Consider the following 68,507-nt stretch of genomic DNA (forward strand, 5'->3'; position numbering starts at 1 on the left):
TGGAAGTGCTCGTGTGATAGCGTACCGTGTCGCATAGTCAGTGGCGACAGTGATCCAATTGTTGCCTGAGCTGGAGATCGAGAATGGGCCAAGCAGGTCGAGGCCAATTCGAAAAAAAGGTTCAATGGGAATGTCGATTGGCTGAAGGAATCCAGCTGGTAGGGAAGATGGCTTTTTGCGGCGCTGGCAGGGCTCACAAGCGGCGACGTAGCGTCGAACAGAGCGGGCAAGACCAGGCCAAAGGAAACGACGACGTACACGGTCGTATTGCCGAGAGACGCCCAAGTGTCCCGGCAAAGGAGCGTCATGAAGCTGGTTGAGAACAGTCGCACGAAGATGTGCTGGTATGATGGGGAACAAGTCATGGCCATATGGATCGAGGTTACGGCGATACAGGATGCCGTCTTTTACCAGGAACCTTTGTAGAGATGCCTCGCGAGGCATTGACTCAAGCTTGTCAATGATGGTTCGCAGGGAAGCATCCAGGCGTTGTTCGTGGCCAAGGTTGAGTAGCTGCGTCACAGGCAAGAGGTCTGGAAAGGTGTCAGTATGGGCAGCCTCTTCCACAGGGTAGTGTGATAAACAATCCGCATCTTGATGTGACCGCCCTGTTTTGTACGTTACGGTGAACGTGTATTCTTGTAATTGTAGGGACCAACGAGGGAGGCGTCCTGTGGGATTCTTGAGCGAGGCCAGCCAGGAGAGCGCGTGGTGGTCGGTGACTACCCGGAATGAACGCCCGTATAAGTATGGGAGAAACTTGGCGACTGCCCACACAAGAGCGAGACACTCACGTTGTGTGATTGAATAGTTGCGCTTGGCTGTAGATAGCAGGCGGCTTGCATACGCTTTAACACTGTCTTGTCCGCGTTGATGTTGCATTAGCATTGCCCCGATGCCATGCCCACTAGCGTCAGTGCGAACCTCGGTTGGAGCTGATGGATTGAAATGGGCTAAAATCGGCGGTGTTTTGAGGAGCATCGTGAGCTGGGAAAAAGATGAAGCTTGATCAACGCCCCAGAAAAACGGGGTGTCCTTCTTCAGGAGGTTTGGGAGTGGGTGTGCAATGATGGCGAAGTTCTTAACAAACCGTCGAAAGTAGGAGCACAAGCCCACAAAACTGCGAACGTCCTTTGTTGACTTCGGAACAGGAAAGTCCGTGACGGCGCGAATTTTCTCGGGATCTGGGCGGACTTTTGCGGCATCGACGATGTGGCCAAGTACGGTTATTTGACGACGAGCAAAGTGGCATTTCGACGAGTTCAGTTGAAGTCCGGCTCGATGAAAAACTTCAAGAATCGCCGATAAACGCTTGAGATGGGAGTCGAATGTGGGCGAGGAAACGATAACATCGTCTTAATAACATAAGCAGGTTGACCGTTTAAACCCTTGAAGCAATGAGTCCATCATTCTTTCGAATGTGGCCGGTTCATTACAGAGACCAAAAGGGCATGACTGTTTTTCTTTGGGCTGATAGCTCTGGAGAAATGTTCTGATGGTGGTGAGAGGGGAGCACGACTGTCTCCGTGGTGCAATTGGCTAGCGCGATAGGCTGTTAACCGAAAGGTTGGAGGTTCGAGCCCTCCCGGGAGTGGTGCGGCGCTTTTTTTCTTTGGGCTGATAGCTCTGAAGAAATGTTCTGACGGAGGTGGGAGTGCTGCACTACTGTCTCCGTGGCGAAATTTGCTAGCGCGATCGGCTGTTACCTGAAAGGTTGGAGGTTCGAGCCCTCCCGGGAGTGGTTTGTTGCTTTTTTTTCTTTGGGCTAATAGCTTTGAAAATATGTTCTGATGGTGGTGAGAGTGGAGCAGGACTGTCTCCTTGGCGCAATTGGCTAGCGCGATCAGCTGTTAACCGAAAGATTGGAGGTTCGAGACCACCCGGTGGTGGTGTGGCGCTTTTTTTCTTTGGGCTCATAGCTTTGAAGATATGTTCTGATGGTGGTGAGAGTGGAGCAGGACTGTCTCCGGGGCACAATTGGCTAGCGCGATCGGCTGTTAACCGAAAGGTTGGAGGTTCGAGCCCACCCGGTGGTGGTGCGGCGCTTTTTTTTTTCTTTGGGCTGATAGCTTTGAAGATATGTTCTGATGGTGGTGAAAGTGGAGCAGGACTGTCTCCGTGGCGTAATTGGCTAGCGCGATCATCTGTTAACCGAAAGGTTGGAGTTTCGAGCCCACTCGTGGACGGTGTGTCGCTTTTTTGCTTTGCGCTGATGGCGTTGAAGATATGTTCTCATGGTGGTGAAAGGGGAGAACGACTGTCTCCGTGGCTGGCGCAATTGGCTAGCGCGATCGGCTGTTGACCGAGAAGTTGGAGGTTCGAGCCCACCCGGGGGTGGTGCGGCGTTTTTCTTTGGGCTGAAAGCTCTGAAGTAATGTTCTGACAGTGATGAGAGTGGACCACGACTGCCTCTGTTGTAGCGGAATAGCAGGGAGGCAGACTTTTTCTAGTGAGACGACGACAGAGAAAAAACACGTCCTTTCAGTTTGAACGCATCACGAAGACTGCTTTATTCGTTCGCTATGTACCGCTGTCGTAGAGAGGGGAAGAAAAAAAGGAAAAGCAAACAGAGAAGTACAAGTATTGTCAAAGAGTTTCCTCCGCACCCCGCACGTGCGACGGTCTTCAAGGACAGATGGACAAAACGCTTTCCGCGTGTTCGAGAAGGGTCATTGTGGCCCTCACCCCCCCTTTCCCTTCACGGCTGGGCTTGTAGGTAAAACAGATGTCAAGGACGCCCTTCGCTCCTTTCGCATTGCCCGTCACGCGAACCACCCGAAAACGAGTCCCTCCGAGTTGCCCCTCCTCCCCCTCTTCGCCGCGGAGTCTTTCAATTAACGCTCCCCCGAAGCGGGGGCTGCTTCCCAGTATGCGACAAATACAACAACCTCCCCCGGATGAGCGAACTCTTGAGCTCATTGTCGGTCGACTTCTAGCGGATAAAGCAGCTGTATTGGTCGTTTCACCACCGTTCCCCCGCTTAGTTTCAAACTGCAGGCCCGCACCCTGCCGTCCCTGCCCTTGAACGTTTCCTTGATTCTGGCGATCTTCCACATGTGTCGTTTGAGATGATCTTCCTTTAAAAGAACTAAATCGTCTATCTTTAGGTCACTCGATGTCGTTGGCCGGGACAGATGCGCCGATCGAAGCTCCAATAAGTACTCTCTCCGCCACCGTCTCCAGAATCCTTCAGCCATGGCAGACCGGTACTTCCAGCGTCGTGAGATATGCGCGTCACCGCCCGGAATTTCGGCTGGCAGGTGGTGTGGAGGAAGGGTTGTCAGCTTTCTTCCGACGAGGAAGTGCGCCGGCGACAGTGGTTCTGGCTCTTGAGCATCATCGTAGGTGAAAGTCAATGGGCGTGAGTTTATTACGGCCTCGACTTCGTACAAGACAGTTGTGAGTTCTTCAAAGCTTAAACTGCTCCGACCTAACACCTTGCGCAACGCTACCTTCACCGATCGCACCAACCGTTCCCAGAATCCGCCCCACCAAGCTGCCCTTTCAACAATAAACTTCCACCTGATCTGGTTTCCGGCGAAGTATGACTGCATTTCCTCTGATTTTAGTAGCGTGAACATTGCATTCAGATCTTTTGCTGCTCTCTTGAAGGTTAGCGCGTTGTCCGAATAAATAGTCGAGCAGATTCCCCTGCGAGCCACGAAGCGCTTGAAAGCCAGGAGAAAGGCTGTAGTCGACATGTCGCTAACGAGCTCAAGATGGACGGCACGTGTCACAGCGCAGGTTAAAATTGCGATGTAACATTTTCGGGCACCGCGCGACTCTTGACAAATCAAAGGTCCTGCGAAATCGATGCCGACAGTGTCGAACGGATTTCCTTCTGTTACTCTGTCAGCTGGAAGTGGTGCCACTGGTTCCGTGGCTTGAGGGCAACTTTGTTTGCGACAGATGAGGCACTGCTTGATAACCTTTTTTACGGCCTGGCGCCCTCGGATGATCCAATACGACTCTCGCAATGACGCCAAGGTGTCGCGCACCCCTGAGTGTAGCATTCTCACGTGCTCTTTCCTTATGAGCAGTAGCGTGAAGGGATGAGTGCTAGGTAGAATGATGGGATGTTTAGTCTCTTCGTGGTTGTCGGTGAATTGCAAGCGTCCACCAACTCGCATGAGACCTTCCCCGTCAAGGTACGGACTGAGTGGCAGAACAGGAGAGCCTTTGTGCAGTGGTCTTTGGGCTTTCAAGTTGGAAATGTCGTCACTGAATGCTTCTCCTTGAGTTGTTGTCAACCAGTACCTCTCAGCATCGATCACCTCTTCAGCTCGTAGCGGACCACCTTTCCTTTCTTTCCCGCGGCGGCAATTGTTGACAAAGCGGCGGACCCACGCAGTTAAGCGCACGACTCTGCTGCATGAGCTGAACTCCTCTACTTTCAGCACTGCCTCGAACGGCGATGATATTACGGGCATCACCGTCACTTTTCGCTCTTCCAGGTGACATTCTACTGCCCCTGGGCTCTGCTCACCGGTCGTTGGCCAATGCGTCTTATCCTTGTGAAGCCAGTGTGGTCCTCTCCACCACAATTCGCTTTCTAACAAGGCTGATGGGAGGATACCGCGAGTGATTAGGTCAGCGGGGTTGTCTAGTCCTGGGCAGTGCCTCCAATCCTCGGGATCAGTCAGCGCCTGAACCTCTGATACTCGGTTTGCCACGAAGGGCTTCCATCTGGCAGCGTTTCCTTTAATCCAGTGCATAGCCACTGTGGAATCGGTCCAAAGGATGGCAGCAGCATTCTGGAGGTTCAAGGCCTTGGCAACGTAGTGGCACAGTCGAGCACCAATGAGGGCCCCCATCAGCTCTAGTCGGGGTAACGAGAGGCGCTTCAAAGGGGCAACTCTTGATTTGGCCATAATTAGGCTTATATTGATTATTCCTTGAGCAGACTTGCATGCAACGTATCCGACAGCACCGTAGGCCTTTGGGCTGGCATCGCAGAAAATGTGCAACACCTTCTCTGTCTTTTCATCTCGGAAATCCCTTGCGATGATCCTCGGAATGGACACCGCCTTGATGCATTGAAGCTCTTCACACCAGCACTTCCACTCCGCTTGCATCAATTCTGGCAAGGGGTCGTCCCAACCCGCTCCCAACTCCCACAACCTTTGGAACATTGTCTTTACGTACAGTGTTGTAGGAGCGATAAACCCAAAGGGGTCGAAAATTCTGGCTGAGACTTGCAATACGAATCTCTTGCTGTCGGCTCTTGTGGTGAGGAATTCAAGAAGTGAGGTCAGATTGTACTCGAAGTTATCTGTATGAGCATTCCAACCTACTCCCAATACCTTGGTGGCTGCAGGAAGTTCGGCATTTGCATTCCTCTTCGCCACGTTCCCATCCTCTATGAAGTTGACTAAATCGTGGTCGTTAGACATCCACTTGTGGAGCCGCATTCCTGCTTGAGATAATATATCGCTTGATTCCTGGCATAGCACTTTACCCTGTTCGAGGGTGTCGACCCCTGTCACAAGGTCGTCAACATAGAGATGGCTGCGCAGGATGTTCGCAGTCTCAGCATACTGCTCTGGGAGTCCTTCAAGATGGTGTCGTAATGTTGCGGCTAATAGGAATGGGCTGGATGTAACACCGAACGGAACGCGCGTCATCCGGTAGGCCGCCACCGCTGGAAGTTCTTCACCTTTCTTCGGAGTGGCAGCATACCAGAGAAACCGCACAGCGTTCCGGTCACCCTCTGACAGAGATATTTGAAGGAATGCCTTTTCAATATCCGCGACGATGCCGATGTTGTAAGTGCGGAAGTTGATCAACAAATCAATGAGCTCTGGATTAAGTTTTGGACCACTTTCCAAAACATCATTCAGTGAGAGGCGATCTTTGGCACTTGATGATGCGTCGAACACCACCCTCACTTTTGTTGTCAGGCTTTCTTGTCGAACAACTGCTTGATGTGGCATGTAATACACCGGACCTTCCGAAGCGCTGCAATGCTTGTTGGCTGGCTCTGCATAGCCCTTTTCGATGTATTCTCGGATGCAGGCGTCATATTCCACGATCAAGGAATCTCCCTTCAAAAGGCGCGTCGTGTTGGCTCTAAGACGCTTCGCGGCGCACTCGTAGTTGTCGTCGAGCTCATCAACCATAGGCTTCCAGGGGAAAGACACTGTGTACCGCCCATGCTCAAATTTGACGGTTTCTTTGTAGTGCTGTTGGATTGCGTCTTGGTGGCGAGCTGGTTCGTGTTCCTTGATACCAATGTGTTCGAGCTCCCAGAATGACCTCAACTGTGCTGATATTTCTTTGTTAGTTTGTTCGCTCACTGCTACTCGCATTACGCCAGCAACAGATGGACAGACTCCTGGTGACCTTTTTGCGCCTACCTGGCCCTGGACTGTCCACCCAAATGCAGTTTCTACTGCCATCAGCTTGGAGGTTAGGCGCTTAGTGGATCCCGTGACAATTTCCCAATAATGATCAGCGCCGATCAGAAGATCAATGTTTTCACTTCCGTCACCCTGCGCGACGTCCGCGACTGGCAAGCCAAATTTCGAAAGTTCCAGAAGAACTGACTTTAAAGGCGCAGCCATTATATCTGCGCAGATGCAGGGAACTTCGAGGGCCTCCACTCGCGCCCTTTTCCCGTCGTACTGGCTTTGCAGCCACAGCTCGACCAGACGCGCTTTAGTGCGGGTTATAGCGGACTTGTCGCCGAAGGCATAGATTTTAAGTTCCTCTTCCCCAAGCACGTTCAACTGCAGTCTTTCAGACAACTTGCGATGGATGAACGTCCTTTGACTGCCACCATCTAGGAGAAGCCTGACAAGCGTACTTTTGTGCGGTCCCACTGTCCAAGCTCGTGCTGTTTGCAGAAGAAACTGATGCCCCTCCATGCACATAAATTTCTCCTCTGAGCCTAGAGAAGACTTTAGCACTGTGGCTTGTCCTGTCGCTGGTGGAGAGGATGCATTCTGTTCACCACTGCCACGGTATTCTCTGAAATCAGGATCACACATAGCCGTGAGGTGTTTTCCGCTACAGTTGGCACACCTGAGCCATTTGGCCTTACGGCACTCTCTTGACGTGTGCCCCTTTACTGTGCAGCGGAAACATCTATTCTCACGCTTCAGCATTTCTCTTTTATCAGCTGCCGACATCTCTGCATCGCAGTCACCGCTTTCGTGGCACCCTGACGAACAAAACAGACACCCTTTTCTCTCCTTGGTCATGGTATGCAGTGCAGCGGCTGAAGACATTCTCGCCGCTTTAAAGGTGCTGTTACGGTTTTCGACAGACGATTCTACACACATGCCCCTTGGTGTTTCGGCCCGCTGTATAATCTCCCGTGCCTCTACCTCGACTCTCAAAAAATGCGCAAATGCCTCCAGTTCACTGCCTCCTGTAGTAGCGCCCTTTCGTCGACAGTATTCGAGATGAAGGTCCGCAGGCACCGCCTTCTTTACTACTGTCAGGAGCAGAGCTCCGTACGTGCTGACACCGACGCCAAGAGAAGTGAGGCTCCGTACACCTCTCTCTACTTCGTCAACGAGGCTCCGAAGTTGGCTGAGGTTCCGCGAGTCACGCACTGACTTGATATTGAGCAGTCTGGACATGTGATCCTCGATTATGGCTTCTTTACGACCGAACCTTTCCTTTAACAGCGAGAGAGCAACTTCGTAGTTTCCGTCGGACAAATCAAGACCCGCAACGGCAGCCGCTGCTTTTCCTGTTAAGTAACTGTTCAGGTACTTGAACTTGTCCACGTTTGACAGGTGGTGGTTAGCGTTTATTGTCGTGTCGAACTGACTCCAAAAGCCTTGCCACTGTCGAAGCTCGCCGTTGAACTTTGCTATCTCTAGTTTTGGCAGCTTTACTGTGGGGGTTACTTGCGGGATGTTACGGCTAGATTCTCTTTGATCTGAGGAACTTGAGGTGCGATCTAGCGAAGCGCTCACTGATGCGGCGTTAGTGCAGCTAAGCTCACGTAGCATGAGCTGTACTTTAGTCCTTGCTACGTTGATCTTTTCTTTGTAGTTCTCGGAGCATGCAATTTCCTCTTCTAATGCATCATCTTCTACGCCAATCTCAATTTCCCGATCTAGCTCTTTGAGTGAGTCTTCCTTAAGGGTGAGAAGGTTGATCTTTTCTTCAAGCTCACCGAGTGACGCGTCGTCCTCCATGGTAGCGATGTCATTGAGCAGCTTTGTTGTTGACGTTCGCACCACGGCCCTTTTGCGCTTCATCCTGTCGATGTCCATCTTTGGGTCCCTAATTCCCGGGTTTCGGCGCCAAAAAATGTTGTAGCGGAATAGCAGGGAGGCAGACTTTTTCTAGTGAGACGACGACAGAGAAAAAACACGTCCTTTCAGTTTGAACGCATCACGAAGACTGCTTTATTCGTTCGCTATGTACCGCTGTCGTAGAGAGGGGAAGAAAAAAAGGAAAAGCAAACAGAGAAGTACAAGTATTGTCAAAGAGTTTCCTCCGCACCCCGCACGTGCGACGGTCTTCAAGGACAGATGGACAAAACGCTTTCCGCGTGTTCGAGAAGGGTCATTGTGGCCCTCACCCCCCCTTTCCCTTCACGGCTGGGATTGTAGGTAAAACAGATGTCAAGGACGCCCTTCGCTCCTTTCGCATTGCCCGTCACGCGAACCACCCGAAAACGAGTCCCTCCGAGTTGCCCCTCCTCCCCCTCTTCGCCGCGGAGTCTTTCAATTAACGCTCCCCCGAAGCGGGGGCTGCTTCCCAGTATGCGACAAATACAACAGCCTCCGTGTCCCAATTGGCTAGCGCGATCGGCTGTTAACTGAATGGTTGGAGGTTCGAGCCCACCCGGTGGTGGTGCGGCGCTTTTTTTTTCTTTGGGCTGATAGCTTAGAAGATATGTTCTGCTGGTGGTGAGAGTATAGAAGGACAGTCTCCGGGGCGCAATTGGCTAGCGCGATCGGCTGTTAACCAAAAAGTTGGAGGTTCGAGCCCTCCCGAGAGTGGTGTGTTGCTTTTTTCTTTGCGCTGATAGCTTTGAAGATATGTTCTGATGGTGGTGAGAGTGGAGCACGACTGTCTCCGTGGCGCTATTGGCTAGCGCGATGGGCTGTTAACCGAAAGGCTGGAGGTTCGAGCCCACCCGGTGGAGGTGGGGCGCTTTTTTTTCTTTGGGCTGATAGCTCTGGAGAAATGTTCTGACGGAGGTGGGAGTGCTGCACTACCCTACCAGAAAAATTGCCATGGTGGATACTGGAAAACATGGTGGGCGTAGTGGAAATAATAGTGGGCATGGTGGAAATTATGATGGATATGGTGGGACGTAGTGGAAAATATTGTGGATATGCCGGGACATACTGGGTGGTATGGTGTACAGATGATGGGTAAAGTGGAAATGATGGTGGAAAGCAGAGGCTAGATAGTGGGCAATAATGGGACACTCGGCCCACCATTGCGATAATGCTGGGAAGCCCTAAGCATATGTTGGGTGGTGCTTATTATGGTGGGCTACATGGTGTACCAAGCTGAGAAGCTCTGCCCACCATCGCGATAATGCTGGGAAGCAGTAAGCAGATGATGGGTGGGCTCATAATGGCGGGCAATTTATATAGTGTACCAAGCTGGGATCTGTATACTACATGTTCTACCACCATGATTTCCACCAAATGTTAGGCCTACCGACCGAGCCCGTACAATTGTGTTATCCGTGCTTCCGGGTTTCAGAATACACGATTTCGACGATTAAGTATGACAATACAGCGCAGCCATGGCATCAATTAACCTAATTGAAGCATTTTTCATTGTGTATGGTGTCCGCTCAAGAAGCAACAAACATCGATGCGACGCGATTAAAGCACTCCCAGAGAACGTCAGTGTCTTCTCACCGACAGCCACCGGTCGCACTCGCCGGCACTTCTCTAGCTTTTGCACGGGAACTCAGAAGTGGCAATTCGTATGCTTGGTGAACCAATATGATAGCGTAATGTTTTCGGCACACTGAATTCGTTTTGGCCAAGCTGTTATGTAGTTGTTGCTTTAGCGAAAGAGCTACAGCATTGCGCTGGCACGACCGCCCTCTACATTGCGCGAAAAGCATCCCAATACTCAATCAAATAAACTAGGCGGGCGAATCTATGGAATGAGCCTAGAAGCGTCATAAAGCGTGAGCAGATGTCGCCCTTTAGAACGAGCGCGAAACGGATATTAAACTTGGCAGACCCCGCCGGTAAACTGTTGCTGCTCCCCAGTCCACTTGTTTTTTTTTCTTGAAGTTGTGAATTGTAAAAAAATAGCACTAGTGCCATTAACACAGTGGCAATCGTTACAGGCCGCAGTTGCCTGTGTTTATTAAATGTGCAATTTTTAGTAGCAGGTGTATATCTTGTCTATGTTGTGTACTCGACAAACATAAGTTGAACCGTACGTTAGTATGCCAACTAAGTATTCAACACACCATCAACGTCATGTTGGTGTGGCGCAGTCGTTAGTGTCTTCGAATCAAAATCCACAGGTTGCACGTTCGATCACCCGGGGCGCCTTGTTTTTTTTTACAGGACAGGTGTTTTTTAAACCGTTTCTATGGAATTCTTTTTTATTTTTTGTGGCAGCTCGTCACGGTGATTCTGACGTCATTTCGCGCTGAAGCGTTGACGGCACTGCAGCACCCACCATACGCACCATGCACATTGGTGGGCGTTTTCCACCATTCACCCACTACATTAATCCACTATAATGGTGGGTGGTTGTTTCCACCATGCCCACCATACGTTTTTTCTCGATAGGGTACTGTCTCCGTTGCGCAAATGCCTAGCGCGATAGGCTGTTAACCGAAAGGTTGGAATTTCGAGCCCTCCCGGGAGTGGTGTGTTGCCTTTTTCTTTGCGCTGATAGCTCTGAAGAAATGTTCTGACGGTGGTGAGAGTGGAGCACGACAGTCTCCGTGGCGCTATTGCCTAGCGCGTTCGGCCGTTAACCGAAAGGCTGGAGGTTCGAGCCCACCCGGTGGTGGTGCGGCGCTTTTTTTTCTTTGGGCTGATAGCTATGAAGAAATGTTCTGACGGTGGTGAGAGCGGAGCATGACTTTCTCCGTGGCGCAATTGGCTAGCGTGATCGGCTGTTAACCGAAAGGTTGGAGGTTCGAGCCCACCCGGTGGTGGTGTGGCGCTTTTTTCTTCTTTGCGCTGATAGCTTTGAAGAAATGTTCTGACGGTGGTGAGAGTGCAGCAAAAATGTCTCCGTGAAGCAATTGGCTAGCGCGTTCGGCTGTTAACCGAAAGTTTGGAGATTCGAGCCCTCCCGGTAGATGTGTGTTGCTTTTTTTTCTTTGCGCTGATGGCTTTGGAGAAATGTTCTGATGGCGGTGAGAGTGCAGCACGAACTTCCAATCACAGGTAATGTTATTAGGTTCCTTCTGTTCAAAAAGAGTCTGACTGATAATACTCCTTACGACTTGTTTGTCTTGTTGGGACTGTATTCATTATGGAAAAGTCGCACGATTGATAGGCATGCCGAGCAACCATGGTCGACTAGATCTGTCTTCCGAGAAGCAGCTGCTCAAGTGCGCAGTGTTGTCGACACTTTTGACCCTGTTCCGGAGTCACCTCTCCTTCTTGACGCTTTTGCGTGTTTTCCGGACTTCTGGTGAAGTATGCTCTGTGTACATTACTGTTGATAATTTCATTCATTCAAGAAAAAAAAAAGTCTCCGTGGCGCAATATTCTAGCGCGTTCGTATGGTAATCGAAAGGTTGGAGGTTCCAGCCCTTCCGGGAGCAGTGTGTCGCTTTTTTTATTGCGCTGATAGCTTTGGAGAAATGTACAGACGGTGGTGAGAGCGCTGCACTATTGTCTTCGTGGCACATTTGGCTAGCACGTTCGACTGTTAACCGAAAGGCTGGAGGTTCGAGCCCTCCCGGGAGCGGTGTGTCGCTTTTTTCTTCTTGGCGCTGAAAGCTTTGGAGAAATGTTCTGACGGTGGTGAAAGTTGAGCACGACTATCTCCGTTGCGCCATTGGCTAGCATGATGGGCTGTTAACCGAAAGGTTGGAGTTCGAGCCCACCCGTGGCCGGTGTGTCGCTTTTTTTGCTTTGCGCTGATGGCGTTGAAGATATGTTCTGATGGTGGTGAGAGTCAAGCACGACTGTCTCCGTGGCGCAATTGGCTAGCGCGATCGGCTGTTAACCGAAAGGTTGGAGTTTCGAGCCCACCCGTGGACGGTGTGTCGCTTTTTTTGCTTTGCGCTGATGGCGTTGAAGATATGTTCTGATGGTGGTGAGAGTATTGCAGGACTGTCTCCGTAGCGCAATTGGCTAGCGCGATTGGCTGTTAACCAAAAGGTTGGAGGTTTGAGCCCACCAGGGGACGGTGTGTCGCTTTTTTCTTTGCGCTGATAGCTTTGAAGATATGTTCTGATGGTGGTGAGAGCGGAGAACGACTGTCTCCGTGGCTGTCGCAATTGTCTAGCGCGATCGGCTGTTGACCGAGAGGTTGGAGGTTCGAGCCCTCCCGGGAGTGGTGTGTTGCTTTTTTCTTTGCGCTGATAGCTTTGAAGATATGTTCTGATGGTGGTGAGAGTGGACCACGACTGTCTCCGTGGCGCAATTGGCTAGCGCGTTGGGCTGTTAACCGAAAGGTTGGAGGTTCGAGCCCACCCGGTTGTGGTGCTGCGCTTTTTTTCCTTTGGGCTGATAGCTCTGAGGAAATGTTCTGACGGTGGTGAAAGTGTAGCGCGACTGTCTCCGTGTCGCAATTGGCTAGCGCGATCGGCTTTTAACTGAAAGGTTGGAGGTTCGAGCCCTCCCGAGAGTGGTGTGTTGCTCTTTTTTCTTTGGGCTGATAGCTTTGAAGATATGTTCTGATGGTGGTGAGAGTAGAGCAGGACTGTCTCCGTGGCGCAACTGGCTAGCGCGACCGGCTGTTAACCGAAAGGTTGGAGGTTCGAGCCCACCCGGTGGTGCTGCGGCGCTTTTTTTTCTGTGGGCTGATAGCTTTGAAGTTATGTTCTCATGGTGGTGAGAGTGGAAAAGGACTGTCTCCGTGGCGCATTTGGCTAGCGCAATCGGCTGTTAACCGAAAGGTTGGAGGTTCGTGCCCTCCCGGAAGTGGTGTGTTGCTTTTTTCTTTGCGCTGATAGCTTTAAAGTTATGTTCTGACAGTGGTGAGAATGGAGCACGACAGTCTCCGTGGCGCATTTGGCTAGCGCGTTCGGCTGTTAATCGAAATGTTGGAGGTTCGAGCCCTCCCGAGAGTGGTGTGTCGCTTTTTTTTTCTTTGCGCTGATAGCTTTCAAGAAATGTTCTGACGGTGGTGAGAGTGGAGCACGACTGTCTCCGTGGCGCAATTGGCTAGCGCGTTCGTATGGTAATTGAAAGGTTGGAGGTTCGAGCCCTTCCGGGAGCAGTGTGTCGCTTTTTTTATTGCGCTGATAGCTTTTGAGAAATGTACAGACGGTGGTGAGAGCGCTGAACTACTGTCTTCGTGGCACATTTGGCTAGCGCGTTCGACTGTTAACCGAAAGGCTGGAGGTTCGAGCCCTCCCAGGAGCGGTGTGTCGCTTTTTTCTTCTTGGCGCTGAAAGCTTTGGAGAAATGTTCTGACGGTGGTGAAAGTGGAGCACGACTATCTCCGTTGCGCCATTGGCTAGCGCGATGGGCTGTTAACCGAAAGGTTGGAGTTTCGAGCCCACCCGTGGACGGTGTGTCGCTTTTTTTTGCTTTGCGCTGATGGCGTTGAAGATATGTTCTGATGGTGGTGAGAGTGAAGCACGACTGTCTCCGTGGCGCAATTGGCTAGCGCGATCAGCTGTTAACCGAAAGTTTGGAGGTTCGAGCCCACCCGGGGGCGGTACGGCGCTTTTTTTTTTCTTTGGGCTGATAGCTTTGAAGATATGTTTGATGGTGGTGAGAGTGGTGCAGGACTGTCTCCGTAGCGCAATTGGCTAGCGCGATTGGCTGTTAACCAAAAGGTTGGAGGTTTGAGCCCACCAGGGGACGGTGTGTCGCTTTTTTCTTTGCGCTGATAGCTTTGAAGATATGTTCTTATGGTGGTGAGAGCGGAGAACGACTGTCTCCGCTGCGCAATTGGCTAGCGCGATCGGCTGTTAACCAAAAGGTTTGAGTTCCGAGCCCTCCCGGGAGTGGTGTGATGCTCTTTTCTTTGTGCTGATAGATTTGGAGAAATGTTCTGACGTTGGTGAGATTGGAGCACGACTGTCCCCGTGGCGCAATTGGCTAGCACGTTCGGCTGTTAACCGAAAATTTGGAGGTTCGAGCCCTCCCGGGAGTGGTGTGTTGCTCTTTCTTTGCGCTGATAGCTTTGAAGATATGTTCTGATGGTGGTGAGAGTGGAGCACGACTGTCTCCGGGGCGCAATCGGCTAGCGTGAATGGCTGTTAACCGAAAGGTTGGAGGTTCGCGCCCACCCGGTGGTGGTGCGGCGCTTTTTTTTCTTTGGGCTGATAGTCTGAAGAAATGTTCTGACGGTGGTGAGAGAGGAGCACGACTGTCTCCGTGGCGCTATTGGCCATCGCGATGGGCTGTTAACCGAAAGGTTGGAGGTTCGAGCCCACCCGGTGGTGGTGCGGCGCTTTTTTTCTTTTGGCCTGATAGCTCTGAAGCAATGTTCTGATGGTGTTGAGAGTGGAGCACGACTGTCTCTGTGGCGCAATTGGCTAGCGCGATCGGCTGTTAACTGAAAGGTTGGAGGTTCGAGCCCTCCCGGGAGTGGTTTGTTGCTTTTTTTCTTTGGGCTGATAGCTTTGAAGATATGTTCTCAAGGTGGTGAGAGTGGAGCAGGACTGTCTCCGTGGCGCAATTGGCTAGCGCGATCAGCTGTTAACCAAAAGGTTGGAGGTTCGAGCCCACCCGGTGGTGGTGCGGCGCTTTTTTTTCTTTGGGCTCATAGATTTGAAGATATGTTCTGATGGTGGTGAGAGTGGAGCAGGACTGTCTCCGTGGCGCAATTGGCTAGCGCGATCGGCTGTTAACCGAAAGGTTGGAGGTTCGTGCCCTCCCGGAAGTGGTGTGTTGCTTTTTTATTTGCGCTGATAGCTTTACAGTTATGTTCTGACAGTGGTGAGAATGGAGCACGACTGTCTCCGTGGCGCATTTGGCTAGCGCGTTCGGCTTTTAACCGAAAGTTTGGAGGTTCGAGCCCTCCCGGAAGCGGTGTGTCACTTTTTTTATCTTTGCGCCGATAGCTTTGGAGAAATGTTTTCACGGTGGTGAGAGTTGCGCATGACTGTCTCCGCTGCGCAATTGGCTAGCGCGATCGGCTGTTAACCAAAAGGTTGGAGTTCCGAGCCCTCCCGGGAGTGGTGTGATGCTCTTTTCTTTGTGCTGATAGCTTTGGAGAAATGTTCTGACGTTGGTGAGATTGGAGCACGACTGTCTCCGTGGCGCAATTGGCTACCACGTTCGGCTGTTAACCGAAAATTTGGAGGTTCGAGCCCTCCAGGGAGTGGTGTGTTGCTTTTTCTTTGCGCTGATAGCTTTGAAGATATGTTCTGATGGTGGTGGGAGTGGAGCACGAATATCTCCGTGGCGCAATCGGCTAGCGTGATCGGCTGTTAACCGAAAGGTTGGAGGTTCGAGTCCACCCGGTGGTGGTGCGGCGCTTTTTTTTTCTTTGGGCTGATAGCTTTGAAGATATGTTCTGATGGGGGTAAGAGTGGAGCAGGACTGTCTCCGTGGCGCATTTGGCTAGCGCAATCGGCTGTTAACCGAAAGGTTGGAGGTTCGTGCCCTCCCGGAAGTGGTGTGTTGCTTTTTTCTTTGCGCTGATAGCTTTAAAGTTATGTTCTGACAGTGGTGAGAATGGAGCACGACAGTCTCCGTGGCGCATTTGGCTAGCGCGTTCGGCTGTTAATCGAAATGTTGGAGGTTCGAGCCCTCCCGGGAGTGGTGTGTCGCTTTTTTTTTTGCGCTGATAGCTGTCAAGAAATGTTCTGACGGTGGTGAGAGTGGAGCACGACTGTCTCCGTGGCGCAATTGGCTAGCGCGTTCGTATGGTAATTGAAAGGTTGGAGGTTCGAGCCCTTCCGGGAGCAGTGTGTCGCTTTTTTTATTGCGCTGATAGCTTTTGAGAAATGTACAGACGGTGGTGAGAGCGCTGAACTACTGTCTTCGTGGCACATTTGGCTAGCGCGTTCGACTGTTAACCGAAAGGCTGGAGGTTCGAGCCCTCCCAGGAGCGGTGTGTCGCTTTTTTCTTCTTGGCGCTGAAAGCTTTGGAGAAATGTTCTGACGGTGGTGAAAGTGGAGCACGACTATCTCCGTTGCGCCATTGGCTAGCGCGATGGGCTGTTAACCGAAAGGTTGGAGTTTCGAGCCCACCCGTGGACGGTGTGTCGCTTTTTTTTGCTTTGCGCTGATGGCGTTGAAGATATGTTCTGATGGTGGTGAGAGTGAAGCACGACTGTCTCCGTGGCGCAATTGGCTAGCGCGATCGGCTGTTAACCGAAAGGTTGGAGTTTCCAGTCCACCCGTGGACGGTGTGTCGCTTTTTTTGCTTTGCGCTGATGGCGTTGAAAATATGTTCTGATGGTGGTGAGAGTGAAGCACGACTGTCTCCGTGGCGCAATTGGCTAGCGCGATCGGCTGTTAACCGAAAGTTTGGAGGTTCGAGCCCACCCGGGGGCGGTACGGCGCTTTTTTTTTCTTTGGGCTGATAGCTTTGAAGATATGTTTGATGGTGGTGAGAGTGGTGCAGGACTGTCTCCGTAGCGCAATTGGCTAGCGCGATTGGCTGTTAACCAAAAGGTTGGAGGTTTGAGCCCACCAGGGGACGGTGTGTCGCTTTTTTCTTTGCGCTGATAGCTTTGAAGATATGTTCTTATGGTGGTGAGAGCGGAGAACGACTGTCTCCGTGGCTGTCGCAATTGGCTAGCGCGATCGGCTGTTGACCGAGAGGTTGGAGGTTCGAGCCCTCCCGGGAGTGGTGTGTTGCTTTTTTCTTTGCGCTGATAGCTTTGAAGGTATGTTCTGATGGTTGTGAGAGTGGACCACGACTGTCTCCGTGGCGCAATTGGCTAGCGCGTTGGGCTGTTAACCGAAAGCTTGGAGGTTCTAGCCCACCCGGTTGTGGTGCTGCGCTTTTTTTCCTTTGGGCTGATAGCTCTGAGGAAATGTTCTGACGGTGGTGAAAGTGTAGCGCGACTGTCTCCGTGTCGCAATTGGCTAGCGCGATCGGCTTTTAACTGAAAGGTTGGAGGTTCGAGCCCTCCCGAGAGTGGTGTGTTGCTCTTTTTTCTTTGGGCTGATAGCTTTGAAGATATGTTCTGATGGTGGTGAGAGTAGAGCAGGACTGTCTCCGTGGCGCAACTGGCTAGCGCGTTCGGCTGTTAACCGAAATTTGGAGGTTCGAGCCCTCCCGGAAGCAATGTGTCAGTTTTTTTTATCTTTGCGCTGATAGCTTTGGAGAAATGTTTTCACGGTGGTGAGAGTTGCGCATGACTGTCTCCGCTGCGCAATTGGCTAGCGCGATCGGCTGTTAACCAAAAGGTTTGAGTTCCGAGCCCTCCCGGGAGTGGTGTGATGCTCTTTTCTTTGTGCTGATAGATTTGGAGAAATGTTCTGACGTTGGTGAGATTGGAGCACGACTGTCCCCGTGGCGCAATTGGCTAGCACGTTCGGCTGTTAACCGAAAATTTGGAGGTTCGAGCCCTCCCGGGAGTGGTGTGTTGCTCTTTCTTTGCGCTGATAGCTTTGAAGATATGTTCTGATGGTGGTGAGAGTGGAGCACGACTGTCTCCGGGGCGCAATCGGCTAGCGTGAACGGCTGTTAAACGAAAGGTTGGAGGTTCGCGCCCACCCGGTGGTGGTGCGGCGCTTTTTTTTTCTTTGGGCTGATAGTCTGAAGAAATGTTCTGACGGTGGTGAGAGAGGAGCACGACTGTCTCCGTGGCGCTATTGGCTAGCGCGATGGGCTGTTAACCGAAAGGTTGGAGGTTCGAGCCCACCCGGTGGTGGTGCGGCGCTTTTTTTCTTTTGGCCTGATAGCTCTGAAGAAATGTTCTGATGGTGTTGAGAGTGGAGCACGACTGTCTCTGTGGCGCAATTGGCTAGCGCGATCGGCTGTTAACTGAAAGGTTGGAGGTTCGAGCCCTCCCGGGAGTGGTTTGTTGCTTTTTTTCTTTGGGCTGATAGCTTTGAAGATATGTTCTCAAGGTGGTGAGAGTGGAGCAGGACTGTCTCCGTGGCGCAATTGGCTAGCGCGATCAGCTGTTAACCAAAAGGTTGGAAGTTCGAGCCCACCCGGTGGTGGTGCGGCGCTTTTTTTTCTTTGGGCTCATAGATTTGAAGATATGTTCTGATGGTGGTGAGAGTGGAGCAGGACTGTCTCCGTGGCGCAATTGGCTAGCGCGATCGGCTGTTAACCGAAAGGTTGGAGGTTCGTGCCCTCCCGGAAGTGGTGTGTTGCTTTTTTATTTGCGCTGATAGCTTTACAGTTATGTTCTGACAGTGGTGAGAATGGAGCACGACTGTCTCCGTGGCGCATTTGGCTAGCGCGTTCGGCTTTTAACCGAAAGTTTGGAGGTTCGAGCCCTCCCGGAAGCGGTGTGTCACTTTTTTTATCTTTGCGCCGATAGCTTTGGAGAAATGTTTTCACGGTGGTGAGAGTTGCGCATGACTGTCTCCGCTGCGCAATTGGCTAGCGCGATCGGCTGTTAACCAAAAGGTTGGAGTTCCGAGCCCTCCCGGGAGTGGTGTGATGCTCTTTTCTTTGTGCTGATAGCTTTGGAGAAATGTTCTGACGTTGGTGAGATTGGAGCACGACTGTCTCCGTGGCGCAATTGGCTACCACGTTCGGCTGTTAACCGAAAATTTGGAGGTTCGAGCCCTCCAGGGAGTGGTGTGTTGCTTTTTCTTTGCGCTGATAGCTTTGAAGATATGTTCTGATGGTGGTGGGAGTGGAGCACGAATATCTCCGTGGCGCAATCGGCTAGCGTGATCGGCTGTTAACCGAAAGGTTGGAGGTTCGAGTCCACCCGGTGGTGGTGCGGCGCTTTTTTTTTCTTTGGGCTGATAGCTTTGAAGATATGTTCTGATGGGGGTAAGAGTGGAGCAGGACTGTCTCCGTGGCGCATTTGGCTAGCGCAATCGGCTGTTAACCGAAAGGTTGGAGGTTCGTGCCCTCCCGGAAGTGGTGTGTTGCTTTTTTCTTTGCGCTGATAGCTTTAAAGTTATGTTCTGACAGTGGTGAGAATGGAGCACGACAGTCTCCGTGGCGCATTTGGCTAGCGCGTTCGGCTGTTAATCGAAATGTTGGAGGTTCGAGCCCTCCCGGGAGTGGTGTGTCGCTTTTTTTTTTTGCGCTGATAGCTGTCAAGAAATGTTCTGACGGTGGTGAGAGTGGAGCACGACTGTCTCCGTGGCGCAATTGGCTAGCGCGTTCGTATGGTAATTGAAAGGTTGGAGGTTCGAGCCCTTCCGGGAGCAGTGTGTCGCTTTTTTTATTGCGCTGATAGCTTTTGAGAAATGTACAGACGGTGGTGAGAGCGCTGAACTACTGTCTTCGTGGCACATTTGGCTAGCGCGTTCGACTGTTAACCGAAAGGCTGGAGGTTCGAGCCCTCCCAGGAGCGGTGTGTCGCTTTTTTCTTCTTGGCGCTGAAAGCTTTGGAGAAATGTTCTGACGGTGGTGAAAGTGGAGCACGACTATCTCCGTTGCGCCATTGGCTAGCGCGATGGGCTGTTAACCGAAAGGTTGGAGTTTCGAGCCCACCCGTGGACGGTGTGTCGCTTTTTTTTGCTTTGCGCTGATGGCGTTGAAGATATGTTCTGATGGTGGTGAGAGTGAAGCACGACTGTCTCCGTGGCGCAATTGGCTAGCGCGATCGGCTGTTAACCGAAAGGTTGGAGTTTCCAGTCCACCCGTGGACGGTGTGTCGCTTTTTTTGCTTTGCGCTGATGGCGTTGAAAATATGTTCTGATGGTGGTGAGAGTGAAGCACGACTGTCTCCGTGGCGCAATTGGCTAGCGCGATCGGCTGTTAACCGAAAGTTTGGAGGTTCGAGCCCACCCGGGGGCGGTACGGCGCTTTTTTTTTCTTTGGGCTGATAGCTTTGAAGATATGTTTGATGGTGGTGAGAGTGGTGCAGGACTGTCTCCGTAGCGCAATTGGCTAGCGCGATTGGCTGTTAACCAAAAGGTTGGAGGTTTGAGCCCACCAGGGGACGGTGTGTCGCTTTTTTCTTTGCGCTGATAGCTTTGAAGATATGTTCTTATGGTGGTGAGAGCGGAGAACGACTGTCTCCGTGGCTGTCGCAATTGGCTAGCGCGATCGGCTGTTGACCGAGAGGTTGGAGGTTCGAGCCCTCCCGGGAGTGGTGTGTTGCTTTTTTCTTTGCGCTGATAGCTTTGAAGGTATGTTCTGATGGTTGTGAGAGTGGACCACGACTGTCTCCGTGGCGCAATTGGCTAGCGCGTTGGGCTGTTAACCGAAAGCTTGGAGGTTCTAGCCCACCCGGTTGTGGTGCTGCGCTTTTTTTCCTTTGGGCTGATAGCTCTGAGGAAATGTTCTGACGGTGGTGAAAGTGTAGCGCGACTGTCTCCGTGTCGCAATTGGCTAGCGCGATCGGCTTTTAACTGAAAGGTTGGAGGTTCGAGCCCTCCCGAGAGTGGTGTGTTGCTCTTTTTTCTTTGGGCTGATAGCTTTGAAGATATGTTCTGATGGTGGTGAGAGTAGAGCAGGACTGTCTCCGTGGCGCAACTGGCTAGCGCGTTCGGCTGTTAACCGAAATTTGGAGGTTCGAGCCCTCCCGGAAGCAATGTGTCAGTTTTTTTTATCTTTGCGCTGATAGCTTTGGAGAAATGTTTTCACGGTGGTGAGAGTTGCGCATGACTGTCTCCGCTGCGCAATTGGCTAGCGCGATCGGCTGTTAACCAAAAGGTTTGAGTTCCGAGCCCTCCCGGGAGTGGTGTGATGCTCTTTTCTTTGTGCTGATAGATTTGGAGAAATGTTCTGACGTTGGTGAGATTGGAGCACGACTGTCCCCGTGGCGCAATTGGCTAGCACGTTCGGCTGTTAACCGAAAATTTGGAGGTTCGAGCCCTCCCGGGAGTGGTGTGTTGCTCTTTCTTTGCGCTGATAGCTTTGAAGATATGTTCTGATGGTGGTGAGAGTGGAGCACGACTGTCTCCGGGGCGCAATCGGCTAGCGTGAACGGCTGTTAAACGAAAGGTTGGAGGTTCGCGCCCACCCGGTGGTGGTGCGGCGCTTTTTTTTTCTTTGGGCTGATAGTCTGAAGAAATGTTCTGACGGTGGTGAGAGAGGAGCACGACTGTCTCCGTGGCGCTATTGGCTAGCGCGATGGGCTGTTAACCGAAAGGTTGGAGGTTCGAGCCCACCCGGTGGTGGTGCGGCGCTTTTTTTCTTTTGGCCTGATAGCTCTGAAGAAATGTTCTGATGGTGTTGAGAGTGGAGCACGACTGTCTCTGTGGCGCAATTGGCTAGCGCGATCGGCTGTTAACTGAAAGCTTGGAGGTTCGAGCCCTCCCGGGAGTGGTTTGTTGCTTTTTTTCTTTGGGCTGATAGCTTTGAAGATATGTTCTCAAGGTGGTGAGAGTGGAGCAGGACTGTCTCCGTGGCGCAATTGGCTAGCGCGATCAGCTGTTAACCAAAAGGTTGGAAGTTCGAGCCCACCCGGTGGTGGTGCGGCGCTTTTTTTTCTTTGGGCTCATAGATTTGAAGATATGTTCTGATGGTGGTGAGAGTGGAGCAGGACTGTCTCCGTGGCGCAATTGGCTAGCGCGATCGGCTGTTAACCGAAAGGTTGGAGGTTCGTGCCCTCCCGGAAGTGGTGTGTTGCTTTTTTATTTGCGCTGATAGCTTTACAGTTATGTTCTGACAGTGGTGAGAATGGAGCACGACTGTCTCCGTGGCGCATTTGGCTAGCGCGTTCGGCTTTTAACCGAAAGTTTGGAGGTTCGAGCCCTCCCGGAAGCGGTGTGTCACTTTTTTTATCTTTGCGCCGATAGCTTTGGAGAAATGTTTTCACGGTGGTGAGAGTTGCGCATGACTGTCTCCGCTGCGCAATTGGCTAGCGCGATCGGCTGTTAACCAAAAGGTTGGAGTTCCGAGCCCTCCCGGGAGTGGTGTGATGCTCTTTTCTTTGTGCTGATAGCTTTGGAGAAATGTTCTGACGTTGGTGAGAATGGAGCACGACTGTCTCCGTGGCGCAATTGGCTACCACGTTCGGCTGTTAACCGAAAATTTGGAGGTTCGAGCCCTCCCGGGAGTGGTGTGTTGCTTTTTCTTTGCGCTGATAGCTTTGAAGATATGTTCTGATGGTGGTGGGAGTGGAGCACGAATATCTCCGTGGCGCAATCGGCTAGCGTGATCGGCTGTTAACCGAAAGGTTGGAGGTTCGAGCCCACCTGGTGGTGGTGCGGCGCTTTTTTTTCTTTGGGCTCATAGATTTGAAAATATGTTCTGACGGTGGTAAGAGTGAAGCATGACTGTCTCCGTGGTGCAATTGGCTAGCGCGATCGGCTGTTAACAGAAAGGTTGGAGGTAAGAGCCCACCCGGGGGTGGTGCGGCGCGTTTTTTTCTTTGGGCTTATAGCTTTGAAGATATGTTTGATGGTGTTGAGAGTGGTGCAGAAATGTCTCCGTAGCGCAATTGGCTAGCGCGATTGGCTGCTAACCGAAAGGTTGGAGGTTTCAGCCCACCAGGGGACGGTGTGTCGCATTTTTCTTTGCGCTGATAGCTTTGAAGATATGTTCTAATGGTGGTGAGAGGGGAGAACGACAGTCTCCGTGGCGCTATTGCCTAGCGCGTTCGGCCGTTAACCGAAAAGCTGGAGGTTCGAGCCCACCCGGTGGTGGTACGGCGCTTTTGTTTCTTTGGGCTGATAGCTCTGAAGAAATGTTCTGACGGTGGTGAGAGTAGAGCGCGACTTTCTCCGTGGCGCATTTGGCTAGCGCGATCGGCTGTTAACCGAAAGGTTGGAGGTTCGAGCCCACCCGGTGGTGGTGCGGCGCTTTTTTCTTCTTTGCGCTGATAGCTTTGAAGAAATGTTCTGACGGGGGTGAGAGTGCATCAAAAATGTCTCCGTGAAGCAATTGGCTAGCGCGTTCGGCTGTCAACCGAAAGGTTGGAGGTTCGAGCCCACCCGGTGGTGGTGCGGCGCTTTTTTTTCTTTGGGCTCATAGATTTGAAGATATGTTCCGACGGTGGTAAGAGTGAAGCATGACTGTCTCCGTGGTGCAATTGGCTAGCGCGATCGGCTGTTAACAGAAAGGTTGGAGGTTAGAGCCCACCCGGGAGTGGTGCGGCGCTTTTTTTTCTTTGGGCTTATAGCTTTGAAGATATGTTTGATGGTGGTGAGAGTGATGCAGGAATGTCTCCGTGGCGCAATTGGCTAGCGCGATTGGCTGTTAACCGAAAGGTTGGAGGTTTGAGCCCACCAGGGGACGGTGTGTCGCTTTTTTCTTTGCGCTGATAGCTTTGAAGATATTTTCTAATGGTGGTGAGAGGGGAGAACGACAGTCTCCGTGGCGCTATTGCCTAGCGCGTTCGGCCGTTAACCGAAAAACTGGAGGTTCGAGCCCACCTGGTGGTGGTGCGGCACTTTTGTTTCTTTGGGCTGATAGCTCTGAAGAAATGTTCTGACGGTGGTGAGAGTAGAGCACGACTTTCTCCGTGGCGCAATTGGCTAGCGCGATCAGCTGTTAACCGAAAGGTTGGAGGTTCGAGCCCACCCGGTGGTGGTGCGGCGCTTTTTTCTTCTTTGCGCTGATAGCTTTGAAGAAATGTTCTGACGGGGGTGAGAGTGCAGCAAAAATGTCTCCGTGAAGCAATTGGCTAGCGCGTTCGGCTGTTAACCGAAAGTTTGGAGATTCGAGCCCTCCCGGTAGATGTGTGTTGCTTTTTTTTGCGCTGATGGCTTTGGAGAAATGTTCTGATGGTGGTGAGAGTGCAGCACGAACTTCCAATCACAGGTAATTTTATTAGGTTCCTTCCGTTCAAAAAGAGTCTGACTGATAATACTCCTTACGACTTGTTTATGTTGTTGGGACTGTATTCATTATGGAAAAGTCGCATGATTGATAGACATGCCGAGCCACCATGGTCGACTAGGTCTGTCTTCCGAGAAGCAGCTGCTCAAGTGCGCAGTGTTGTCGACACTTTTGACCCTGTTCCGGAGTCACTTCTCGTTCTTGACGCTTTTGCGTGTTTTCCGGACTTCTGGTGAAGTATGCTCTTTGTACATTACTGTTGATAATTTCATTCATTTAAGAAAAAAAAAAGTCTCCGTGGCGCAATATTCTAGCGCGATCGGCTGTTAATCGAAACGTTGGAGGTTCGAGCCCTCCCGGGAGTGGTGTGTCGCTTTTTTTTTCTTTGAGCTGATAGCTTTCAAGAAATGTTCTGACGGTGGTGAGAGTGGAGCACGACTGTCTCCGTGGCGCAATTGGCTAGCGCGTTCGTATGGTAATCGAAAGGTTGGAGGTTCCAGCCCTTCCGTGAGCAGTGTGTCGCTTTTTTTATTGCGCTCATAGCTTTGGAGAAATGTACAGACGGTGGTGAGAGCACTGCACTACTGTCTTCGTGGCACATTTGGCTAGCGCGTTCGACTGTTAACCGAAAGGCTTGAGGTTCGAGCCCTCCCAGGAGCGGTGTGTCGCTTTTGTCTTCTTGGCGCTGAAAGCTTTGGAGAAATGTTCTGACGGTGGTGAAAGTGGAGCACGACTATCTCCGTTGCGCCATTGGTTAGCGCGATGGGCTGTTAACCGTAAGGTTGGAGGTTCGAGCCCACCCGGTGGTGGTGCGGCGCTTTTTTTCCTTTGGGCTAATAGCTCTGAAGAAATGTTCTGACGGTGTTGAGAGTGGAGCACGACTGTCTCCGTGGCGCAATTGGCTAGCGCGATCGGCTGTTAACTGAAAGGTTGGAGGTTCGAGCCCTCCCGAGAGTGGTTTGTTGCTTTTTTTCTTTGGGCTGATAGCTTTGAAGCTATGTTCTGATGGTGGTGAGAGTGGAGCAGGACTGTCTCCGAGGCGCAATTGACTAGAGCGATCAGCTGTAAACCAAAAGATTGCAGGTTCGAGCCCACCCGGTGGTGGTGCGGCGCTTTTTTTTCTTTGGGCTCATAGCTTTGAAGATATGTTCTGATGATGGTGAGAGTGGAGCAGGACTGTCTCCGTGGCGCAATTGGCTAGCGCGATCGGCTGTTAACCGAAAGGTTGGAGTTTCGAGCCCGCCCGTGGACGGTGTGTCGCTTTTTTTGCTTTGCGCTGATGGCGTTGAAGATATGTTCTGATGGTGGTGAGAGTGAAGCACGACTGTCTCCGTGGCGCAATTGGCTAGCGCGATCGGCTGTTAACCGAAAGTTTGGAGGTTCGAGCCCACCCGGGGGTGGTGCGGCGCTTTTTTTTTCTTTGGGCTGATAGTCTGAAGAAATGTTCTGATGGTGGTGAGAGTGGAGCACGACTGTCTCCGTGGCGCAATCGGCTAGCGTGATCGGCTGTTAACCGAAAGTTTGGAGGTTCTAGCCCACCCGGTGGTGGTGCGGCGCTTTTTTTCTTTGGGCTGATCGTCTGAAGAACTGTTCAGACGGTGGTGAGAGAGGAGCACGACTGTCTCCGTGGCGCTATTGGCTAGCGCGATGGGCTGTTAACCGAAAGGTTGGAGGTTCGAGCCCACCCGGTAGTGGTGCGGTGCTTTTTTTCCTTTGGGCTGATAGCTCTGAAGAAATGTTCTGACGGTGGTGAGAGTGGACCAGGACTGTCTCCGTGGCGCAATTGGCTAGCGCGATCGGCTGTTAACCGAAAGGTTGGAGTTTCGAGCCCACCCGTGGACGGTGTGTCGCTTTTTTTTTGCTTTGCGCTGATGGCGTTGAAGATATGTTCTGACGGTGGTAAGAGTGAAGCACGACTGTCTCCGTGGCGCTATTGGCTAGCGCGATGGGCTGTTAACCGAAAGGTTGGAGGTTCGAGCCCACCCGGTGGTGTTGCGGCGCTTTTTTTCCTTTTGGCTGATACCTCTGAAGAAATGTTCTGACGGTCGTGAGAGTGGAGCACGACTGTCTCCGTGGCGCAATTGGCTAGCGCGATCGGCTGTTAACCGAAAGGTTGGAGGTTCGAGCCCGCCCGTGGACGGTGTGTCGCTTTTTTTGCTTTGCGCTGATGGCGTTGAAGATATGTTCTGATGGTGGTGAGAGTGAAGCACGACTGTCTCCGTGGCGCAATTGGCTAGCGCGATCGGCTGTTAACCGAAAGTTTGGAGGTTCGAGCCCACCCGGGGGTGGTGCGGCGCTTTTTTTTTCTTTGGGCTGATAGTCTGAAGAAATGTTCTGATGGTGGTGAGAGTGGAGCACGACTGTCTCCGTGGCGCAATCGGCTAGCGTGATCGGCTGTTAACCGAATGGTTGGAGGTTCGAGCCCACCCGGTGGTGCGGCGCTTTTTCTTCTTTGGGCTGATAGCTCTGAAGAAATGTCCGGCGGTGGTGAGAGTGGAGCACGACTGTCTCCGTGGCGCAATTGGCTAGCGCGATTGGCTGTTAACCGAAAGTTTGGAGGTTCTAGCCCACCCGGTGGTGGTGCGGCGCTTTTTTTCTTTGGGCTGATCGTCTGAAGAACTGTTCTGACGGTGGTGAGAGAGGAGCACGACTGTCTCCGTGGCGCTATTGGCTAGCGCGATGGGCTGTTAACCGAAAGGTTGGAGGTTCGAGCCCACCCGGTAGTGGTGCGGTGCTTTTTTTCCTTTGGGCTGATAGCTCTGAAGAAATGTTCTGACGGTGGTGAGAGTGGACCAGGACTGTCTCCGTGGCGCAATTGGCTAGCGCGATCGGCTGTTAACCGAAAGGTTGGAGTTTCGAGCCCACCCGTGGACGGTGTGTCGCTTTTTTTTTGCTTTGCGCTGATGGCGTTGAAGATATGTTCTGACGGTGGTAAGAGTGAGTGAGTGAGTGAGTATGAACTTTATTAAGGTCCTGAGAGGAAAGAAAGCGGTGCCGAAAGCCCCGCCATCAATCCGGCGGCTCCACCCAGGTCGGGACCGGTAGACAGAGTCTCTCGGCGACGGCCCGGGCCCTCTGGACAGCCTTGAGCTGGGCGATGAGCTCTGTGCTTCGAAGGGCGGAGTCCCAGGAGGACTGGTCAGAAAATTCTGTACCCACGTTGGCAGGGCACAACCAGAGCATGTGGTCGAAATTGTTATACTCGTTTCCACAGTGTGGACATGCAGTGGAAAAGTCCGGATTAATCCTGCTTAGTGTCGTTGGTGTGATGTATGTACGTGTCTGCAATTGTCTGTAAGTGATTGCTTGTGCTCTGTTCAGATCTCTGTGAGGAGGAGGAAAAGTTCGACGTTCTAATCTATGATGTGAGGTGAGTTCGTGATATGATACAAGTGGGTCTTTGTAATCGAGGTTCCTGCAGGCTGCATTTAAGCGAGGGGGCGAACCACTGACGCGGAAAGTGAGCTCTCGCGCCAGTGTGTGTGCCCGCTCGTTTGGGTTGCCAGCAAAGCCGGAAATGTTTCCCATGTGGGCTGGGAACCATGCGATGTGTGTAGACCGAAAGTTTTCCTCCTTCGTCTCGTGGTTGAAAAGCCTGTTAACGACCGCAGCTGCCTTCGAAGAGACTAGGGCCGCCGAAAAAGTTCTTATAGCTGTTCTAGAGTCCGAGTAAATGACAGAGGCTTCAGTGCAGCTTCGAAGGGCTAGCGCAATGGCCATTTCCTCTGCTTCGTGGGTGAAGTTGGTAACTACCGTGGCTGCGTTGACGAGCGAGCCGTGGGCGTCCACCACAGAGACTGCATAGGCACCTCGATTCCAATATTTTGCGGCATCAACGAAGAGGACCTGCGTATCGTTGCACATGATCTTGGCGAGTATTGCCTTGGCTCTCGCTTTTCTTCGTCCTTCATTGTGGGTTGGGTGTATGTTTCTGGGAATCGGGTCAACTGTTATCGCTTTCATGGCTTGTGTGCAAAGTTGGGACTTTTCTGGCGGCATGAAGAAAGGCTGAAGACCGGCTTCAAACAATATCTCGTTGCCCGCCTTTGAGAGTGAGAGCCGACTAATCTGTGCATGCCGCTGTGCCTCAAAGAGTTCGGTAGCTGTATTATGCAGGCCCAATTGTAAGAGTCGTTCCGTACTAGTGTTGCGAGGGAGGCTCAGGACCCTTTTCAATCCTGTTCGAATTAATGTATCAATTTTGTTGAGCTCTGTCTTCTTCCAGTTGAGGAAGGGGGCGGCGTAAGTCACGTGGTTGATGAGAAAGGCGTGAAATGCTTTCATGAGGTTGTCTTCTTTCAGACCAGCCCTTCTACTGTTGACCCTTGATAATACCCTGGTGAAGTTGAAGACACTTTTCTCTATACGTTTGAGGGCCTCCGCGTTGTCACCGCTGTAAGCACCAACTACCATGCCCAGGACCTTGATTGTGTTACATATTGGGATACTACCTCCGTCCTTGGTGTGTAGGTGAACGGGGAGGGAGCTAAGGAGCTGTCCCTTTCTGGGGCCGTGTTTACATAGAAGGAGCTCTGATTTGCTCGTAGATAGCTTCAGCCCCGTATTTTGTAGGAAAGCTTGTGTGGTGTCTAGGGCATGTTGTAGGTTCTGCTCCAGGGAGCCTAGTGGGCCACTTGTGGACCAGATGGTAATGTCATCTGCGTAAATCACGTGTCCTACCCCATGAACTTTCGAGAGTCGGTTCGCCAGATCGTGCATTGCGATGTTGAAAAGAAGTGGCGAAAGCACTGACCCTTGGGGGGTGCCGACGTTTCCCAGCTTGTGCTTACGGCTTCTGATTTGTCCGATGTTTATGGTAGCCGTACGGTCCGCCAAAAACGATCTGACATAGTTGTGAAATTTTTCTCCGAGATGTAAACTGGAGATTTCGTTGAGGATATGTTCGTGCCTGACCGTATCGAAGGCCTTCGTTATGTCGAGCGCCAGGATGCCCTTTACGTCCCGTGATTTATTGTCTATCACAGCACTCCTGATAAGGAGCATGGCATCTTGTGTTGATAGTGATTTTCGGAATCCTATGAGATTGTGGCGAAAAAGGCTCTTTGCTTCGATGTGCTCTGCAATTCTATTGTGAATGACATGTTCGGCGACCTTTCCGAGGCACGAAGTAAGGGATATTGGTCTCAAGTTCTCGGCATGGAGCGGTTTTCCGGGTTTGGGGATGAGAATTATATTGGCAGTTCGCCATTCATCCGGTACGCGGCCCGCCGTCCATACCTCGTTTATTTTCTTTGTAATGATTTGTATGGCTTGGTTATCTAAGTTTCTGAGAAGTTTGTTAGTTAATCCGTCTGGACCAGGGGCCGAGCGGCCGTTAAGGCCATGAAGGGCGTGCACAATCTCTGAGACCTCGAATGGACGATCCAGTGAGCGTTGAGGTGTCCCCTTGTACTCGCATGCCGGGTCGTCCCAGGGGACTGATTTGCTTTCTGTCGGCAGGTATATGTCTGCCAGGGTGTTAGCAAAGTCCTGAGGACTAGTGCCTTCAATCGTGTGCAGGTGGACGAGTCTGTCGAGCATTATTCGAGCATTGCTCTTGGTCGGTTTGTTGCTGTCGGCGAATAGGTTTTTGAGGAGGCTCCACTTGCTTCCCCGTCTCATTTTACCATCCGCCTCATTACAAACCTCATCCCATTGTTGCGCACTCAGCTCTCTGGAATGTTCTTCGATTTTTTTGGTTATTTCCCTTAGTTTAGATCGCAGCCTCCTGTTTAGCTTCTGCTTTTCCCATCGTCGTCTTAGCGCATTCTTCGCCTCCAGGAGGTGTGCGAGTCTGGAGTCCATGACTGGAACCTCCAGGTCCAAGGTTATTTCTTTAGTGGCTTTTGCCACCGTACTTTTCAGATTTTCCAGAAGCTCTTCAAAGGTTTCCCCTTGGCTGTCCTCGCTACCCCTTATTCTTCGGAAAAGGTCCCAGTCGACGTATCTGTACGTCTTAGGTGGAGCGGGTGTGATACGGACGTTGATTTCTAAGATGAAATGGTCGCTGCCTAGGTCCTCTTGCAGATTGTCCCATGACCCTTCCGCGTTTCCGAGGAACGTCAGGTCGGGGGTGGTGTCTCGCTGAACAGAATTGCCTCTGCGTGTCGGAAACCTTGAGTCCGTGATTAACTTCAAGTTGAGGTTGTTTGCACACTCCGCAAGGTTAAGACCTTTCCTGTCATTGGTACTGTAGCCCCAAACGTTGTTGTGCGCATTGAAGTCGCCGGCAACGATCAACGGCCGGTCCTTGGCTTGCGACACCGCCGATGACAGGAGTTTGGTAAAGTTCCTGAGTCGGTCGGTCGGAGAACTGTATACGTTCAGTATGTAAAGGTGAGCTTTAAGAGTTCGACTCGGAATGATTTCTGTTATCATGGATTCCAGGCCTTTCTTGTATGTCGGGGTGTCCCTTTCCATAAAGCTGATGTCCTTACGGATGAGGGTGGCAATGCCCCTGGCTTGTTTGAAGTCGGGGTCCAGGGTTGGCCTGGAAACCCTGTACCCCGAAAAGGACATGTTTTGAATGTACTTTTCCGCCCCGCACTCCTGTAAAATGATGACATGTGGTTTTTCTTTACATGATCGTACTAATTGCGTTAGGTTAGCTTTCTTTTTGTTGAATGAATTACAGTTCCATTGCCAGATCTTGAAAAATTGTGGTGTGCTATCCATGGTGCTGACTTGGCATGACCCCCTGTGTGTTCGCTTCACCTATTGGACCTGGTGGCTGAGGGGATGTCGGCAGCGCAGGTTGGGGTCCCTGGGAAGACATGGACCCCGGGTCCGGCGTGGGAATTCTTCTCGTGGCTCTGGGTTGAGCAATTGGTCTTTCCAGACGATCGAGTCTACCGCAAATTTGTATGAGTGCCTCTTTAATGTCGGCAATTGCTGATTGGAATTTACTGAACTTACTCTTCGTCTTGCGGTGCTTTTTGGCTTTGTTGTCACTAGCTAAGGCGTTAGAAGGAGCTTCGCTGACGTCGGACATAAAGTCGTCTACGTCTGATGTGTCGTCATCTGTCTCGGTGTTTACGGCTCTGCGTTTATTTGGGCTACATGATGCGACCACAGATCCTGATGATTGAGGGATGGGTGGCGGTGTGTCTTTTAGGATACGTCCTTCTAGCCTGGCGAGAGTTGCCTTCAGTTCAGCTAGTTCCTGTTTGAGTGCTTTGTTTTCCCGTTCTAATGTGTGTATTCGTGGATCTGCCACATGCTCTGGCTGTACCTTACCTTGCTTTGAAGTTGTCGGTGTTGTCGGTGCAGAGCCGCTGTCGCGAACCATGTCGGCCCAGGTCATTTTCTTGCCAGGACATCTCGACCAGGATCGGCCCCTGGAGCAAGAGCGCCCGCTGGATTGAGAGTGCGCTGTGGAACGGGAGCGCCGTCTGGAACGGGTGCGCCGTCTGGAACGGGAGCGTCCTCTGGAACGGGAGCGTCCTCTGGAACGGGAACGCCCTCTGGAGCTGGAGCGCCGCTTGGGAGTGGAACCATCTGCCATCTCCGGTTGCATGTCCGCGAGGTCGTTAACCTCGTCAGCGTTGGCTTCTTTCTCGGAGCGGTGGCGTCTTAGTCTTCGGCGTCGTCGCACGACATATGGGATGTGGTATCTTTTGCTGCAGCAACGGTCACCTGTTGGGTGATCACCTTCACAGAGCTTGCATTTCGGAGTGCAACGGTGGGCTTCTGCAGCATCGTTTGAGAGTGCGTCTCCGCAGTTGTGGCATTTACTTTTCTCTGCCTTGCTCTGGTGGCATACGTCGGCCCGGTGCCCGACTCGGCCGCAGGCGTGACAAACATCGACTTGGCGTTTGTAAAGGGAACACGGCACTAAGGCCGTTCCGCACATGACGTTTTTGGGAACTCGAAGCCCATCAAAGAGTATCACAACAACGTGCGTGTTTTTGATTCTCTTGACTTCAATGGCGGTCGGGTTTCGTTGGTTGACAATCATGCCTCTGAGGGTGTGCTCTTCTATCGAGGGGTCAACATTCCTGATGACGCCTTTACAAGTGTTTTCCGGGGCGGCTAAGTAGGCAGAAACATCAAATGCGCCGACTTTCGTGTGAAGTTTCTGAATTCCAGCGTATGCGACTGCGTTGGATCTGACCGGAGTCGAAATAACAAGAATATTCTGTACCTTGTTGGGGCAGACTGTATCTTCCGATGCTTCTTGGTCAGTGAGCCCAGCTGCCATAGTCAGAGCTCTCGACAGCAGTACCATGTCCGTCTTCGAAACGTCAAGCCCTCCGCGGGGCCGTACAATGACCTTTATCTGGTCTCTCGGCAGCCGAGGGAGTCGCGAAGCGGCTACAACCTTCTGCACTGTTGAGAGGGAGCGAGCGTTGAAACCATGCTTCTTTGCTGTGTTTGCCGTAGACTTTGCAGCGGTAGCAGACGCTGCGTTCCTTGCCGGATCTCGTTTCCGCCGGGCGCCAAGGGCGGTGGTCCACCCCGCTCCGTCGAAATCTTCCGGAGTGATATCCATGCCTTCAACTGTCACCATCTCGGGCATCCTCGCTGCCTAGTCAGGTGCGGCAGGGGCCTGACGAGGCCCGGCGCTGCCTCGAAGTGAACCCTAGCTCCGTGCTCGTAGCCGAGTGGTTAGTCCTAGAGACGCGTCCCTCGCTTCGCACACTTGAAGTTCAAAAACTCGCCGAAAAGTTCACTCACCCCAACGAGAACGATGTCGTGAGATAGCTTGCACAAAACTGGTTTAGGAAAGTCCAATGGATCGGTGGAGAACACAAGAAAGATGTCCGAAAACATTTAAAGAAGCGGGAGCAGACGCGGCCACGTCTGCACTCCCGGACGCCACCTAACGGACCTGGTAAGAGTGAAGCACGACTGTCTCCGTGGCGCAATTGGCTAGCGCGATCGGCTGTTAACAGAAAGGTTGGAGGTTAGAGCCCACCCGGGGGTGGTGCGGCGCTTTTTTTTTCTTTGGGCTCATAGCTTTGAAGTTTTGTTTGATGGTGATGAAAGTGGTGCAGGACTGTCTCCGTGGCGCAATTGGCTAGCGCGAATGGCTGTTAACCGAAAGGTTGGAGGTTTGAGCCCACCAGGGGACGGTGTGTCGCTTTTTTCTTTGCGCTGATAGCTTTGAAGATATGTTCTGATGGTGGTGAGAGGGGAGAACGACTGTCTCCGTGGCTGTCGCAATTGGCTGGCGCGATCGGCTGTTGACCGAGAGGTTGGATGTTCGAGCCCACCCGGGGGTGGTGCGGCGTTTCTTTTTCTTTGGGCTGATAGCTCTGAAGAAATGTTCTGACAGTGGTGAGAGTGGAGCACGACTGCCTCCGTGGCCCAATTGGCTAGCGCGATTGGCTGTTAACCAAAAGGTTGGAGGTTCCAGCCCACCCGGTGGTGGTGCGGCGCTTTTTTTTCTTTGGGCTGATAGTCTGAAGAAATGTTCTGACGGTGGTGAGAGAGGAGCACGACTGTCTCCGTGGCGCTATTGGCTAGCGCGATGGGCTGTTAACCGAAAGGTTGGAGGTTCGAGCCCACCCGGTGGTGTTGCGGCGCTTTTTTTCCTTTGGGCTGATACCTCTGAAGAAATGTTCTGACGGTCGTGAGAGTGGAGCACGACTGTCTCCGTGGCGCAATTGGCTAGCGCGATCGGCTGTTAACCGAAAGGTTGGAGGTTCGAGCCCGCCCGGGGGGGTGCGGCGCTTTTTTTTCTTTGGGCTGATAACTTTGAAGTTATTTTCTGATGGTGGTGAGAGTGGAGCACGACTGTCTCCGTGGCGCGATTGGCTAGCGCGTTCAGCCGTTAACCGAAAGGCTGGAGGTTCGAGCCCACCCGGTGGTGGTGTGGCGCTTTTTTTTCTTTGGGCTGATAGCTCTGAAGAAATGTTCTGACGGTGGTGAGAGCGAAGCGCGACTGTCTCTGTGGCGCAATTGGCTAGCGCGATCGGCTGTTAACCAAGAGGTTGGAGGTTCGAGCCCACCCGGTGGTGGTGCGGCGTTTCTTTTTCTTTGGGCTGATAGCTCTGAAGAAATGTTCTGACAGTGGTGAGAGTGGAGCACGACTGCCTCCGTGGCCCAATTGGCTAGCGTGATCGGCTGTTAGCCGAAAGTTTGGAGGTTCGAGCCCACCCGGTGGTGGTGCGGCGCTTTTTCTTCTTCGAGCTGATAGCTCTGAAGAAATGTTCTGACGGTGGTGAGAGTGGAGCACGACTGTCTTCGAGGCGCAATTGGCTAGCGCGTTCGGCTGTTAACCTAAAGGTTGGAGGTTCGAGCCCACCAGGTGGTTGTGTGGCGCTTTTTTTTTCTTTGGGCTTATAGTCTGAAGAAATGTTCTGACGGTGGTGAGAGTGGAGCACGACTGTCTCCGTGGCGCAACTGGCTAGCGCGATCGGCTGTTAACCGAAAAGTTGGAGGTTCGATCCCTACCGGGAGTGGTGTGTTGCTTTTTTCTTTGCGCTGATAGCTTTGAAGATATGTACTGATGGTGGGGATATTGGAGCATGACTGTCTCCGTGGCGCTATTGGCTAGCGCAATCGGCTGTTAACCGAAAGGTTGGAGGTTCGAGCTCGCCCGGTGGTGGTGCGGCGCTTTTTTTCCTTTGGCTTGACAGCTCCGAGGAAATGTTCTGACGGTGGTGAGAGTGGAGCACGACTGTCTCCGTAGCGCAATGGCCTAGCGCATCCGGCTGTTAACCGAAAGTTTGGAGGTTCGAGCCCACCCGGTGGTGGTGCGGCGCTTTTTTTTCTTTGGGCTGATAGCTCTGAAGAAATATCCTGACGGAGGTGGGAGTGCTGCACTACTGTCTCTGTGGCGCAACTGGCTAGCGCGATCGGCTGTTAACCGAAAGGTTGTAGTTTCGAGCCTTCCCGGGAGTGGTGTGTTGCCCTTTTCTTTGCGCTGATACCTTTAGAGATATGTTCTGATGGTGGTAACAGTGAAGCACGACTGTCTCCGTGGCGCAATTGGCTAGCGCGATCGGCTGTTAACCGAAAGGCTGGAGGTTCGTGCCCACCCGGTGGAGGTGCGGCGCTTTTTTTTCTTTGGGCTGATAGCTCTGAAGAAATGTTCTGACGGAGGTGGGAGTGCTGCACTATACTGTCTCCGTGGCCTAATCGCCTAGCGCGATCGGCTGTTAACCGAATAGTTGGAATTTCGAGCCCTCCCGAGAGTGGTGTGTTGCTTTTTTCTTTGCGCTGATAGCTTTGAAGATATGTTCTGATGGTGGTGAGAGTGAAGCACGACTATCTCCGTGGCGCAATTGGCTAGCGCGTTCGGCCGTTAACCGAAAGTCTGGAGGTTCGAGCCCACCCGGTGGTGGTGTGTTTCTTTTTTCTTTGCGCCGATAGCTTTGAAGATATGTTCTGATGGTGGTGAGAGCGGAGCACGACTGCCTCCGTGGCGCAATTGGCTAGCACGTTCGGCTGTTAACCAAAACATTCCAGGTTTGAGCCCTCCCGGGAGTGGTGTGTTGCTTTTTCTTTGCGCTGATAGCTTTGAAGATAGGTACTGATGGTGGTGAGAGTGGCGCACGACTGTCTCCGTGGCGCAATTGGCTAGCGCGATGGGCTGTTAACCGAAAGGTTGGAGTGTCGAGCCCACCTGGTGGTGGAGCGGCGCTTTTTTTTTCTTTGGGCTGATAGCTCTGAAGAAATGTTCTGACGGTGGTGAGAGTGGAGCACGACTATCTCCGTGGTGCAATTGACTAGCGCGATCGGCTGTTAACTGAAAGGTTGGAGGTTCGAGCCCTCCCGGGAGTGGTTTGTTGCTTTTTTTTCTTTGGGCTCAAAGCTTTGAAGATATGTTCTGATGGTGGAGAGAGTGGAGCAGGACTGTCTCCGTGGCGCAATTGGCTAGCGCGATCAGCTGTTAACAAAAAAGGTTGGAGGTTCGAGCCCACCCGGTGGTGGTTCGGCGCTTTTTTTTTCTTTGGGCTCATAGCTCTGAAGATATGTTCTGATGGTGGTGAGAGTGGAGCAGGACTGTCTCCGGGGCGCAATTGGCTAGCGCGATCGGCTGTTAACCGAAAGGTTGGAGGTTCGAGCCCACCCGCTGGTGGTGCGGCGCTTCTTTTTCTTTGGGCTGATAGCTTTGAAGATATGTTCTCATGGTGGTGAGAGTGGAGCACGACTGTCTCCGTGGCGCAATGGCCTAGCGCATCCGGCTGTTAACCGAAAGTTTGGAGGTTCGAGCCCACCCGGTGGTGGTGCGGCGCTTTTTTTTCTTTGTGCTGATAGCTTTGGAGAAATGTTCTGACGTTGGTGAGATTGGAGCACGACTGTCTTCGTGGCGCAATTGGCTACCACGTTCGGCTGTTAACCGAAAATTTGGAGGTTCGAGCCCTCCCGGGAGTGGTGTGTTGCTTTTTCTTTGCGCTGATAGCTTTGAAGATATGTTCTGATGGTGGTGGGAGTGGAGCACGAATATCTCCGTGGCGCAATCGGCTAGCGTGATCGGCTGTTAACCGAAAGGTTGGAGGTTCGAGTCCACCCGGTGGTGGTGCGGCGCTTTTTTTCTTTGGGCTGATAGTCGGAAGAAATGTTCTGACGGTGTTGAGAGAGGAGCACGACTGTCTCCGTGGCGCTATTGGCTAGAGCGATGGGCTGTTAACCGAAAGGTTGGAGGTTCGAGCCCACCCGGTGGTGGTGCGGTGCTTTTTTTCCTTTGGCCTGATAGCTCTGAAGAAATGTTCTGACGGTGGTGAGAGTGGAGCACGACTGTCTCTGTGGCGCAATTGGCTAGCGCAATCGGCTGTTAACTGAAAGGTTGGAGGTTCGAGCCCTCCCGGGAGTGGTTTGTTGCTTTTTTTCTTTGGGCTGATAGCTTTGAAGATATCTTCTCATGGTGGTGAGAGTGGAGCAGGATTGTCTCCGTGGCGCAATTGGCTAGCGCGATCAGCTGTTAACCAAAAGGTTGGAGGTTCGAGCCCACCTGGTGGTGGTGCGGCGCTTTTTTTTCTTTGGGCTCATAGATTTGAAAATATGTTCTGACGGTGGTAAGAGTGAAGCATGACTGTCTCCGTGGTGCAATTGGCTAGCGCGATCGGCTGTTAACAGAAAGGTTGGAGGTAAGAGCCCACCCGGGGGTGGTGCGGCGCTTTTTTTTCTTTGGGCTTATAGCTTTGAAGATATGTTTGATGGTGTTGAGAGTGGTGCAGAAATGTCTCCGCAGCGCAATTGGCTAGCGCGATTGGCTGCTAACCGAAAGGTTGGAGGTTTCAGCCGACCAGGGGACGGTGTGTCGCATTTTTCTTTGCGCTGATAGCTTTGAAGATATGTTCTAATGGTGGTGAGAGGGGAGAACGACAGTCTCCGTGGCGCTATTGCCTAGCGCGTTCGGCCGTTAACCGAAAAGCTGGAGGTTCGAGCCCACCCGGTGGTGGTACGGCGCTTTTGTTTCTTTGGGCTGATAGCTCTGAAGAAATGTTCTGACGGTGGTGAGAGTAGAGCGCGACTTTCTCCGTGGCGCATTTGGCTAGCGCGATCGGCTGTTAACCGAAAGGTTGGAGGTTCGAGCCCACCCGGTGGTGGTGCGGCGCTTTTTTCTTCTTTGCGCTGATAGCTTTGAAGAAATGTTCTGACGGGGGTGAGAGTGCATCAAAAATGTCTCCGTGAAGCAATTGGCTAGCGCGTTCGGCTGTCAACCGAAAGGTTGGAGGTTCGAGCCCACCCGGTGGTGGTGCGGCGCTTTTTTTTCTTTGGGCTCATAGATTTGAAGATATGTTCCGACGGTGGTAAGAGTGAAGCATGACTGTCTCCGTGGTGCAATTGGCTAGCGCGATCGGCTGTTAACAGAAAGGTTGGAGGTTAGAGCCCACCCGGGAGTGGTGCGGCGCTTTTTTTTCTTTGGGCTTATAGCTTTGAAGATATGTTTGATGGTGGTGAGAGTGATGCAGGAATGTCTCCGTGGCGCAATTGGCTAGCGCGATTGGCTGTTAACCGAAAGGTTGGAGGTTTGAGCCCACCAGGGGACGGTGTGTCGCTTTTTTCTTTGCGCTGATAGCTTTGAAGATATTTTCTAATGGTGGTGAGAGGGGAGAACGACAGTCTCCGTGGCGCTATTGCCTAGCGCGTTCGGCCGTTAACCGAAAAACTGGAGGTTCGAGCCCACCTGGTGGTGGTGCGGCACTTTTGTTTCTTTGGGCTGATAGCTCTGAAGAAATGTTCTGACGGTGGTGAGAGTAGAGCACGACTTTCTCCGTGGCGCAATTGGCTAGCGCGATCAGCTGTTAACCGAAAGGTTGGAGGTTCGAGCCCACCCGGTGGTGGTGCGGCACTTTTTTCTTCTTTGCGCTGATAGCTTTGAAGAAATGTTCTGACGGGGGTGAGAGTGCAGCAAAAATGTCTCCGTGAAGCAATTGGCTAGCGCGTTCGGCTGTTAACCGAAAGTTTGGAGATTCGAGCCCTCCCGGTAGATGTGTGTTGCGTTTTTTTGCGCTGATGGCTTTGGAGAAATGTTCTGATGGTGGTGAGAGTGCAGCACGAACTTCCAATCACAGGTAATGTTATTAGGTTCCTTCCGTTCAAAAAGAGTCTGACTGATAATACTCCTTACGACTTGTTTATGTTGTTGGGACTGTATTCATTATGGAAAAGTCGCATGATTGATAGACATGCCGAGCCACCATGGTCGACTAGGTCTGTCTTCCGAGAAGCAGCTGCTCAAGTGCGCAGTGTTGTCGACACTTTTGACCCTGTTCCGGAGTCACTTCTCGTTCTTGACGCTTTTGCGTGTTTTCCGGACTTCTGGTGAAGTATGCTCTTTGTACATTACTGTTGATAATTTCATTCATTTAAGAAAAAAAAAGTCTCCGTGGCGCAATATTCTAGCGCGATCGGCTGTTAATCGAAACGTTGGAGGTTCGAGCCCTCCCGGGAGTGGTGTGTCGCTTTTTTTTCTTTGAGCTGATAGCTTTCAAGAAATGTTCTGACGGTGGTGAGAGTGGAGCACGACTGTCTCCGTGGCGCAATTGGCTAGCGCGTTCGTATGGTAATCGAAAGGTTGGAGGTTCCAGCCCTTTCGTGAGCAGTGTGTCGCTTTTTTTATTGCGCTCATAGCTTTGGAGAAATGTACAGACGGTGGTGAGAGCACTGCACTACTGTCCGTGGCACATTTGGCTAGCGCGTTCGACTGTTAACCGAAAGGCTGGAGGTTCGAGCCCTCCCAGGAGCGGTGTGTCGCTTTTTTCTTCTTGGCGCTGAAAGCTTTGGAGAAATGTTCTGACGGTGGTGAAAGTGGAGCACGACTATCTCCGTTGCGCCATTGGTTAGCGCGATGGGCTGTTAACCGTAAGGTTGGAGGTTCGAGCCCACCCGGTGGTGGTGCGGCGCTTTTTTTCCTTTGGGCTAATAGCTCTGAAGAAATGTTCTGACGGTGTTGAGAGTGGAGCACGACTGTCTCCGTGGCGCAATTGGCTAGCGCGATCGGCTGTTAACTGAAAGGTTGGAGTTTCGAGCCCACCCGTGGACGGTGTGTCGCTTTTTTTTTGCTTTGCGCTGATGGCGTTGAAGATATGTTCTGACGGTGGTAAGAGTGAAGCACGACTGTCTCCGTGGCGCAATTGGCTAGCGCGATCGGCTGTTAACAGAAAGGTTGGAGGTTAGAGCCCACCCGGGGGTGGTGCGGCGCTTTTTTTTTCTTTGGGCTCATAGCTTTGAAGTTTTGTTTGATGGTGATGAAAGTGGTGCAGGACTGTCTCCGTGGCGCAATTGGCTAGCGCGAATGGCTGTTAACCGAAAGGTTGGAGGTTTGAGCCCACCAGGGGACGGTGTGTCGCTTTTTTCTTTGCGCTGATAGCTTTGAAGATATGTTCTGATGGTGGTGAGAGGGGAGAACGACTGTCTCCGTGGCTGTCGCAATTGGCTGGCGCGATCGGCTGTTGACCGAGAGGTTGGATGTTCGAGCCCACCCGGGGGTGGTGCGGCGTTTCTTTTTCTTTGGGCTGATAGCTCTGAAGAAATGTTCTGACAGTGGTGAGAGTGGAGCACGACTGCCTCCGTGGCCCAATTGGCTAGCGCGATTGGCTGTTAACCAAAAGGTTGGAGGTTCCAGCCCACCCGGTGGTGGTGCGGCGCTTTTTTTTCTTTGGGCTGATAGTCTGAAGAAATGTTCTGACGGTGGTGAGAGAGGAGCACGACTGTCTCCGTGGCGCTATTGGCTAGCGCGATGGGCTGTTAACCGAAAGGTTGGAGGTTCGAGCCCACCCGGTGGTGTTGCGGCGCTTTTTCTCCTTTGGGCTGATACCTCTGAAGAAATGTTCTGACGGTCGTGAGAGTGGAGCACGACTGTCTCCGTGGCGCAATTGGCTAGCGCGATCGGCTGTTAACCGAAAGGATGGAGGTTCGAGCCCGCCCGGGGGGGTGCGGCGCTTTTTTTTCTTTGGGCTGATAACTTTGAAGTTATTTTCTGATGGTGGTGAGAGTGGAGCACGACTGTCTCCGTGGCGCGATTGGCTAGCGCGTTCAGCCGTTAACCGAAAGGCTGGAGGTTCGAGCCCACCCGGTGGTGGTGTGGCGCTTTTTTTTCTTTGGGCTGATAGCTCTGAAGAAATGTTCTGACGGTGGTGAGAGCGAAGCGCGACTGTCTCTGTGGCGCAATTGGCTAGCGCGATCGGCTGTTAACCAAGAGGTTGGAGGTTCGAGCCCACCCGGTGGTGGTGCGGCGTTTCTTTTTCTTTGGGCTGATAGCTCTGAAGAAATGTTCTGACAGTGGTGAGAGTGGAGCACGACTGCCTCCGTGGCCCAATTGGCTAGCGCGATCGGCTGTTAGCCGAAAGTTTGGAGGTTCGAGCCCACCCGGTGGTGGTGCGGCGCTTTTTCTTCTTCGAGCTGATAGCTCTGAAGAAATGTTCTGACGGTGGTGAGAGTGGAGCACGACTGTCTTCGAGGCGCAATTGGCTAGCGCGTTCGGCTGTTAACCTAAAGGTTGGAGGTTCGAGCCCACCAGGTGGTTGTGTGGCGCTTTTTTTTCTTTGGGCTTATAGTCTGAAGAAATGTTCTGACGGTGGTGAGAGTGGAGCACGACTGTCTCCGTGGCGCAACTGGCTAGCGCGATCGGCTGTTAACCGAAAAGTTGGAGGTTCGATCCCTACCGGGAGTGGTGTGTTGCTTTTTTCTTTGCGCTGATAGCTTTGAAGATATGTTCTGATGGTGGGGATATTGGAGCATGACTGTCTCCGTGGCGCTATTGGCTAGCGCAATCGGCTGTTAACCGAAAGGTTGGAGGTTCGAGCTCGCCCGGTGGTGGTGCGGCGCTTTTTTTCCTTTGGCTTGACAGCTCCGAGGAAATGTTCTGACGGTGGTGAGAGTGGAGCACGACTGTCTCCGTAGCGCAATGGCCTAGCGCATCCGGCTGTTAACCGAAAGTTTGGAGGTTCGAGCCCACCCGGTGGTGGTGCGGCGCTTTTTTTTCTTTGGGCTGATAGCTCTGAAGAAATATCCTGACGGAGGTGGGAGTGCTGCACTACTGTCTCTGTGGCGCAACTGGCTAGCGCGATCGGCTGTTAACCGAAAGGTTGTAGTTTCGAGCCTTCCCGGGAGTGGTGTGTTGCCCTTTTCTTTGCGCTGATACCTTTAGAGATATGTTCTGATGGTGGTAACAGTGAAGCACGACTGTCTCCGTGGCGCAATTGGCTAGCGCGATCGGCTGTTAACCGAAAGGCTGGAGGTTCGTGCCCACCCGGTGGAGGTGCGGCGCTTTTTTTTCTTTGGGCTGATAGCTCTGAAGAAATGTTCTGACGGAGGTGGGAGTGCTGCACTATACTGTCTCCGTGGCCTAATCGCCTAGCGCGATCGGCTGTTAACCGAATAGTTGGAATTTCGAGCCCTCCCGAGAGTGGTGTGTTGCTTTTTTCTTTGCGCTGATAGCTTTGAAGATATGTTCTGATGGTGGTGAGAGTGAAGCACGACTGTCTCCGTGGCGCAATTGGCTAGCGCGTTCGGCCGTTAACCGAAAGTCTGGAGGTTCGAGCCCACCCGGTGGTGGTGTGTTTCTTTTTTCTTTGCGCCGATAGCTTTGAAGATATGTTCTGATGGTGGTGAGAGCGGAGAACGACTGTCTCCGTGGCGCAATTGGCTAGCACGTTCGGCTGTTAACCAAAACATTCCAGGTTTGAGCCCTCCCGGGAGTGGTGTGTTGCTTTTTCTTTGCGCTGATAGCTTTGAAGATAGGTACTGATGGTGGTGAGAGTAGCGCACGACTGTCTCCGTGGCGCAATTGGCTAGCGCGATGGGCTGTTAACCGAAAGGTTGGAGTGTCGAGCCCACCTGGTGGTGGAGCGGCGCTTTTTTTTTTCTTTGGGCTGATAGCTCTGAAGAAATGTTCTGACGGTGGTGAGAGTGGAGCACGACTATCTCCGTGGTGCAATTGGCTAGCGCGATCGGCTGTTAACTGAAAGGTTGGAGGTTCGAGCCCTCCCGGGAGTGGTTTGTTGGTTTTTTTTTCTTTGGGCTCAAAGCTTTGAAGATATGTTCTGATGGTGGAGAGAGTGGAGCAGGACTGTCTCCGTGGCGCAATTGGCTAGCGCGATCAGCTGTTAACCAAAAGGTTGGAGGTTCGAGCCCACCCGGTGGTGGTTCGGCGCTTTTTTTTCTTTGGGCTCATAGCTCTGAAGATATGTTCTGATGGTGGTGAGAGTGGAGCAGGACTGTCTCCGGGGCGCAATTGGCTAGCGCGATCGGCTGTTAACCGAAAGGTTGGAGGTTCGAGCCCACCCGCTGGTGGTGCGGCGCTTCTTTTTCTTTGGGCTGATAGCTTTGAAGATATGTTCTCATGGTGGTGAGAGTGGAGCACGACTGTCTCCGTGGCGCAATGGCCTAGCGCATCCGGCTGTTAACCGAAAGTTTGGAGGTTCGAGCCCACCCGGTGGTGGTGCGGCGCTTTTTTTTCTTTGGGCTGATAGCTCTGAAGAAATATCCTGACGGAGGTGGGAGTGCTGCACTACTGTCTCTGTGGCACAATTGGCTAGCGCGATCGGCTGTTAACCGAAAGGTTGTAGTTTCGAGCCTTCCCGGGAGTGGTGTGTTGCTCTTTTCTTTGCGCTGATAGCTTTGGAGATATGTTCTGATGGTGGTAAGAGTGGAGCACGGCTGTCTCCGTGGCGCAATTGGCTAGCGCGATCGGCTGTTAACCGAAAGGCTGGAGGTTCGAGCCCACCCGGAGGAGGTGCGGCGCTTTTTTTCTTTGGGCTGATAGCTCTGAAGAAATGTTCTGACGGAGGTGGGAGTGCTGCACTATACTGTCTCCGTGGTCTAATCGCCAAGCGCGATCGGCTGTTAACCGGAAGGTTGGAATTTCGAGCCCTCCCGGGAGTGGTGTGTTGCTTTTTTCTTTGCGCTGATAGCTTTGAAGATATGTTCTGATGGTGGTGAGAGTGAAGCACGACTGTCTTCGTGGCGCAATTGGATAGCGCGATGGGCTGTTAACCGAAAGGTTGGAGGTTCGAGCCCACCTGGTGGTGGAGCGGCGCTTTTGTTTCCTTTGGGCTGATAGCTCTGAAGAAATTTTATGAAGGTGGTGAGAGTGGAGCACGACTATCTCCGTGGTGCAATTGGCTAGCGCTATCGGCAGTTAACTGAAAGGTTGGAGGTTCGAGCCCTCCCGGGAGTGGTTTGTTGCTTTTTTTTCTTTGGGCTGAAAGCTTTGAAGATATGTTCTGATGGTGGTGAGAGTGGAGCAGGACTGTCTCCGTGGCGCAATTGGCTAGCGCGATCAGCTGTTAACCAAAAGGTTGGAGGTTCGAGCCCACCCGGTGGTGGTTCGGCGCTTTTTTTTCTTTGGGCTCATAGCTCTGAAGATATGTTGTGATGGTGGTGAGAGTGGAGCAGGACTGTCTCCGGGGCGCAATTGGCTAGCGCGATCGGCTGTTAACCGAAAGGTTGGAGGTTCGAGCCCACCCGGTGGTGGTGCGGCGCTTCATTTTCTTTGCGCTGATAGCTTTGAAGATAAGTTCTCATGGTGGTGAGAGTGGAGCACGACTGTCTCCGTGGCGCAATGGCCTAGCGCATCCGGCTGTTAACCGAAAGTTTGGAGGTTCGAGCCCACCCGGTGGTGGTGCGGCGCTTTTTTTTTCTTTGGGCTGATAGCTCTGAAGAAATATCCTGACGGAGGTGGGAGTGCTGCCCTACTGTCTCCGTGGCGCAATTGGCTAACGCGATCGGCTGTTAACCGAAAGGGTGTAGTTTCGAGCCTTCCCGGGGTGGTGTGTTGCTCTTTTCTTTGCGCTGATAGCTTTGGAGATATGTTCTGATGGTGGTAAGCGTGGAGCACGATTGTCTCCGTGGCGCAATTGGCTAGCGCGATCGGCTGTTAACCGAAAGGCTGGAGGTTCGAGCCCACCCGGAGGAGGTGCGGCGCTTTTTTTTCTTTGGGCTGATAGCTCTGAAGAATTGTTCTGACGGAGGTGGGAGTGCTGCACTATACTGTCTCCGTGGCCTAATCGCCTAGCGCGATCGGCTGTTAACCGAAAGGTTGGAATTTCGAGCCCTGACGAGAGTGGTGTGTTGCTTTTTTCTTTGCGCTGATAGCTTTGAAGATATGTTCTGATGGTGGTGAGAGTGAAGCACGACTGTCTCCGTGGCGCAATTGGCTAGCGCGTTCGGCCGTTAACCGAAAGGCTGGAGGTTCGAGCCCACCCGGTGGCGGTGTGTTGCTTTTTTCTTTGCGCTGATAGCTTTGAAGATATGTTCTGATGGTGGTGAGAGTGGCGCACGACTGTCTCCGTGGCGCAATTGGCTAGCGCGATGGGCTGTTAACCGAAAGGTTGGAGGTTCGAGCCCACCTGGTGGTGGAGCGGCGCTTTCTTTTTCTTTGGGCTGATAGCTCTGAAGAAATGTTCTGACGGTGGTGAGAGTGGAGCACGACTATCTCCGTGGTGCAATTGGCTAGGGCGATCGGCTGTTAACTGAAAGGCTGGAGGTTCGAGCCCTCCCGGGAGTGGTTTGTTGCTTTTATTTCTTTGGGCTGAAAGCTTTGAAGATATGTTCTGATGGTGGTGAGAGTGGAGCAGGTCTGTCTCCGTGGCGCAATTTGCTAGCGCGATCAGCTGTTAACCAAAAGGTTGGAGGTTCGAGCCCACCCGGTGGTGATTCGGCGCTTGTTTTTCTTTGCGCTCATAGCTCTGAAGATATGTTCTGATGGTGGTGAGAGTGGAGCAGGACTGTCTCCGGGGCGCAATTGGCTAGCGCGATCGGCTGTTAACCGAAAGGTTGGAGGTTCGAGCCCACCCGGTGGTGGTGCGGCGCTTCTTTTTCTTTGGGCTGATAGCTTTGAAGATATGTTCTCATGGTGGTGAGAGTGGAGCAGGACTGTCTCCGTGGCGCAATTGGCTAGCGCGATCGGTTGTTAACCGAAACGATTGAGTTTCGAGCCCCCCTGTGGACGGTATGTCGCTTTTTTTGCTTTGCGCTGATGGCATTGAAGGTATGTTCTGATGGTGGTGAGAGTGAAGCACGACTGTCTCCGTGGCGCAATTGGCTAGCGCGATCGGCTGTTAACCGAAAGGTTGGAATTTCGAGCCCTCCCGGGAGTGGTGTGTTGCTTTTTTCGTTGCGCTGATAGCTTTGAAGATATGTTCTGATGGTGGTGAGAGTGGCGCACGACTGTCTCCGTGGCGCAATTGGCTAGGGCGTTCGGCCGTTAACCGAAAGGCTGGAGGTTCGAGCCCACCCGGTGGTGGTGTGGCGCTTTTTTTTCTTTGGGCTGATAGCTCTGAAGAAATGTTCTGACGGTGGTGAGAGCGCAGCACGACTGTCTCCGTGGCGCCATTGGCTAGCGCGACTGGCTGTTAACCGAGAGGTTGGAGGTTCGAGCCCAGCCGGTGGTGGTGCGGCGCTTTTTCTTCTTTGAGCTGATAGCTCTTAAGAAATGTTCTGACGGTGGTGAGAGTGGAGCACGACTGTCTCCGTGTTGCAATTGGCTAGCGCGTTGGGCTGTTAACCGAAAGGTTGGAAGTTCGAGCCCACCCGGTGGTGGTGCGGCGCTTTTTTTCTTTGGGCTGATAGTCTGAAGAAATGTTCTGCGGTGGTGAGAGTGAAGCACGACTGTCTCCATGGCGCAATTGGGTAGCGCGTTCGGCCGTTAACCGAAAGGCTGGAGGTTCGAGCCCTCCCGGGAGCGGTGTGTCGCTTTTTTCTTCTTGGCGCTGAAAGCTTTGGAAAAATGTTCTGACGGTGGTGAAAGTGGAGCACGACTATCTCCGTTGCGCAATTGGCTAACGCATTCGGCTGTTAACCGAAAGGTTGGAGGATCGATCCCTCCCGGGAGCAGTGTGTTGCTTTTTTCTTTGCGCTGATAGCTTTGAAGATATGTTCTGATGGTGGTGAGAGAGCAGCACGACTGTCTCCGTGGCGCAATTGGGTAGCGCGATCGGCTGTTAACCGAAAGGTTGGAGGTTCGAGCCCACCCGATGGTGGTGCGGCGCTTTTTCTTCTTTGAGCTGATAGCTCTGAAGAAATGTTCTGACGGTGGTGAGAGTGGAGCACGACTGTCTACGTGGCGAAACTGACTAGCGCGATCGGCTGTTAACCGAAAAGTTGGAGGTTCGATCCCTCCCGGGAGTGGTGTGCTGCTTTTTTCTTTGCGCTGATAGCTTTGAAGATATGTTCTGATGGTGGGGATATTGGAGCACGACTGTCTCCGTGGCGCTATTGGCTAGCGCAATCGGCTGTTAACCGAAAGGTTGGAGGTTCGAGCCCACCCGGTGGAGGTGCGGCGCTTTTTTTTCTTGGGGCTGATAGCTCTGAAGAAATGTTGTGACGGAGGTAAGAGTGCTGCACTATACTGTCTCCGTGGCGCAATCGCCTAGCGCGATCGGCTGTTAACCGAAAGGTTGGAATTTCGAGCCCTCCCGGGAGTGGTGTGTTGCTTTTTTCTTTGCGCTGATAGCTTTGAAGATATGTTCTGATGGTGGTGAGAGCGGAGCACGACTGTCTCCGTGGCGTAATTGGCTAGCACGTTCTGCTGTTAACCAAAACATTGGAGGTGTGAGCCCTCCCGGGACTGGTTTGTTGCTTTTTTCTTTGCGCTGATAGCTTTGAAGATATGTTCTAATGGTGGTGAGAGTGGCGCACGACTGTGTTCGTGGCGCAATTGGCTAGCGCGATGGGCTGTTAACCGAAAGGTTGGAGGTTCGATCCCACCTGGTGGTGGAGGGGCGCTTTTTTTTCCTTTGGGCTGATAGCTCTGAAGAAATGTTCTGACGGTGGTGAGAGTGGAGCACGACTATTTCCGTGGCGCAATTGGCTAGCGCGATCGGCTGTTAACCGAAAGGTTGGAGGTTCGAGCCCACCCGGTGGTGGTGCGGCGCTTCTTTTTCTTTGGGCTGATAGCTTTGAAGATATGTTCTCATGGTGGTGAGAGTGGAGCAGGACTGTCTCCGTGGCGCAATTGGCTAGCGCGATCGGTTGTTAACCGAAAGATTCGAGTTTCGAGCCCACCTGTGGACGGTGTGTCGCTTTTTTTTTGCTTTGCGCTGATGGCGTTGAAGGTATGTTCTTATGGTGGTGAGAGTGAAGCACGACTGTCTCCGTGGCACAATTGGCTAGCGCGATCAGCTGTTAACCGAAAGGTTGGAATTTCGAGCCCTCCCGGGAGTGGTGTGTTGCTTTTTTCTTTGCGCTGATAGCTTTGAAGATATGTTCTGATGGTGGTGAGAGTGGCGCACGACTGTCTCCGTGGCGCAATTGGCTAGCGCGTTCGGCCGTTAACCGAAAGGCTGGAGGTTCGAGCCCACCCGGTGGTGGTGTGGCGCTTTTTTTTCTTTGGGCTGATAGCTCTGAAGAAACTTTCTGACGGTGGTGAGAGTGGAGCACGACTGTCTCCGTGGCGCCATTGGCTAGCGCGACCGGCTGTTAACCGAGAGGTTGGAGGTTCGAGCCCACCCGGTGGTGGTGCGGCGTTTCTTTTTCTTTGGGCTGATAGCTCTGAAGAAATGTTCTGACAGTGGTGAGAGTGAAGCAAGACTGCCTCCGTGGCCCAATTGGCTAGCGCGATCGGCTGTGAACCGTAAGGTTGGAGGTTCGAGCCCACCCGGTGGAGGTGCGGAGCTTTTTCTTCTTTGAGCTGATAGCTCTGAAGAAATGTTCTGACGGTGGTGAGAGTGGAGCACGACTGTCTCCGTGGCGCTATTGGCTAGCGCAATCGGCTATTAACCGAAAGGTAGGAATTTCGAGCCCTCCCGGGAGTGGTGTGTTGCTTTTTTCTTTGCGCTGATAGCTTTGAAGATATGTTCTGATGGTGGTGAGAGCGGAGCACGACTGTCTCCGTGGCGTAATTGGCTAGCACGTTCGGCTGTTAACCAAAACATTGGAGGTGTGAGCCCTCCCGGGACTGGTGTGTTGCTTTTTTCTTTGCGCTGATAGCTTTGAAGATATGTTCTAATGGTGGTGAGAGTGGCGCACGACTGTGTTCGTGGCGCAATTGGCTAGCGCGATGGGCTGTTAACCGAAAGGTTGGAGGTTCGATCCCACCTGGTGGTGGAGGGGCGCTTTTTTTTCCTTTGGGCTGATAGCTCTGAAGAAATGTTCTGACGGTGGTGAGAGTGGAGCACGACTATTTCCGTGGCGCAATTGGCTAGCGCGATCGGCTGTTAACTGAAAGGTTGGAGGTTCGAGCCCTCCCGGGAGTGGTTTGTTGCTTTTTTTCTTTGGGCTGAAAGCTTCGAAGATATGTTCTGATGGTGGTGAGAGTGGAGCAGGACTGTCTCCGTGGCGCAATTGGCTAGCGCGATCAGCTGTTAACCAAAAGGTTGGAGGTTCGAACCCACCCGGTGGTGGTTCGGCGCTTTTTTTTCTTTGGGCTCATAGCTCTGAAGATATGTTCTGATGGTGGTGAGAGTGGAACAGGACTGTCTCCGGGGTGCAATTGGCTAGCACGATCGGCTGTTAACCGAAATGTTGGAGGTTCGAGCCCACCCGGTGGTGGTGCGGCGCTTCTTTTTCTTTGGGCTGATAGCTTTGAAGATATGTTCTCATGGTGGTGAGAGTGGAGCAGGACTGTCTCCGTGGCGCAATTGGCTAGCGCGATCGGTTGTTAACCGAAAGATTCGAGTTTCGAGCCCACCTGTGGACGGTGTGTCGCTTTTTTTTGCTTTGCGCTGATGGCGTTGAAGGTATGTTCTTATGGTGGTGAGAGTGAAGCACGACTGTCTCCGTGGCACAATTGGCTAGCGCGATCAGCTGTTAACCGAAAGGTTGGAATTTCGAGCCATCCCGGGAGTGGTGTGTTGCTTTTTTCTTTGCGCTGATAGCTTTGAAGATATGTTCTGATGGTGGTGAGAGTGGCGCACGACTGTCTCCGTGGCGCAATTGGCTAGCGCGTTCGGCCGTTAACCGAAAGGCTGGAGGTTCGAGCCCACCCGGTGGTGGTGTGGCGCTTTTTTTTCTTTGGGCTGATAGCTCTGAAGAAACTTTCTGACGGTGGTGAGAGTGGAGCACGACTGTCTCCGTGGCGCCATTGGCTAGCGCGACCGGCTGTTAACCGAGAGGTTGGAGGTTCGAGCCCACCCGGTGGTGGTGCGGCGTTTCTTTTTCTTTGGGCTGATAGCTCTGAAGAAATGTTCTGACAGTGGTGAGAGTGAAGCAAGACTGCCTCCGTGGCCCAATTGGCTAGCGCGATCGGCTGTGAACCGTAAGGTTGGAGGTTCGAGCCCACCCGGTGGAGGTGCGGAGCTTTTTCTTCTTTGAGCTGATAGCTCTGAAGAAATGTTCTGACGGTGGTGAGAGTGGAGCACGACTGTCTCCGTGGCGCTATTGGCTAGCGCAATCGGCTATTAACCGAAAGGTAGGAATTTCGAGCCCTCCCGGGAGTGGTGTGTTGCTTTTTTCTTTGCGCTGATAGCTTTGAAGATATGTTCTGATGGTGGTGAGAGTGGCGCACGACTGTCTCCGTGGCGCAATTGGCTAGCGCGTTCGGCCGTTAACCGAAAGGCAGGAGGTTCGAGCCCACCCGGTGGTGGTGTGGCGCTTTTTTTTCTTTGGGCTGATAGCTCTGGAGAAATGTTCTGACGGTGGTGAGAGCGGAGCACGACTGTCTTTGTGGCGCCATTGGCTAGCGCGATCGGCTGTTAACCAAGAGGTTGGAGGTTCGAGCCCACCCGGTGGTGGTGCGGCGTTTCTTTGTTTTGGGCTGATAGCTCTGAAGAAATGTTCTGACAGTGGTGAGAGTGGAGCACGACTGCTTCCGTGGCCCAATTGGCTAGCGCGATCGGCTGTTAACCGAAAGGTTGGAGGTTCGAGCCCACCCGGTGGTGGTGCGGCGCTTTTTCTTCTTTGAGCTGATAGCTCTGAAGAAATGTTCTGACGGTGGTGACAGTGGAGCACGACTGTCTCCGTGGCGCAATCGGCTAGCGCGTTCGGCTGTTAACCTAAAGGTTGGAGGTTCGAGCCCACCCGGTGGTGGTGCGGCGCTTTTTTTTCTTTGGGCTGATAGTCTGAAGAAATGTTCTGACGGTGGTGAGAGTGGAGCACGACTGTCTCCGTGGCGCAATTGGGTGGCAGGATGGGCTGTTAACCGAAAGGTTGGAGGTTCGAGCCCACTCGGTGAGGTGCGGCGCTTTTTCTTCTTTGGGCTGATAGCTCTGAAGAAATGTTCTGACGGTGGTGAGAGTGGAGCACGACTGTCTCCGTGGCGCAATGGTCTAGCGCATCCGGCTGTTAACCGAAAGTTTGGAGGTTCGAGCCCACCCGGAGGTGGTGCGGCGCTTTTTTTTCTTTGGGCTGATAGCTCTGAAGAAATATCCTGACGGAGGTGGGAGTGCTGCGCTACTGTCTCCGTGGCGCAATTGGCTAGCGCGATTGGCTGTTAGCCGAAAGGTTGTAGTTTCGAGCCTTCCCGGGAGTGGTGTGTTGCTCTTTTCTTTGCGCTGATAGCTTTGGAGATATGTTCTGATGGTGGTGAGAGTGGAGCACGACTGTCTCCGTGGCGCAATTGGCTAGCGCGATCGGCTGTTAACCGAAAGGCTGGAGGTTCGAGCCCACCCGGTGGAGGTGCGGCGCTTTTTTTTCTATGGGCTGATAGCTCTGAATAAATGTTCTGACGGAGGTGGGAGTGCTGCTCTATACTGTCTCCGTGGCGCAATTGCCTAGCGCGATCGGCTGTTAACCGAAAGGTTGGAATTTCGAGCCCTCCCGGGAGTGGTGTGTTGCTTTTTTCTTTGCGCTGATAGCTTTGAAGATATGTTCTGATGGTGGTGAGAGTGGAGCAGGACTGTCTCCGGGGCGCAATTGGCTAGCGCGATCGGCTGTTAACCGAAAGGTTGGAGGTTCGAGCCCACCCGGTGGTGGTTCGGCGCTTCTTTTTCTTTGGGCTGATAGCTTTGAAGATATGTTCTCATGGTGGTGAGAGTGGAGCAGGACTGTCTCCGTGGCGCAATTGGCTAGCGCGATCGGTTGTTAACCGAAAGATTCGAGTTTCGAGCCCACCTGTGGACGGTGTGTCGCTTTTTTTTGCTTTGCGCTGATGGCGTTGAAGGTATGTTCTTATGGTGGTGAGAGTGAAGCACGACTGTCTCCGTGGCACAATTGGCTAGCGCGATCAGCTGTTAACCGAAAGGTTGGAATTTAGAGCCCTCCCGGGAGTGGTGTGTTGCTTTTTTCTTTGCGCTGATAGCTTTGAAGATATGTTCTGATGATGGTGAGAGTGGCGCACGACTGTCTCCGTGGCGCAATTGGCTAGCGCGTTCGGCCGTTAACCGAAAGGCTGGGGGTTCGAGCCCACCCGGTGGTGGTGTGGCGCTTTTTTTTCTTTGGGCTGATAGCGCTGAAGAAACTTTCTGACGGTGGTGAGAGTGGAGCACGACTGTCTCCGTGGCGCCATTGGCTAGCGCGACCGGCTGTTAACCGAGAGGTTGGAGGTTCGAGCCCACACGGTGGTGGTGCGGCGTTTCTTTTTCTTTGGGCTGATAGCTCTGAAGAAATGTTCTGACAGTGGTGAGAGTGAAGCAAGACTGCCTCCGTGGCCCAATTGGCTAGCGCGATCGGCTGTGAACCGTAAGGTTGGAGGTTCGAGCCCACCCGGTGGAGGTGCGGTGCTTTTTCTTCTTTGAGCTGATAGCTCTGAAGAAATGTTCTGACGGTGGTGAGAGTGGAGCACGACTGTCTCCGTGGCGCAATTGGCTAGCGCGTTCGGCTGTTAACCGATAGGTTGGAGGTTCGAGCCCACCCGGTGGTGGTGCGGCGCTTTTTTTCTTTGGGCTGATAGTCTGAAGAAATGTTCTGCGGTGGTGAGAGTGGTGCACGACTGTCTCCGTGACGCAATTGGCTAGCGCAATGGGCCCTTAACCGAAAGGTTGGAGGTTCGAGCCCACTCGGTGGAGGTGCGGCGCTTTTTTTCCTTTTGGCTGATAGCTCTGAGGAAATGTTCTGATGGTGGTGAGAGTGGAGCACGACTGTCTCCGTGGCGCAATTGGCTAGCGCGATCGGCTGTTAACCGAAAAGTTGGAGGTTCGATCCCTCCCGGGAGTGGTGTGTTGCTTTTTTCTTTGCGCTGATAGCTTTGAAGATATGTCCTGATGGTGGGGAGATTGGAGCACGACTGTCTCCGTGGCGCTATTGGCTAGCGCAATCGGCTATTAACCGAAAGGTTGGAATTTCGAGCCCTCCCGGGAGTGGTGTGTTGCTTTTTTCTTTGCGCTGATAGCTTTGAAGATATGTTCTGATGGTGGTGAGAGTGGCGCACGACTGTCTCCGTGGCGCAATTGGCTAGCGCGTTCGGCCGTTAACCGAAAGGCAGGAGGTTCGAGCCCACCCGGTGGTGGTGTGGCGCTTTTTTTTCTTTGGGCTGATAGCTCTGGAGAAATGTTCTGACGGTGGTGAGAGCGGAGCACGACTGTCTTTCTGGCGCCATTGGCTAGCGCGATCGGCTGTTAACCGAGAGGTTGGAGGTTCGAGCCCACCCGGTGGTGGTGCGGCGTTTCTTTTTTTTGGGCTGATAGCTCTGAAGAAATGTTCTGACAGTGGTGAGAGTGGAGCACGAATGTTTCCGTGGCCCAATTGGCTAGCGCGATCGGCTGTTAGCCGAAAGGTTGGAGGTTCGAGCCCACCCGGTGGTGGTGCGGCGCTTTTTCTTCTTTGAGCTGATAGCTCTGAAGAAATGTACTGACGGTGGTGACAGCGGAGCACGACTGTCTCCGTGGCGCAATCGGCTAGCGCGTTCGGCTGTTAACCTAAAGGTTGGAGGTTCGAGCCCACCCGGTGGTGGTGCGGCGCTTTTTTTTCTTTGGGCTGATAGTCTGAAGAAATGTTCTGACGGTGGTGAGAGTGGAGCACGACTGTCTCCGTGGCGCAATTGGGTGGCACGATGGGCTGTTAACCGAAAGGTTGGAGGTTCGAGCCCACTCGGTGGAGGTGCGGCGCTTTTTTTCCTTTGGGCTGATAGCTCTGAGGAAATGTTCTGACGGTGGTGAGAGTGGAGCACGACTGTCTCCGTGGCGCAATTGGCTAGCGCGATCGGCTGTTAACCGAAACTTTGGAGGTTCGATTCCTCCCGGGAGTGGTGTGTTGCTTTTTTCTTTGCGCTGATAGCTTTGAAGATATGTTCTGATGGTGGGGATATTGAAGCACGACTGTCTCCGTGGCGCTATTGGCTAGCGCAATCGGCTGTTAACCGAAAGGTTGGAGGTTCGAGCTCACCCGGTGGTGGTGAGGCGCTTTTTTTCCTTTGGCCTGACAGCTCCGAAGAAATGTTCTAACGGTGGTGAGAGTGGAGCACGACTGTCTCCGTGGCGCAATGGGCTAGCGCATCCGGCTGTTAACCGAAAGTTTTGAGGTTCGAGCCCACCCGGTGGTGGTGCGGCGCTTTTTTTTCTTTGGGCTGATAGCTCTGAAGAAATATCCTGACGGAGGTGGGAGTGCTGCGCTACTGTCTCCGTGGCGCAATTGGCTAGTGCGATCGGCTGTTAACCGAAAGGTTGTAGTTTCGAGCCTTCCAGGGAGTGGTGTGTTGCTCTTTTCTTCGCGCTGATAGCTTTGGAGATATGTTCTGATGGTGGTGAGAGTGGAGCACGACTGTCTCCGTGGCGCAATTGGCTAGCGCGATCGGCTGTTAACCGAAAGGCTGGAGGTTCGAGCCCACTTGGTGGAGGTGCGGCACTTTTTTTTTCTTTGGGCTGGTAGCTCTGAAGAAATGTTCTGACGGAGGTGGGAGTGCTGCTCTATACTGTCTCCGTGGCGCAATTGCCTAGCGCGATCGGCTGTTAACCGAAAGGTTGGAATTTCGAGCCCTCCCGGGAGTGGTGTGTTGCTTTTTTCTTTGCGCTGATAGCTCTGAAGAAATGTTCTGATGGTGGTGAGAGCGGAGCACGACTGTCTCCGTGGTGCCAGTGGCTAGCGCGATCGGCTGTTAACCAAAAGGTTGGAAGTTCGAGCCCACCCGTTGGTGGTGCGGCGTTTCTTTTTCTTTGGGCTGATAGCTCTGAAGAAATGTTCTGACGGTGGTAAGAGAGAAGCACGACTGTCTCCTTGGCGCAATTGGCTAGCGCGATCGGCCGTTAACCTTAAGGTTGGAGGCTCGAGCCCACCCGGTGGTGGTGCGGCGCTTTTTTTTCTTTGGGCCGATAGCTCTGAGGAAATGTTCTGACGGTGGTGAGAGTGGAGCACGACTGTCTCCGTGGCGCAATTGGCTAGCGCGATCGGCTGTTAACCGAAACGTTGGAGGTTCGATCCCTCCCGGGAGTGGTGTGTTGCTTTTTTCTTTGCGCTGATAGCTTTGAAGATATGTTCTGATGGTGGGGATATTGAAGCACGACTGTCTCCGTGGCGCTATTGGCTAGCGCAATCGGCTGTTAACCGAAAGGTTGGAGGTTCGAGCTCACCCGGTGGTGGTGAGGCGCTTTTTTTCCTTTGGCCTGACAGCTCCGAAGAAATGTTTTAACGGTGGTGAGAGTGGAGGACGACTGTCTCCGTGGCGCAATGGGCTAGCGCATCCGGCTGTTAACCGAAAGTTTTGAGGTTGGAGCCCACCCGGTGGTGGTGCGGCGCTTTTTTTTCTTTGGGCTGATAGCTCTGAAGAAATATCCTGACGGAGGTGGGAGTGCTGCGCTACTGTCTCCGGGGCGCAATTGGCTAGCGCGATTGGCTGTTAGCCGAAAGGTTGTAGTTTCGAGCCTTCCCGGGAGTGGTGTGTTGCTCTTTTCTTTGCGCTGATAGCTTTGGAGATATGTTCTGATGGTGGTGAGAGTGGAGCACGACTGTCTCCGTGGCGCAATTGGCTAGCGCGATCGGCTGTTAACCGAAAGGCTAGAGGTTCGAGCCCACCCGGTGGAGGTGCGGCGCTTTTTTTTCTATGGGCTGATAGCTCTGAATTAATGTTCTGACGGAGGTGGGAGTGCTGCTCTATACTGTCTCCGTGGCGCAATTGCCTAGCGCGATCGGCTGTTAACCGAAAGGTTGGAATTTCGAGCCCTCCCGGGAGTGGTGTGTTGCTTTTTTCTTTGCGCTGATAGCTTTGAAGATATGTTCTGATGGTGGTGAGAGTGGAGCAGGACTGTCTCCGGGGCGCAATTGGCTAGCGCGATCGGCTGTTAACCGAAATGTTGGAGGTTCGAGCCCACCCGGTGGTGGTGCGGCGCTTCTTTTTCTTTGGGCTGATAGCTTTGAAGATATGTTCTCATGGTGGTGAGAGTGGAGCAGGACTGTCTCCGTGGCGCAATTGGCTAGCGCGATCGGTTGTTAACCGAAAGATTCGAGTTTCGAGCCCACCTGTGGACGGTGTGCCGCTTTTTTTTGCTTTGCGCTGATGGCGTTGAAGGTATGTTCTTATGGTGGTGAGAGTGAAGCACGACTGTCTCCGTGGCACAATTGGCTAGCGCGATCAGCTGTTAACCGAAAGGTTGGAATTTCGAGCCCTCCCGGGAGTGGTGTGTTGCTTTTTTCTTTGCGCTGATAGCTTTGAAGATATGTTCTGATGGTGGTGAGAGTGGCGCACGACTGTCTCCGTGGCGCAATTGGCTAGCGCGTTCGGCCGTTAACCGAAAGGCTGGAGGTTCGAGCCCACCCGGTGGTGGTGTGGCGCTTTTTTTTCTTTGGGCTGATAGCTCTGAAGAAACTTTCTGACGGTGGTGAGAGTGGAGCACGACTGTCTCCGTGGCGCCATTGGCTAGCGCGACCGGCTGTTAACCGAGAGGTTGGAGGTTCGAGCCCACCCGGTGGTGGTGCGGCGTTTCTTTTTCTTTGGGCTGATAGCTCTGAAGAAATGTTCTGACAGTGGTGAGAGTGAAGCAAGACTGCCTCCGTGGCCCAATTGGCTAGCGCGATCGGCTGTGAACCGTAAGGTTGGAGGTTCGAGCACACCCGGTTGAGGTGCGGTGCTTTTTCTTCTTTGAGCTGATAGCTCTGAAGAAATGTTCTGACGGTGGTGAGAGTGGAGCACGACTTCTCCGTGGCGTAATTGGCTAGCGCGTTCGCCTGTTAACCGAGAGGTTGGAGGTTCGAGCCCACCCGGTGGTGGTGCGGCGCTTTTTTCTTTGGGCTGATAGTCTGAAGAAATGTTCTGCGGTGGTGAGAGTGGTGCACGACTGTCTCCGTGACGCAATTGGCTAGCGCAATGGGCCCTTAACCGAAAGGTTGGAGGTTCGAGCCCACTCGGTGGAGGTGCGGCGCTTTTTTTCCTTTTGGCTGATAGCTCTAGGGAATATTCTGATGGTGGTGAGAGTGGAGCACGACTGTCTCCGTGGCGCAATTGGCTAGCGCGATCGGCTGTTAACCGAAAAGTTGGAGGTTCGATCCCTCCCGGGAGTGGTGTGTTGCTTTTTTCTTTGCGCTGATAGCTTTGAAGATATGTCCTGATGATGGGGAGATTGGAGCACGACTGTCTCCGTGGCGCTATTGGCTAGCGCAATCGGCTATTAACCGAAAGGTTGGAATTTCGAGCCCTCCCGGGAGTGGTGTGTTGCTTTTTTCTTTGCGCTGATAGCTTTGAAGATATGTTCTGATGGTGGTGAGAGTGGCGGACGACTGTCTCCGTGGCGCAATTGGCTAGCGCGTTCGGCCGTTAACCGAAAGGCAGGAGGTTCGAGCCCACCCGGTGGTGGTGCGGCGTTTCTTTTTTTGGGCTGATAGCTCTGAAGAAATGTTCTGACAGTGGTGAGAGTGGAGCACGACTGCTTCCGTGGCCCAATTGGCTAGCGCGATCGGCTGTTAACCGAAAGGTTGGAGGTTCGAGCCCACCCGGTGGTGGTGCGGCGCTTTTTCTTCTTTGAGCTGATAGCTCTGAAGAAATGTTCTGACGGTGGTGACAGTGGAGCACGACTGTCTCCGTGGCGCAATCGGCTAGCGCGTTCGGCTGTTAACCTAAAGGTTGGAGGTTCGAGCCCACCCGGTGGTGGTGCGGCGCTTTTTTTTCTTTGGGCTGATAGTCTGAAGAAATGTTCTGACGGTGGTGAGAGTGGAGCACGACTGTCTCCGTGGCGCAATTGGGTGGCACGATGGGCTGTTAACCGAAAGGTTGGAGGTTCGAGCCCACTCGGTGGAGGTGCGGCGCTTTTTTTCCTTTGGGCTGATAGCTCTGAGGAAATGTTCTGACGGTGGTGAGAGTGGAGCACGACTGTCTCCGTGGCGCAAGTGGCTAGCGCGATCGGCTGTTAACCGAAACGTTGGAGGTTCAATCCCTCCCGGGAGTGGTGTGTTGCTTTTTTCTTTGCGCTGATAGCTTTGAAGATATGTTCTGATGGTGGGGATATTGAAGCACGACTGTCTCCGTGGCGCTATTGGCTAGCGCAATCGGCTGTTAACCGAAAGGTTGGAGGTTCGAGCTCACCCGGTGGTGGTGAGGCGCTTTTTTTCCTTTGGCCTGACAGCTCCGAAGAAATGTTCTAACGGTGGTGAGAGTGGAGCACGACTGTCTCCGTGGCGCAATTGGCTAGCGCATCCGGCTGTTAACCGAAAGTTTTGAGGTTCGAGCCCACCCGGTGGTGGTGCGGCGCTTTTTTTTCTTTGGGCTGATAGCTCTGAAGAAATATCCTGACGGAGGTGGGAGTGCTGCGCTACTGTCTCCGTGGCGCAATTGAATAGTGTGATCGGCTGTTAACCGAAAGGTTGTAGTTTCGAGCCTTCCAGGGAGTGGTGTGTTGCTCTTTTCTTCGCGCTGATAGCTTTGGAGATATGTTCTGATGGTGGTGAGAGTGGAGCACGACTGTCTCCGTGGCGCAATTGGCTAGCGTGATCGGCTGTTAACCGAAAGGCTGGAGGTTCGAGCCCACCCGGTGGAGGTGCGGCGCTTTTTTTTTCTATGGGCTGATAGCTCTGAAGAAATGTTCTGACGGAGGTGGAAGTGCTGCTCTATACTGTCTCCGTGGCGCAATTGCCTAGCGCGATCAGCTGTTAACCGAAAGGTTGGAATTTCGAGCCCACCCGGTGGTGGTGCGGCGCTTCTTTTTCTTTGGGCTGATAGCTTTGAAGATATGTTCTTATGGTGGTGAGAGTGGAGCAGGACTGACTCCGTGGCGCAATTGGCTAGCGCGATCGGTTGTTAACCGAAAGATTCGAGTTTCGAGCCCACCTGTGGACGGTGTGTCACTTTTTTTTTGCTTTGCGCTGATGGCGTTGAAGGTATGTTCTTATGGTGGTGAGAGTGAAGCACGACTATCTCCGTGGCACAATTGGCTAGCGCGATCAGCTGTTAACCGAAAGGTTGGAATTTCGAGCCCTCCCGGGAGTGGTGTGTTGCTTTTTTCTTTGCGCTGATAGCTTTGAAGATATGTTCTGATGGTGGTGAGAGTGGCGCACGGCTGTCTCCGTGGCGCAATTGGCTAGCGCGTTCGGCCGTTAACCGAAAGGCTGGAGGTTCGAGCCCACCCGGTGGTGGTGTGGCGCTTTTTTTTCTTTGGGCTGATAGCTCTGAAGAAACTTTCTGACGGTGGTGAGAGTGGAGGACGACTGTCTCCGTGGCGCCATTGGCTAGCGCGACCGGCTGTTAACCGAGAGGTTGGAGGTTCGAGCCCACCCGGTGGTGGTGCGGCGTTTCTTTTTCTTTAGGCTGATAGCTCTGAAGAAATGTTCTGACAGTGGTGAGAGTGAAGCAAGACTGCCTCCGTGGCCCAATTGGCTAGCGCGATCGGCTGTGAACCGTAAGGTTGGAGGTTCGAGCCCACCCGGTGGTGGTGCGGCGCTTTTTTTCTTTGGGCTGATAGTCTGAAGAAATGTTCTGCGGTGGTGAGAGTGGTGCACGACTGTCTCCTAGACGCAATTGGCTAGCGCGATCGGTTGTTAACCGAAAGATTGGAGTTTCGAGCCCACCTGTGGAAGGTGTGTCGCTTTTTTTTCTTTGGGCTGATAGCTCTGAAGAAACTTTCTGACGGTGGTGAGAGTGGAGGACGACTGTCTCCGTGGCGCCATTGGCTAGCGCGACCGGCTGTTAACCGAGAGGTTGGAGGTTCGAGCCCACCCGGAGGTGGTGCGGCGCTTTTTTTTCTTTGCGCTGATAGCTTTGGAGATATGTTCTGATGGTGGTGAGAGTGGAGCACGACTGTCTCCGTGGCGCAATTGGCTAGCGCGATCGGCTGTTAACCGAAAGGCTGGAGGTTCGAGCCCACCCGGTGGAGGTGCGGCGCTTTTTTTTTTCTATGGGCTGATAGCTCTGAAGAAATGTTCTGACGGAGGTGGGAGTGCTGCTCTATACTGTCTCCGTGGCGCAATTGCCTAGCGCGATCGGCTGTTAACCGAAAGGTTGGAATTTCGAGCCCTCCCGGGAGTGGTGTGTTGCTTTTTTCTTTGCGCTGATAGCTTTGAAGATATGTTCTGATGGTGGTGAGAGTGGAGCAGGACTGTCTCCGGGGCGCAATTGGCTAGCGCGATCGGCTGTTAACCGAAAGGTTGGAGGTTCGAGCCCACCCTGTGGTGGTGCGGCGCTTCTTTTTCTTTGGGCTGATAGCTTTGAAGATATGTTCTCATGGTGGTGAGAGTGGAGCAGGACTGTCTCCGTGGCGCAATTGGCTAGCGCGATCGGTTGTTAACCGAAAGATTGGAGTTTCGAGCCCACCTGTGGAAGGTGTGTCGCTTTTTTTTTTTGCTTTGCGCTGATGGCGTTGAAGGTATGTTCTGATGGTGGTGAGAGTGAAGCACGACTGTCTCCGTGGCGCAATTGGCTAGCGCGATCGGCTGTTAACCGAAAGGTTGGAGGTTCGAGCCCCCCCGGTGGTGGTGCGGCGCTTTTTTTCTTTGGGCTGATAGTGTGAAGAAAAGTTCTGCGGTGGTGGGAGTGGAGCACGTCTGTCTGCGTGGCGCAATTGGCTAGCGCAATGGGCCCTTAACCGAAAGGTTGGAGGTTCAAGCCCACTCGGTGGATGTGCGGCGCTTTTTTTCCTTTGGGCTGATAGCTCTGAGGAAATGTTCTGACGGTGGTGAGAGTGGAGCACGACTGTCTCCGTGGCGCTATTGGCTAGTGCGATCGGCTGTTAACCGAAAAGTTGGAGGATCAATCCCTCCCGGGAGTGGTGTGTTGCTTTTTTCTTTGCGCTGATAGCTTTAAAGATATGTTCTGATGGTGGGGAGATTGGAGCACGACTGTCTCCGTGGCGCAATTGGCTAGCGCGTTCGGCTGTTAACCGAAAGGTTGGAGGTTCGAGCCCACCCAGTGGTGGTGCGGCGCTTTTTTTCTTTGGGCTGATAGTGTGAAGAAATGTTCTGCGGTGGTGAGAGTGCAGCACGACTGTCTCCGTGGCGCATTTAGCTAGCGCGTTCGGCCGTTAACCGAAAGGCTGGAGGTTCGAGCCCACCCGGTGGTGGTGTGGCGCTTTTTTTTTCTTTGGGCTGATAGCGCTGAAGAAATGTTCTGACGGTGGTGGGAGCGGAGCACGACTGTCTCCGTGGCGCAATTGGCTAGCGCGATCGGCTGTTAACCGAGAGGTTGGAGGTTCGAGCCCACCCGGTGGTGGTGCGGCGTTTCTTTTTCTTTGGGCTGATAGCTCTGAAGAAATGTTCTGACAGTGGTGAGAGTGGAGCACGACTGCCTCCGTGGCCCAATTGGCTAGCGCGATCGGCTGTTAACCGAAAGGTTGGAGGTCCGAGCCCACCCGGTGGTGGTGCGGCGCTTTTTCTTCTTTGAGCTGATAGCTCTGAAGAAATGTTCTGACGGAGGTTGGAGTGCTGCACTATACTGTCTCCGTTGCGCAATCGCCTAGCGCGATGGGCTGTTAAGCGAAAGGTTGGAAATTCGAGCCCTCCCGGGAGTGGTGTGTTGCTTTTTTCTTTGCGCTGATAGCTTTGAAGATATGTTCTGATGGTGGTGAGAGTAAAGCACGACTGTCTCCGTGGCGCAATTGGCTAGCGCGTTCGGCCGTTAACCGAAAGGCTGGAGGTTCGAGCCCACCCGGTGGTGGTGTGTTGCTTTTTTTTCTTTGGGCTGATAGCTTTGAAGATAAGTTCTGATGGTGGTGAGAGCGGAGCACGACTGTCTCCGTGGCGAAATTGGCTAGCACGTTCGGCTGTTAACCAAAACATTGGAGGTTTGAGCCCTCCCGGGAGTGGTGTGTTTCTTTTTTTTTGCGCTGATAGCTTTGAAGATATGTTGTGATGGTGGTGAGAGTGGCGCACGACTGTCTTCGTGGCGCAATTGGCTAGCGCGATGGGCTGTTAACCGAAAGGTTGGAGGTTCGATCCCACCTGGTGGTGGAGTGGCGCTTTTTTTTCCTTTGGGCTGATAGCTCTGAAGAAATGTTCTGGCGGTGGTGAGAGTGAAGCACGACTGTCTCCGTGGCGCAGTTGGCTAGCGCAATGGGCCCTTAACCGAAAGGTTGGAGGTTCGAGCCCACTCGGTGGAGGTGCGGCGCTTTTTTTCCTTAGGGGTGATAGCTCTGAGGAAATGTTCGGACGGTGGTGAGAGTGGAGCACGACTGTCTCCGTGGCGGAATTGGCTAGCGCGATCGGCCGTTAACCTTAAGGTTGGAGGCTCGAGCCCACCCGGTGGTGGTGCGGCGCTTTTTTTTCTTTGGGCCGATAGCTCTGAGGAAATGTTCTGACGGTGGTGAGAGTGGAGCACGACTGTCTCCGTGGCGCAATTGGCTAGCGCGATCGGCTGTTAACCGAAACGTTGGAGGTTCGATCCCTCCCGGGAGTGGTGTGTTGCTTTTTTCTTTGCGCTGATAGCTTTGAAGATATGTTCTGATGGTGGGGATATTGAAGCACGACTGTCTCCGTGGCGCTATTGGCTAGCGCAATCGGCTGTTAACCGAAAGGTTGGAGGTTCGAGCTCACCCGGTGGTGGTGAGGCGCTTTTTTTCCTTTGGCCTGACAGCTCCGAAGAAATGTTTTAACGGTGGTGAGAGTGGAGGACGACTGTCTCCGTGGCGCAATGGGCTAGCGCATCCGGCTGTTAACCGAAAGTTTGGAGGTTGGAGCCCACCCGGTGGTGGTGCGGCGCTTTTTTTTCTTTGGGCTGATAGCTCTGAAGAAATATCCTGACGGAGGTGGGAGTGCTGCGCTACTGTCTCCGGGGCGCAATTGGCTAGCGCGATTGGCTGTTAGCCGAAAGGTTGTAGTTTCGAGCCTTCCCGGGAGTGGTGTGTTGCTCTTTTCTTTGCGCTGATAGCTTTGGAGATATGTTCTGATGGTGGTGAGAGTGGAGCACGACTGTCTCCGTGGCGCAATTGGCTAGCGCGATCGGCTGTTAACCGAAAGGCTAGAGGTTCGAGCCCACCCGGTGGAGGTGCGGCGCTTTTTTTTCTATGGGCTGATAGCTCTGAAGAAATGTTCTGACGGAGGTGGGAGTGCTGCTCTATACTGTCTCCGTGGCGCAATTGCCTAGCGCGATCGGCTGTTAACCGAAAGGTTGGAATTTCGAGCCCTCCCGGGAGTGGTGTGTTGCTTTTTTCTTTGCGCTGATAGCTTTGAAGATATGTTCTGATGGTGGTGAGAGTGGAGCAGGACTGTCTCCGGGGCGCAATTGGCTAGCGCGATCGGCTGTTAACCGAAATGTTGGAGGTTCGAGCCCACCCGGTGGTGGTGCGGCGCTTCTTTTTCTTTGGGCTGATAGCTTTGAAGATATGTTCTCATGGTGGTGAGAGTGGAGCAGGACTGTCTCCGTGGCGCAATTGGCTAGCGCGATCGGTTGTTAACCGAAAGATTCGAGTTTCGAGCCCACCTGTGGACGGTGTGCCGCTTTTTTTTGCTTTGCGCTGATGGCGTTGAAGGTATGTTCTTATGGTGGTGAGAGTGAAGCACGACTGTCTCCGTGGCACAATTGGCTAGCGCGATCAGCTGTTAACCGAAAGGTTGGAATTTCGAGCCCTCCCGGGAGTGGTGTGTTGCTTTTTTCTTTGCGCTGATAGCTTTGAAGATATGTTCTGATGGTGGTGAGAGTGGCGCACGACTGTCTCCGTGGCGCAATTGGCTAGCGCGTTCGGCCGTTAACCGAAAGGCTGGAGGTTCGAGCCCACCCGGTGGTGGTGTGGCGCTTTTTTTTCTTTGGGCTGATAGCTCTGAAGAAACTTTCTGACGGTGGTGAGAGTGGAGCACGACTGTCTCCGTGGCGCCATTGGCTAGCGCGACCGGCTGTTAACCGAGAGGTTGGAGGTTCGAGCCCACCCGGTGGTGGTGCGGCGTTTCTTTTTCTTTGGGCTGATAGCTCTGAAGAAATGTTCTGACAGTGGTGAGAGTGAAGCAAGACTGCCTCCGTGGCCCAATTGGCTAGCGCGATCGGCTGTGAACCGTAAGGTTGGAGGTTCGAGCACACCCGGTTGAGGTGCGGTGCTTTTTCTTCTTTGAGCTGATAGCTCTGAAGAAATGTTCTGACGGTGGTGAGAGTGGAGCACGACTGTCTCCGTGGCGTAATTGGCTAGCGCGTTCGCCTGTTAACCGAGAGGTTGGAGGTTCGAGCCCACCCGGTGGTGGTGCGGCGCTTTTTTCTTTGGGCTGATAGTCTGAAGAAATGTTCTGCGGTGGTGAGAGTGGTGCACGACTGTCTCCGTGACGCAATTGGCTAGCGCAATGGGCCCTTAACCGAAAGGTTGGAGGTTCGAGCCCACTCGGTGGAGGTGCGGCGCTTTTTTTCCTTTTGGCTGATAGCTCTAGGGAATATTCTGATGGTGGTGAGAGTGGAGCACGACTGTCTCCGTGGCGCAATTGGCTAGCGCGATCGGCTGTTAACCGAAAAGTTGGAGGTTCGATCCCTCCCGGGAGTGGTGTGTTGCTTTTTTCTTTGCGCTGATAGCTTTGAAGATATGTCCTGATGGTGGGGAGATTGGAGCACGACTGTCTCCGTGGCGCTATGCTAGCGCAATCGGCTATTAACCGAAAGGTTGGAATTTCGAGCCCTCCCGGGAGTGGTGTGTTGCTTTTTTCTTTGCGCTGATAGCTTTGAAGATATGTTCTGATGGTGGTGAGAGTGGCGGACGACTGTCTCCGTGGCGCAATTGGCTAGCGCGTTCGGCCGTTAACCGAAAGGCAGGAGGTTCGAGCCCACCCGGTGGTGGTGCGGCGTTTCTTTTTTTGGGCTGATAGCTCTGAAGAAATGTTCTGACAGTGGTGAGAGTGGAGCACGACTGCTTCCGTGGCCCAATTGGCTAGCGCGATCGGCTGTTAACCGAAAGGTTGGAGGTTCGAGCCCACCCGGTGGTGGTGCGGCGCTTTTTCTTCTTTGAGCTGATAGCTCTGAAGAAATGTTCTGACGGTGGTGACAGTGGAGCACGACTGTCTCCGTGGCGCAATCGGCTAGCGCGTTCGGCTGTTAACCTAAAGGTTGGAGGTTCGAGCCCACCCGGTGGTGGTGCGGCGCTTTTTTTTCTTTGGGCTGATAGTCTGAAGAAATGTTCTGACGGTGGTGAGAGTGGAGCACGACTGTCTCCGTGGCGCAATTGGGTGGCACGATGGGCTGTTAACCGAAAGGTTGGAGGTTCGAGCCCACTCGGTGGAGGTGCGGCGCTTTTTTTCCTTTGGGCTGATAGCTCTGAGGAAATGTTCTGACGGTGGTGAGAGTGGAGCACGACTGTCTCCGTGGCGCAAGTGGCTAGCGCGATCGGCTGTTAACCGAAACGTTGGAGGTTCAATCCCTCCCGGGAGTGGTGTGTTGCTTTTTTCTTTGCGCTGATAGCTTTGAAGATATGTTCTGATGGTGGGGATATTGAAGCACGACTGTCTCCGTGGCGCTATTGGCTAGCGCAATCGGCTGTTAACCGAAAGGTTGGAGGTTCGAGCTCACCCGGTGGTGGTGAGGCGCTTTTTTTCCTTTGGCCTGACAGCTCCGAAGAAATGTTCTAACGGTGGTGAGAGTGGAGCACGACTGTCTCCGTGGCGCAATTGGCTAGCGCATCCGGCTGTTAACCGAAAGTTTTGAGGTTCGAGCCCACCCGGTGGTGGTGCGGCGCTTTTTTTTCTTTGGGCTGATAGCTCTGAAGAAATATCCTGACGGAGGTGGGAGTGCTGCGCTACTGTCTCCGTGGCGCAATTGAATAGTGTGATCGGCTGTTAACCGAAAGGTTGTAGTTTCGAGCCTTCCAGGGAGTGGTGTGTTGCTCTTTTCTTCGCGCTGATAGCTTTGGAGATATGTTCTGATGGTGGTGAGAGTGGAGCACGACTGTCTCCGTGGCGCAATTGGCTAGCGTGATCGGCTGTTAACCGAAAGGCTGGAGGTTCGAGCCCACCCGGTGGAGGTGCGGCGCTTTTTTTTTCTATGGGCTGATAGCTCTGAAGAAATGTTCTGACGGAGGTGGAAGTGCTGCTCTATACTGTCTCCGTGGCGCAATTGCCTAGCGCGATCGGCTGTTAACCGAAAGGTTGGAATTTCGAGCCCACCCGGTGGTGGTGCGGCGCTTCTTTTTCTTTGGGCTGATAGCTTTGAAGATATGTTCTCATGGTGGTGAGAGTGGAGCAGGACTGACTCCGTGGCGCAATTGGCTAGCGCGATCGGTTGTTAACCGAAAGATTCGAGTTTCGAGCCCACCTGTGGACGGTGTGTCACTTTTTTTTTGCTTTGCGCTGATGGCGTTGAAGGTATGTTCTTATGGTGGTGAGAGTGAAGCACGACTATCTCCGTGGCACAATTGGCTAGCGCGATCAGCTGTTAACCGAAAGGTTGGAATTTCGAGCCCTCCCGGGAGTGGTGTGTTGCTTTTTTCTTTGCGCTGATAGCTTTGAAGATATGTTCTGATGGTGGTGAGAGTGGCGCACGGCTGTCTCCGTGGCGCAATTGGCTAGCGCGTTCGGCCGTTAACCGAAAGGCTGGAGGTTCGAGCCCACCCGGTGGTGGTGTGGCGCTTTTTTTCTTTGGGCTGATAGCTCTGAAGAAACTTTCTGACGGTGGTGAGAGTGGAGGACGACTGTCTCCGTGGCGCCATTGGCTAGCGCGACCGGCTGTTAACCGAGAGGTTGGAGGTTCGAGCCCACCCGGTGGTGGTGCGGCGTTTCTTTTTCTTTAGGCTGATAGCTCTGAAGAAATGTTCTGACAGTGGTGAGAGTGAAGCAAGACTGCCTCCGTGGCCCAATTGGCTAGCGCGATCGGCTGTGAACCGTAAGGTTGGAGGTTCGAGCCCACCCGGTGGAGGTGCGGTGCTTTTTCTTCTTTGAGCTGATAGCTCTGAAGAAATGTTCTGACGGTGGTGAGAGTGGAGCACGACTGTCTCCGTGGCGCAATTGGCTAGCGCGTTCGGCTGTTAACCGATAGGTTGGAGGTTCGAGCCCACCCGGTGGTGGTGCGGCGCTTTTTTTCTTTGGGCTGATAGTCTGAAGAAATGTTCTGCGGTGGTGAGAGTGGTGCACGACTGTCTCCTAGACGCAATTGGCTAGCGCGATCGGTTGTTAACCGAAAGATTGGAGTTTCGAGCCCACCTGTGGAAGGTGTGTCGCTTTTTTTTCTTTGGGCTGATAGCTCTGAAGAAACTTTCTGACGGTGGTGAGAGTGGAGGACGACTGTCTCCGTGGCGCCATTGGCTAGCGCGACCGGCTGTTAACCGAGAGGTTGGAGGTTCGAGCCCACCCGGAGGTGGTGCGGCGCTTTTTTTTCTTTGCGCTGATAGCTTTGGAGATATGTTCTGATGGTGGTGAGAGTGGAGCACGACTGTCTCCGTGGCGCAATTGGCTAGCGCGATCGGCTGTTAACCGAAAGGCTGGAGGTTCGAGCCCACCCAGTGGAGGTGCGGCGCTTTTTTTTTCTATGGGCTGATAGCTCTGAAGAAATGTTCTGACGGAGGTGGGAGTGCTGCTCTATACTGTCTCCGTGGCGCAATTGCCTAGCGCGTTCGGCTGTTAACCGAAAGGTTGGAGGTTCGAGCCCACCCAGTGGTGGTGCGGCGCTTTTTTTCTTTGGGCTGATAGTGTGAAGAAATGTTCTGCGGTGGTGAGAGTGCAGCACGACTGTCTCCGTGGCGCATTTAGCTAGCGCGTTCGGCCGTTAACCGAAAGGCTGGAGGTTCGAGCCCACCCGGTGGTGGTGTGGCGCTTTTTTTTTCTTTGGGCTGATAGCGCTGAAGAAATGTTCTGACGGTGGTGGGAGCGGAGCACGACTGTCTCCGTGGCGCAATTGGCTAGCGCGATCGGCTGTTAACCGAGAGGTTGGAGGTTCGAGCCCACCCGGTGGTGGTGCGGCGTTTCTTTTTCTTTGGGCTGATAGCTCTGAAGAAATGTTCTGACAGTGGTGAGAGTGGAGCACGACTGCCTCCGTGGCCCAATTGGCTAGCGCGATCGGCTGTTAACCGAAAGGTTGGAGGTCCGAGCCCACCCGGTGGTGGTGCGGCGCTTTTTCTTCTTTGAGCTGATAGCTCTGAAGAAATGTTCTGACGGAGGTTGGAGTGCTGCACTATACTGTCTCCGTTGCGCAATCGCCTAGCGCGATGGGCTGTTAAGCGAAAGGTTGGAAATTCGAGCCCTCCCGGGAGTGGTGTGTTGCTTTTTTCTTTGCGCTGATAGCTTTGAAGATATGTTCTGATGGTGGTGAGAGTAAAGCACGACTGTCTCCGTGGCGCAATTGGCTAGCGCGTTCGGCCGTTAACCGAAAGGCTGGAGGTTCGAGCCCACCCGGTGGTGGTGTGTTGCTTTTTTTTCTTTGGGCTGATAGCTTTGAAGATAAGTTCTGATGGTGGTGAGAGCGGAGCACGACTGTCTCCGTGGCGAAATTGGCTAGCACGTTCGGCTGTTAACCAAAACATTGGAGGTTTGAGCCCTCCCGGGAGTGGTGTGTTTCTTTTTTTTTGCGCTGATAGCTTTGAAGATATGTTGTGATGGTGGTGAGAGTGGCGCACGACTGTCTTCGTGGCGCAATTGGCTAGCGCGATGGGCTGTTAACCGAAAGGTTGGAGGTTCGATCCCACCTGGTGGTGGAGTGGCGCTTTTTTTTCCTTTGGGCTGATAGCTCTGAAGAAATGTTCTGGCGGTGGTGAGAGTGAAGCACGACTGTCTCCGTGGCGCAGTTGGCTAGCGCAATGGGCCCTTAACCGAAAGGTTGGAGGTTCGAGCCCACTCGGTGGAGGTGCGGCGCTTTTTTTCCTTTGGGCTGATAGCTCTGAGGAAATGTTCTGACGGTGGTGAGAGTGGAGCACGACTGTCTCCGTGGCGGAATTGGCTAGCGCGATCGGCTGTTAACCGAAAGTTTAGAGGTTCGAGCCCACCCGGTGGTGGTGCGGCGCTTTTTTTTCTTTGGGCTGATAGCTCTGAAGAAATATCCTGACGGAGATGGGAGTGCTGCGCTACTGTCTCCGTGG

The 68,507-nt window shown here is 53.0% G+C and overlaps 6 non-coding genes across 6 annotated transcripts; all 6 read left to right on the forward strand.

The window, feature by feature from the left end:
* The first annotated feature begins 15,051 nt into the window (after positions 1-15,051).
* On the forward strand, positions 15,052-15,125 carry TRNAK-UUU (transfer RNA lysine (anticodon UUU)). The gene has a single exon. It is a non-coding gene; the product is annotated as a tRNA-Lys (tRNA).
* A 2,139-nt stretch (positions 15,126-17,264) lies between these two features.
* Positions 17,265-17,337, forward strand: TRNAN-GUU (transfer RNA asparagine (anticodon GUU)). Its single transcript has one exon. It is a non-coding gene; the product is annotated as a tRNA-Asn (tRNA).
* A 1,104-nt stretch (positions 17,338-18,441) lies between these two features.
* TRNAK-UUU (transfer RNA lysine (anticodon UUU)) lies at positions 18,442-18,515 on the forward strand. The gene has a single exon. It is a non-coding gene; the product is annotated as a tRNA-Lys (tRNA).
* A 2,140-nt stretch (positions 18,516-20,655) lies between these two features.
* On the forward strand, positions 20,656-20,728 carry TRNAN-GUU (transfer RNA asparagine (anticodon GUU)). The gene has a single exon. It is a non-coding gene; the product is annotated as a tRNA-Asn (tRNA).
* A 1,104-nt stretch (positions 20,729-21,832) lies between these two features.
* On the forward strand, positions 21,833-21,906 carry TRNAK-UUU (transfer RNA lysine (anticodon UUU)). The gene has a single exon. It is a non-coding gene; the product is annotated as a tRNA-Lys (tRNA).
* A 24,026-nt stretch (positions 21,907-45,932) lies between these two features.
* Positions 45,933-46,006, forward strand: TRNAN-GUU (transfer RNA asparagine (anticodon GUU)). The gene has a single exon. It is a non-coding gene; the product is annotated as a tRNA-Asn (tRNA).
* The last annotated feature ends 22,501 nt before the right edge of the window (positions 46,007-68,507 follow it).

Source organism: Rhipicephalus microplus, unplaced genomic scaffold (assembly GCF_043290135.1).
Source record: "Rhipicephalus microplus isolate Deutch F79 unplaced genomic scaffold, USDA_Rmic scaffold_71, whole genome shotgun sequence".
Classification (NCBI taxonomy): domain Eukaryota; kingdom Metazoa; phylum Arthropoda; class Arachnida; order Ixodida; family Ixodidae; genus Rhipicephalus; species Rhipicephalus microplus.